We start from the raw sequence: 72,089 nt of genomic DNA on the forward strand, positions 1-72,089 counted from the left end.
TGGGAGAACCTACCATGAGATACTTCCGGGCGGACGAAGAAGCAAACAATGAAGCATTGCTGGTCAGATTGAACCTACTCGACAAATGCAGGGACTTGGCACGTATAAAGATGGTGGCCCAGAAGCAAAGAATTGAAAGATACTACAATCGAAGGGCCAATCTCTGTTATTTCAAAGTAGGAGACTTGGTTTTAAGGAAAATAACTCAAAACACCCGGGAGCTCAATGCAAGAAAGCTGGGTCCAGCATGGGAAGGCCCTTACCAGGTTTCAGCTGTCGCCGGAAAAGGATCATACAAACTGAAAAATCAAGACGGGGTAAAATTGCCAAGAAACTATAACATGGCACACTTCAAAAGGTATTATTGCTGATGGGGATCGCTTATATCTTTTTCCCTTCGTCCAGTATTTGTCCTAATTAGGTTTTGTTGTCAAGATTTTTAACGAGGCAGCAACGATAAGCATACTACGAAGGAAGCATCATCGGCAGAAATAAGACCTTTAAACGACAAGGCATGGAAACAGTGAACCGTTACAGAATGGTTAGATAATTTTTTGCTCGGTAGCAAAGTTCCTACCGGGAAATAAAGTTTGCTATTGGGCCAAAGGTTACCCGACCGTTCACGAGTGTAAGCCACTGGGGAGTGGTTAGATTGTCTTTGGCTCTATAGCAAAGTTCCTAATGGAAAGTGAAGCTTGCTATCGAACCAAAGATTATCCAACCATTCACTAATGGAGTCATCAAAAGAACAAGACTTCCAGTGTTCAAATTCACATTTCTCGTATTCGAACATAGGGGGAATGATATGAGAATATGGAAACATGGCTGCCACATAAATCGGGACTACAAAATCCAGGAACAAAGATGTATCATCAGGACCGGGGACTGCGTAGTCAACCCCGTAGAAACAAGTTGTACAAATTAGCCACAAGTAATGGCAATTTCTTTTCAGCACAACGAATGCTTATGTACTTTTGAAAATGGAAGGAATAAAGTAAAGTCCTTTTATTTTTATCTTGTTTCTTGTCCAAACGATGAATTAATTTTATCATTTGAAAGTTAATCAAATACTTCAAATGCTAGTGTCGGAATGAACAGGAGACGTCCTCTTCAAGAGCACCGTAAACATAAGAGGGCCCTCTCTTATGAAACCCTCAGAGAAAAGGGTTGATTCCGGAAGAATTTATGCCCGGAATCCAAATTCCATCGGGAAAAGTACACTCGAAGCCTTGCATAACTCTACGCAAAAAAAATTGTACAATGCTTAAATGAAAAAGCACTTTTATATATAACAAACGTGCCAAGCAGCACAAGTACAAAAGTATGAAAAAGAAAAGAAAAGTGAAAAGAAAAGCAAAAAACTAAGCTACTGCATCCTCGGAACTTGGGGGAAGAGAAGCATCTGCGCCCCCAGGAGAAGTAGGAAGATCTACCGCCGGCTCTGGACCTTGGCCTTCATCTTCATCCCCTTCAAGTTCCTCCTCAGTTCTCGAGAATACAGAACCGGAACTAGAAGAGTCAGATGCATCAGGCTAAATCGGGAGGCCCCTTCGGGCAGCTTTCTCCAGCTCATGAGCCTTGGCGATCTCGGCATCGAAATCAATGATGCCCACTTTGGCCTCTTCCAAGGTTTTTCTCCTCATGCTATACATCGAATATGTTTTTTCAACAATGAGGGAAGCTGCTTGGCGCTGAAGCTCTTCCTTAAGCTGGTCAACCTCGGTCGAAAGGTTATTCCGCTCAGATCTAGCGGCCTGAAGGATGACATCAAGGTCACGGATAGTGGAGTTATAAATTTTATTGTGATCCATGACCTTCTTATACTTTTCATCCATCCGGGCATGCTTCTCTTCAGCAGTAGCAGCCTCTTCATCTTTGGAGTTCAAGGCTGCCTCCAAATTATTTAGTCTTTCAGTAGAGGCAACCTCGCGTAGCAAGAATAGCATTTTGGACCTCAGACCACTTAGCCTTGGCCTATTGAAATTGTACCCTTAATAAGGCGGACTCTTGGCTGAGGGTCATCACATCTTGTTCGCTCTGCTGCAATCGAGCCTCCAACTCAATAGCTTCGACAGCCTGTGCTTCCAGTGCCGGGAGGCAAACAGCAATTTGCTCCTGCTCGGCCAATAGTTGATCCCAATCAGATGTGAGTTTTTCTTTATCAAGGATCAACCTTTGAAGGACCTCGGAAGCAAAGAAGTTAGCCTACAAAGCAAAATTTCATATCATAAATCTTGTCATAGCGAAGCTAGAAAAAATAGTAAAGGGAACAAAGATCGTACCATTGCTGCGTTGTGCATGGCATTGTTTACCATACACTCTCCCGAGAGAGAATGTATTTTATTCTTATCTTTCTCGTAAGCCAAAGGCTTCAGGTAATTGGCAAGTTCCACCGGTCGGGACAGCAGATGGCACTCGGTAGAGACCGAGAGGGAGAAGCTCCTCCTCCTCTGAGGATCTGCGGAAAGGGGGCAAATAGTTATGCCCCAAATTCCTATGAACCTTGGACTGAGGAGGAGGAACATCCTCCTCTCGGATATTTGCGGCCAGTGGGGATGATGTAGAAGTTGTTGGTGGCGAAGGCATGGTTGGAAAAGAAGGATATGAAGCTGATAGCGTTGTCGGTTGAGAAGCAGCTACGACAAAAATAGTGCTAGTTATTGGTTGCTCATCAATCAAAGACGGAAGAGGTCCGGTACCCAGCCTCACAGTACCGGGAGCAATGACTGGGATTCAAAAGCGAGAGTTGGCATCTTCCACTATATCACACTCTCCCCAGAGCACATGGACGTTGTCCTCGGTTGGTGTAACTAGCTCAACAGATTGAGCATTCTGTTGAGCTGATGAAGTTCGCCGTATTCTATGTAAAGAAACCCCTTCATCACTGGCTCCCCCATCATCATCGATCTCCACAGTGTTTGTGGTTGGCTCGGGCGTGGCGCTCTTCACCTTTTTATTTTTACCCTCTGTCGTAGAGGAACGTCGCCTTTTTTGTTGCTTTTTCTCTGGATAGGGACTCCGAGAGGAAGCACCTGCACCGGAAGCAGGACCGATGACACCCGTTCGGGTGAAGGCCTCCTGCAGCAACCTGTCACATCTGCAGGATCAGCCAAAACGTCTTCCCCGGGGACAGTAACAGAGCTTTGTGGAAGACCTGGATTCAACAAAAAGAGAAGTTAACCAGTTTTCTTATACGCAAGGTAAAAACAAGATTAGTTCGAAAATCAACTTACCATGATTTTTGGCCTTTCATCCGTATTTAGGGTCCAGTTCTTTCCACTGGCGGGTCCCAGGCAAAGTAACATCCAAAATCTTCTGGACGCACTGGTCCAAGCCTTCAACCGTTGGTGGTATCATCCGAGTTGCTGAAATAATTAAAAGAGAAGGATCAGTAACAGCATGAAACAATTTTTGATCAGAGAAAAAAAGCAAACATTGAACTAACGTGTACGATTCCATGATTCAGGAAAGGATGGAGTTGTTGCCGGGATGATATCCCTGGTGGAAACTACAACAAACCGCTCCATCTATCCACGGTCGTTATCGCCATCCATCCTGGTGAGCAAAGCATGGTGACCACATTTGCTAAAGTTTATCATTCCCCACGGAAAATCTTGGGGGAATAAAGGTTCATCATTCGAGCCAGGGAGAGCTCATCCCCCGTCTCCTAGCATAATCGCCGAAGACAAGCTACCGTCTGCCATACAAAAGGGCTCACTTGTGCAAAGCGGACTTGATAGCGGAAGCAAAACTCCAAGATTACGGAGTCAAGACCCCCGCTCAATGAGAACAGACCCAAAGTGAAGGGGTACGTGTAAACGTACGTAAAACCCTTCTTGGGGAAGGCTACCCGCTCCGCTAGATCGGGAGCAATGATGTTCAAATTATGGCAACCACAGTCTTCCTTCATAACAGGAATGCTAGAAGGACAGATGGAAGAAGGGTATACACCAATATCCCATGTGCGGGAGTTAGCAGAAGGGAACTTCTCTTCAAAGTCCTTGGTTGTATTAAGCCTTTTGGGGACAATGGTGCTCACCGTAGGAGGTGCATCATCATCACTGCTTTCCTCATTTTTTGAAGAGCTAGAGTTCTTGGAAGAGGAGGCCATAGTTATCAGAAGGAAGTAAGAATTTCTTTAAAGAAGAAGGTTTAAGAAAGTTGAAAGCAAGAGAGAGATGAGTAAGAAAAGTTGAGACAGTTCAAAAAATCGTGAAGTGTAAAAGGAGAAGAATGAAGCACATAAGTAAAGGAATAGGCGGCTAAAATCGTGGCCATGATTACCTCGAGAATCGGCGAAAGTAAAGCAACCCGATAGCATTCAATGAAGAATATTCTATAGTATTAAATACATAGTCTGTTATAGAGAGTATGGCATTCATAGCCTGCCGTTACACATTCTTCAATAGCCCCCACAATTGTCATTTAAGAGGGGCTTGATCCTAGGACCTTGTTCCCTAGGTGCAACTATAAATAGTGAGTTCAACAGCCATTAGAGGGACACGAATTTTCTGACAAACTTATGCTATATACTATTCAAAAGCTCAATAACATTTCATTTCTTGCTTATTAGTATTGCTATTACTGCCTTCGGAAGCTCCGCTCCCAGAATCAGGCGATTCACTATCTTATCTCGACTTCAACGCTAAGTCTTGCATTTTATTTAATTTATGTATCATTTTAGGATCAAATCGACGTTTGTCTATAAACTACGCTACAAATTCAACGGTACGGTTTTATAGGTAAAGAACATTCCTTTCAGGAAAGTGAATTCAGCCCAATGGCCATAAGATGGAAAATTCACAGTATTAGGTGCTGGTTATGTTCTTATTAAAATGACTAGCTGCATCCCTTTTAGAGAGTGAATTCAGCTCAATGGCTACTATAACTATTTAGCACGCAAGATGCATTGGTTCAACTCCCAGTTTCTCCAGACACAAAAAAACATATGGAGGAAGTTAAGTTTAAATAAAAATAAAAACCAGGTGAAATATGCATATAGAGAAATTATACTTCTCAAAGTAAAAGAAAATTGTTAAACATAGCTGACCCTTCTATCTTTCAAATTTGAAGGTTTAAGTGGTAAAGTTTTTAATTGTTACGCCTCTATATATGACTTCTAAGAAGTTGTTCGGTCGATATCTCTTTATATTTATAAAGACGATAATCTTCTTCAAAGTGTTGTCAGAGGCACCCACATAAGTCATAACTTCTCGTGGCACGTGGCACGTGGTCACTGCTGCTAAGTATATTCTGCCTCTCGATGGTATGATAAATGAAGACTTCGAAGGAAAAATATATAGAATTGTTTGTCAAAAAAGATGCAAGATGTATTCTCTAAAATACAAAGTGAAATATAGTACACAAGAATCTTTTTTTTCTCTCTTTCAAATGGGATAACATATCATATCATAATAATTCTTAAACAATAAAACGAAAAGCAGCTGATTTCAACTCCCTCGTAGAATGTTTTACTGACTTAAACTTATATGTCCTTGAGACGAGCTTAGTTTCAGGAGCGTAAGAAAATTGCAAGATGGAGACCATATTGTTTGGCAAGTCAGATTAGCTCCTTTGCATCATATCATTTGGCCTCACCTTTTTTCTATTTGACTTTTAGATTACGAGGTAAGGATGGCAATGGGACGGTGCAGGGCGGGTTTAGACATATGCGGGGCAGTGCAAATTTATACATATGGGGGGGGGAGGGGGGGGTTAAACTTAAAAAAAATAATAATAATAATCGCTGATGCGGTGCGGGTTTAAATACTCATTTTTCACACAACTGAAAAGGAGTAGAAAATGTTTAATTTTAACAAATCTAATCTCATACACTATAAATTAATGTTCTTCCATTATGACAAAAACAATGAGGTCACTTGACGAATAAGTATAATACAAATCTCTACGGTAACTATATGAAAACAGAGATTAAAAACTTAAACAATAATAGAAAATGAGAAAATTACTCGCTACTTCTGATTGAAATAAATTAAGATGGTAAAATATTTATTCTGACTATGCGTGTGTACATGCTCTCGCGTTCATTGATCGCAAAAATAAAATAAGACAAATTGAAAAGGAAAAAAAAGTTGCGGGCCGGGTGGACGCGGGTGTGCTGCGGGACAGGTGGATGCGGGTTAAAGAACATGTACATTTTCACATGACATGCATAGCATTTGTATAGTCCACACCAAACGAGAAATAGCAATGTATAATTACAATAATACAAAGTAAAGCATTTGTTAAACTGACTAATTTGGTTAATCCACAACAAGGTTGTCGAACCAAATGTAGTTAGTTAGAAATAATGAAGAAGATTTCTTGTCTGTTCTCTCCAATTCACCTTCAAGTCTATTCAATCAAGGAAAGCTAGGAACCAATGAGAAATCACTAAAATACGGTTCAACATCTAAAACAGCTATTTGCGGATTATCTTAGTTCCTAGTCCTAAAATGAAATTGAGGCATTACACACCATCCAGCTTAAGGATTGGTGTCTTCTCTGTATGAAGTTCACAGAAAAAAAAAATCTTTTGCTTTGGTCCGAAGATGGAGTAAACTAGTCCTCGTTATTCATTGTGCTTGCCATACCACTGTCATGCCACTTCGAAAATCTTTCCTCGAGAGCCTGTCGCATCCATGGGTGCCGGCAACATTGAATTGCTTCTGGAATTGTCAGCCAACTTCTTCTGCGAAGCCTCTGTTCGGGCCAGCATTCAAGCTCTTCTTTTACCAACAGCGCAAACATGGCAGCTCTACACAATCCTTCTGGACTATACTTGTCTTGAAGTGTTTTGCTTTTAAACAAGTAATACCCCAGAAAGTGCTGCAAAAATACAAATGTATAGAATCTTAACCCCAGAAAGTGCTGCAAAAATAAAAATGTATAGAATCTTATGAACACAGGAAAAAAAATGAAATAAGTAAATAAAAAACATGCACATAAAAAGACGCTTACTGAAGGTGGGTAACAAACAAGGCTCCTTATATATGATAGAAGTTTTGAACCACATCAAAAAGGGGAGTTTCTTAATTCTTGTTACCCCTCACCAGGACGGGTACTGAAGGATTCTTTCCACCAATAAGAAGAAATCACCTACCAATTTTTGCGACTATTAATATTTAAACATTGGTCTCCCGCTGTCTATCAACTTCCTTGACCATTAGGCCACACCCTTCAACACTTAAATCTTAATGAATCTCTTCTATTAAAAATCGGAATGAATTTTCTCTCGACTTTCAAGAGTGCAAAAACCACAGAACTAATATCTATGTCCACAGCCTATGAACGCCATATTATTACCCCGCACATAAAGGCGAGTTTTAGATGGGTCGAAGTAGATCAATAACATTACCCATGATCATGACTAGAGTACAATAAAGTAAGGGAAATAACAGTTATTACCCTTACCATCCATAGAAAACAAACAGTATCAAAATTAAGACTATCAATATGAACACTTCAGACCAAATGAGCTCCTTGCTAATTGACAGATTTTGTTATTAATAAGCAAAAATCTTATCAGGAACTGCAGCACCAAGAGGGTACTGGTTATACTGAAATGTTTTAAAAGTAGAATATGCTATAGCATTACTGAAAAGATTCGTCGTGTACCAAAGATCTAAATCCTGAGGACATCTAGAATTTACAAGAGATATATTAAGTTTTCCTCCCCGACCCAACTAGTTTAGCATTGAGGTTTAGTTAATTGAATACTGAATCTGCTTTATCTTTAAATCTACGACTTCCTTTTTTTCTTTTTTTTTTCTTTTTTTTTTGAAGTAAGATGTTATATTTCTGGCATCAAAACGATGCATTGAGTACACAAAATGAGATGGTAGCTCCAATATTTCATGTTTTATACTAGGCACAGGGAGCTAACCAAAAAGCAAAAAGTGGCAGTCAGACCAGGCTCAGTGAGCCAATAAAATCTAGAAAGGGCTAACATCATTTAAAGGGAAGAGATTACTCCAACTAAAAGAAGCCGCTGACATCTAGCTTTCAACAATTAGTTAGAAGTTAAAATGTCATCAAAACATCTACGATTCCTCTCCGTCCAAATACACCAAAAAATGCAAATTGGGATCATTTTCCAAATACTCTTGATGGCCTAGTTGATTTTCCAAAAGCTCCAACTTTCAACTGCTTCCCTAATGTTCCGAGGTAGTGTCCAGCTGATACCAAAAATTGACAAGAACATATGCCACAAATCAATAGCCACTAGCTACTGTGCAATGCAAAAATAAGTGGTTGATTGATTCTGAACTAGATTGACACATGTGACATCTATTCACAAGTTGAAAACTCCTTCTACAAAGGTTGTCTTGGGTCAGAATAACACCTTTGAGAGTTGTCCATGCAAAACAACTGACCTTTGTAGATTAGCTTCCAGGGCCAAAGATCAATAACTTCATTTTGAACTTTACTTGGCATAGGAAAAAGGGACATAATGTAAGTTGGGATGCTGTCCAGGACGCGTCGCCCTACCACCCATTGAGAGGTATTGCATTTGCCATGTTGCTAACCTTTTCTCCACTTTCTCGATCACTCCATTACATACCTCCACTGACTTATGTTTGGCACCCAAGATTAGACCTAGATAGGTTGTAGGGAATGAGCCAATGCCACAATCAAGTACCATACGGACAGGGTATATCATGTTTTTCAGCATGTTTATGTGCAGATCTGAAACAGATTCAAAAATAAGGAGGGTTAGATTAAGGTACTGCAGCTCCAGCTTGTTTGCCCCACAAAAGATTAGTGTATCATCTGCATATAGGAGATGAGACACTGTGATTGAGTTCCCTGAGCTGTTGTTTATCCTGAACCTTTCAATCCATTGTAGTCGCCTTGCCTTATCTAGCATTTTATGTAGACATTTGTTGGGTTTTTTAAAAGGATGGGGCAGCAAGAATATTAAAAATATTGATTGAAAATGTCTCTACTTTATTATAAAACATAGAGGGCTTTACATAACCAACTTGAGAACATAATCTGCAGAAAAATCTGCATAAGAATTCAAAAAGCCTAAAATATCTCGACAAACATAAAAAATCTAACAGAAATTTAAATTCAAAAAAGTAGATTTATCCTAAAACTAAGTAACTTATTAGGCTAAAAAATGCAACGTAACTGAAGCAAATCATCAACACTCCTCCTTTGCTTCAGTTGCTCTAAAATAATTGCTCCTCCTCAATTACTGATTATGCTGTTTGTGCTTGAGGATTGTGTTGAGCGTCTTTGAACTTACACACTTTTGTAACACGGCCTATTTGTTTGCAAATACCACATATTGCACCATGTCTCCACCAACAAAAATTTTCTAGGTGTGTTTTCTTTTTGCAGTATTTGCAAAGAGGATAATTGACCTTTTCTTTTTTGTTTTGTGCATAAAAAGCACCTTCAGTAATCATTTCTTGTCTAAATGCTCTTCTTTGTTCTTGTGCTTGAAGAGCACTTATTAATTCTGTAACAGAGATGGTAGAGAGATCTTTAGACTATTCTAGAGAGGAAATTTTGGACTCGAATCTCTCTAGAACCATCACAAGAATTTTTTCAACTATTCTGCCATCTTTGAAATCCTCGCCAAGCAACCTGATTCTATTAACAATAGAAGAAATACCATCAGAATACCTAGTGATAGTCTCGTCTTCTTGTATCCTAAGAAATTCAAAATCCCTTTTCAAATTTAAAATCTGCATTTGTCCGACTTGATCACTTCCTTGGTACTCCTTTTTAAGCTTTTCCCAAGCTTCTTTTGTTGTCTCACATTCAATAATTTTAGAAAAAATTGAATCTGCAACTGAATTTTGAACCACAAATTTGGCTTTGTATTTTTGGGTTTTCTCTTATAAATGGTTTTTAGTTTGGGCAAGGGTAGGATTTGCAGGGAGTGGTTGTAATGGTCTATCTTCCATTACAAATTCCTACAGATTATAGGCTTCAAGATATGATTTCATTTTCACTGACCAAATCTGATAGTTTTCACCAGTGAAAGTTTATGGGGCATTCAAAGAGAGACTGTTGCTTGCCATGTTTGAAAATAAATTTAAAAATTGATATTGATTAAAAATAATTTGAAAATGATTCTTTAGAAGAACTCACAAATCCCGTAATACTAATGAAGCTCTTGATACTACTGTTGGATTTTATAAAAGGATGGGGCAGTAAGAATATTAAAAATATTGATTGAAATATCTCTACTTTATTATTAAACATAGAGGGCTTTAAATAGCCAACTTGAGAACATAATCTGCAGAAAAATCTGCATAAGAAGAATTCAAAACACCTACAATATCTCAACAAACCTAAAAAATCTAACAGAAATTTAAATTCAAAAAAGTAAACTTATCCTAAAACTAAGTAACTTATTATGCTTAAAAAATGCAACAGTAACTGAAGCAAATCATCAACAACCTTCCATGACTATTAAGAAAAGAAAGGGTAAGAGGGGGCAGAGGCGGTCCTACATTAGGCCTTGAGGGGTCACGTGAACCCGTTAACCTCGGCAAAAATCCTGTATATATATTTTATGTATAGCTGTATATACTTTGGGGACCCCTTAAATATTTTTCTTGGCCCCCTTATTAACGAAAGTCTGTCTGGAACAATGGTCCACCTCTGTGCATAAGTTCTCTTCCTTTTGCTACGACTGGGGTTCGAAACCCGCCTTCTACAAATTTTTTTTTTGAGTTTCTTTTACTTCTTATAACTGGAATTATATACTAGTACAATAGTACTATTTATTAGTCACTAGTCAACAATTGACTAATTTATAATTTTTTATTTTACCTTTTCTCAATTTAATTATATTTTAATAGTTATACATAATAGTCAATTTTATTATTTAATTCTTCTCCAAAATTCTACCCCAATCAAAAGCCCCAAAACATTAAGTCCCTAAACCCTTCTTCAGTTCTTCCTCAATCAAAACTCAAAAGCTCACGTCACTCCGTCAAACTCGGCCCTCAGGCCGTCACTCCTCCCTCCAAAATAGAGAACCTTTCTTCCTCAATCTCAATTCCTCTCATTACTTTGAAAAGGTAGCGGGCATCGAATCTCTGTTTAGTGCTTCTCTTACTTTGAAACTTATTTTTTATTTATAAATTATAAGAGCATGGAGAATTGGAGATGGATGTTATATGATTTTATTTAGGTTTAAAATTTTTGGTTCAAGAATCCCCAGTAAAGGCATTCTTGGTAAACCCCAAATCTATTACCCAAATGATTTTGTTTAGGTTGAGCTTCTATTTTCTCTGAAATTTAGTGGTCTCTTAATTTTGCTGTTAAACTTTAAGACTGGCTTCTCTTTCTGTTAAAAATTTGTCAGATTCTTGTAGAGTTGTAGTATTAGTATTTAGTAAGTTTCCAATTTTCTTTTACCCACAATTTCCATATTCTGTCAATTCTGTCTTTGCTCAACGGAAATGAGAGTAAGAGTGTATGTGAAACCAATAATCTTAAGGAAACACAACTCAATCAATTAAGATGGAAAATGGAGATTTGAAATGTGATTTTCATAAGGAGAAAGCCAAAAAATTTCCAGACACTCCATGTTAGTCGATTTGTTTTTTCAATTTATGTTTAAGTTTGCCGTTCTTGCTATACAAAAAGAAGTAAATTAAGGGGTGTGATTCCTCTATTGATATTGTGTTTGTTTGTATTCTTGAGACTCTAAATTTATTGAACTCATTTTTTGTAGGAAGTTCTTGCTCTTTTGTGAATTGAGATAGACGTATTTTTGACAAAGTTTAATTCTTCTCAACCAAGTTCTAGTCTTAGAAACAATTCCTCTCATCTTATAGATGAGTTTGATGAGAAATTACTCAATCCCGACCCTGGAGAGAGAGTACCCATTGATAAATATAGTTCTAGAATACGGGATGAAGTAAGAAGACACAACATTCAAAATGGACCTTGCCAACCGTTTGATCATAAATTTTCTAAAACTTTATTCGGGAATAAAATGCGTCAATTTAGTCCGGGTTGGTTTAAAGGTTTGTATTCTAGATGGTTGGAGTATAGTGTGAAGAAAGATGCCGCATTTTGTTTATGTTGTTATTTATTCAAAAATGATTATGTTCAAGGAAGCACGGGTGACTCTTTCACAAAAACGAGCTTTAAGGCTTGGAATAAAGGTTCGGAAAAACTTGCTTTACATGTTGGTCAAGTAAATAGCCTCCACCACAAGTGTTTCAACAAGATGCTAGACTTATCAAATCAATCTCAATCAATTCAAGTTGCTTTTGATAAGCAATCTGAGAAACAAAGAAATGAGCACCGAATTCGTTTAAATGCATCAGTCGATGTTGCAAGGTTTCTCTTGTACTTTGGATTGTCTTTTCGAGGTCACGATGAAAGTGATTCTTCAAAAAACAAAGGCCTTTTTCTAGGGCTTTTGGAATGGCTTGCAAAGAGGCTCCCTGAAGTGGATAGAGTCATATTGAAACATGCTCCAAAAAATGATATGATGACTTCGCCAAAAATTCAAAAGGACATTGTGAGTGCTTGTGCACAAGAAACCTTGAAAGCTATAATCAATGATTTGGATGGGGATCATTACGGGATATTAGTTGCGGTATGTTGACAAAAAAGGCCAAGTGAACGAGCCATTTATTGGTCTTGTTCGTATTCGTGATACCTATGCAAAGTCGTTGAAGGAAGCAATACTTCCTTTGCTTATGAAACACTCATTAAGTCTATCCAAAATACGTGGACAAGGCTATGATGGAGATAGTAATATGCAAGGAAAAATGAATGGTCTTAAAGCTTTAGTTTTACAAGAAACTCCTTCGGCACATTGCATTTATTGTTTTGCTCATCAATTACCGTTGAAGCTTGTAGCGGTTGCTAAAAAACATAAGGAGGTGGGAACTTTCTTTGCTATAGACCTATAGTTGTTAATGTGTTGAATGTGATTGGAGCATCCTTTAAACGTAGAGATCAACTTCGGGATCATCATGCAGAATTATTGGAGCAATTGCTAGAGAGTGATGAAGTTCAAAATGGGAAAGGATTAAATCAATAGCGAGGGCTTCAAAGGCCAGGTGACACTCGTTGGGGATCACATTGTAAAACATTAGATAACTTTGTTGTTTTATTTGCATCTATGGTTCATGTGATTGGGGTGATTGAATATGAAGGTCAAGAGGCTAATGATAGACTGCAAGCAAAAGCTTTTTTGAGTAAAATCAATTCATTTGAATTTGTGTTCATGCTTCACTTGATGTTGAAGGTATTGTTGATGTCGAACGAGCTAAGTAAAGCTTTACAGAAGAAAGAACAAGATATTGTCAATGCCATGATATTTCTTGACCTTACAAAGGAAAGGTTGCAATATGAAGGATGGAAATCATTAATGGATGAAGTCTATTTGTTTTGTGCTAAACATGACATTTTGGTGCCCAATATGGAAAAATTCTATATTCCTGGAAAGTCGAAGTGTAGGCCTTCTAGTATTACTTATTCACATCACTTACGTGTTGAGCTTTTTTATACAGTGATTGATTTGCAACTTCAGGAGCTTAACAGTCGTTTTGATGTTGTTAGTGGCAACTTGCTTCTTGGTATGGCTAGCTTGAATCCGGCTAATTCGTTTGCTAATTTTGATAAGGAAACAATAATGACATTGGCCAAGTATTATCCAGATGAGTTTGGTAAATTAAAGCTTCGAGATCTTAGTCACCAACTTGACACTTTCATATTGCACATGCAACGTGGTGACCCTAGATTCTCGGATTTGAAAGGAATTGGTGATTTGGCAAAAGCGTTGGTTGAGGCAAATCTTATGGAGACATATTCACTTGTTTATTTACTTGTGAAGTTGACTCTAATTTTACTTGTCGCGACTGCAACGGTAGAAAGAGCATTCTCATCCATGAATTACATCAAAGATGAATTGTGTAGTAGTATTGGTGATGCATTTTTAAATGATTGTTTAGTTTGTTACTTTGAAAAAGAAGTATTTGCAAATGTAATCAATGATGCTATTATTGACCGTTTTCAGAGTATGAAAATGCGTCGAGTTCAAATATAAGTGGATGATGTACTTTTGTTATATTAGTATCAATTAAAGATATTCTATAACATTGAAGTTTGTATTTTGATGTAAGTTGTGCCTTTTTTAGTTCTCTTTTTGCGACAATAGTAGATATTACTATTAGTATGTCATGAATTGCTATTAAGGCCACTAAGCTTGTTTTATATTTTAAAGTTTATTCCAGTTTAGTCCATGTGTGCGCAAGGATATTTTAAAGTTTATTCCAGTTTAGTCCATGTGTGCGCAAGGATGTGCAGGAATTTTTTTTTCTTGGAATGCTTATTTTAAAATTTGTGTTCGCAGGTCAATTGGGGAGTCTGATGAAATCGAAGTTTGTGTTCGCGGGTCAATTGGGGAGTCTGATGAAATCAAAGCGTAAGCTCTTCTTACTTTATTTTAGTTTTTTGCTTAGCAAGCTTATATTATATAGTGGATTGTGCTACTTATTTACTGGTCTATCCTAGAGTCTATATGTATTCTTTTATGGGAAAAGGTCCAAATTTACCCCTCTACTTTCGAATATTGTCTACATCTAACCTCTGCTATACTATTCGGCCAAATTTATCACTATCGTTATACTATCCGGCCAAAGTTACCCCTACCATCAGCAAACTTTTAAAAATTATCCCTCAGTCCGTCAGATGACCTAGAATCTCACAAATCATTTTAATTATGTCACTTATTCTTCTTCTTGATCCACAATTTTTGAAATAGTTGACATTTACCTGCTTTCTTAATTGAAAAAACAAATAAGAGAAATATTAAAATAATATAACGGTTAGTAAACAAAGTATAGTTTTGAAGAATCTAAATTAGGTAGCTTGCCCAAATTCCAAAAGAATTTACAACACCCCAACTTTAATGAATTCGTTGCACCAAAGGTATGGAGACTTTGCAAGTATTAGTGATAGAAGTTGAAGTTCCTTGGAGACTTTACATTGTCGAATTCAACTTTGCTTTAATCAAATGCCTACGCAGTGTGCACTCTTAAGTTAGTCGATCGAACTCTATACTAACCATGCAATAACAAAATATATTCGGATATACATGTACGTACATGATGAGCAGCTACATATAATACACAATAAATAGACCCCCTGAATTATACGGTGTGTATATGGTTGAAAAATAAACAAAATTTTAAACCAATTCTAAACCCATTATCACAAAAAGAGAAGTGGATGCAATGACAATTAAAAATATCCATGAATAATTTGTATAATCTAGTACCTTTAGCATTCATATCAATAGTAATTTCTGAAAATAGTGGAGCAAGAAGAACAACAAGTGATTTAAATAAAAGAAAATTGGAAAATTTTGGATTACTTAACAGATCAAGGGGTAATTTTTAAAAGTTTGTTGATGGTAGGGGTAAATTTGGCCGAATAGTATAACGGTATTGGTAAATTTGGCCGGATAGTATGAGGTTAAATATAAACAATATACGAAAGTAGAGGGGTATATTTAGCCATTTTCCCTTCTTTTATTGGCTAATAAAGTTTTGGGTAATTCACTCTAATGATAATGGTGCCCCCGTCATACTCAAATCCTGGGTCCGCGTCTCCCTCTGCCTGATCCCCTTTTGAGGGGAGAAAAGCCGACTGAGGTTCTATTAATAAGGACGGAATACTTGACTGTGGTGAGACTAAATGTGATCCAGTTGATCCATACCTCATTCCCCTCAATACTGATAGAAGGTAGGACCAATTGACTTGATCAAATGCTTTCTCTATGTCAAGCTTGCATAAAATACCAGGAAATCCACTTTTTAGCCTCCCATCCAGCAGCTCATTTGCTATAACTGTTACATCAGCTATTTGCCTATTTTTGAGAAATGCATTTTGTTCCCATGGTATGAGCTTCCCCATAATTGTCTTTAACTTTTCTGCTAAGAGTTTAGCCACTATCTTATATACACTTCCAACGAGGCGTATTGGTCTGTAGTCCTTTTTGTGAACAACTGCAATAAATGAGGCATTGTTGGACCTGACCATTTTGCAGTTATGGTAGAAGTGATTGACTGGTAGAAATTATGTGGGAAAAGTTTTTTCTTAATTTTAAGAGAAATGAGATGTAATTGGGGCTCTCTCTCTTGAGAGCTAACGGTAACTACATCCTAAATCGTTGCTGGCTTGACCCCTAGTCGTCGACGACGCAACCTTACAGGTAAGGTCTCCTCTCGCTCACTCCCTCCGTCTCTCTCCTTCTATCTTTCCCCATCTATCTATCTCCCGTTCTCTTTCTCCATCTTCTGTCTCTCCCCATCCCCCCCCCCTTCTTCTTTTCTTTTTTCGTCGCTAGTCTGGCCCTAGGCCATCGCCGGCGACATCCTCGTCAGTCTTCCCCCTTCTTCCTCCTTTCTCTCTCCCATTTTCTTCCCCCTCTCCCCCTCTCTATGCACCATCTCTCAACCGCTGGTCCACTATATCCCCTGTTTCTCTCTATCTATTTCTCCATGCCTCTTTATCTCTTTCAGCGGGTGTTAGGCGTTTGGCGTACAGAAACAGGCCACTATTCGGTCAAAGACCAGCCACGCGCGAAGGGGGATTTCAAGCGCGTGAGCTGCCCGCGGGTGAACGTGGTAGTTGCTGCAGATCTACGAGAACCAGATCCTTAGGCCAGACTTCAGGTGTGTTGCTCCCCAAGGAGTGGTAGGTGCATTTCGGCATTCTCGACTTCAACTCAGGTTCTATTATTCTTGTTCTTGTTTAGGGATTTGTTGTTTTCTTGATTAGTAGTTACTTGCTTGCACTTTATTTACTTAGATTAGTAGTTACTTACCTGATTAGTAGTTATCCTGCTTGATCGTACGGCCTTTCCCTATTGTTATTTATATCCAAATTGTGGGTTGTTTCACTTTGTTGTATTTACGTGCATGTCCTTTATTATCATCGATTCTTGCATTTAATACGACTTGCATGTCCATATCCTTCCTTTAGTTGAATTTATTTGCTCTAATTATAACTTAACTCTTGTTTGCCTATTTGCTTTGGTGTTTAGTGTGTGTGAGCCTTATAGCGTTAGTCTGCATCCTTTATTACATTCTTTTGCCCGATTAGTGGTAGTGCATGCGTAATATTCTTTAGATTGTAGTGGCTACGATATGCGATGGTAGAGTGAAGTCATGTCCTCGGGTGGGGGGGGCAGGGGTGGAGGCCAAGTAGTGCAAGGGGTAAGGGAACTTCTAGGCTGAGAATTGGGTCCCGAAACATAAGGACATTGACAGGAAAGTCCATAGAGCTAGCGAAGATTCTTCAGAAGAGGAAGATCGGTATAGCAGTCCAGGAGACAAGATGGGTGATGGGTGGGATTTAAGGCTCGGGATGTAGACGGGTATAAGCTGTGGTACTCAGGAGCAGCGGAGGGCAAGAACGGGATAGGTATTTTGGTCGATAGGGAGCTTGGTAGATGTGAAGAGGGTGAACGACAGGCTGATGTCTATCAAGCTAGTCGTTGGAGGGTTGACTGTCAATGTTATTAGTGCATACGCACCCCAAGCAGGCATGGACTAGTAGGTCAAAAGACACTTCTGGGAGGATTTGGATGAGGTTGTGCGAGTTATTCCCCACACCGAGAAGCTATTCATCAGAGGTGATTTTAATGGCCACATCGAGGCGGCCGCTAGGGGTTATGACGATGTGCATGGGGGCTTCGGATTTGGAGATAGAAACATTGGTGGAACTTCGCTTGTTGGATTTTGCTAAAGCTTTTGAGTTGGAGATAGCAAACTCAAGCTTCCAGAAGAAGGGGGAGCACTTGGTCACCTTTCAGAGTTCGGTGACCAAGACCCAAATTGATTACCTACTCCTCAGGAAGTGTGATGGTGGTCTATGCACGAATTGCAAGGTTATCCCGAATGAGAACCTTACGACCCAGCATAGACTCTTGGTCATGGACCTGGAGATTAAGAGAAGGAAGTGGAAGAGGGCTAGGTGTGGTCAACCTAAGACCAAGTGGGGAACCGTGACTAAGGACAACGCCAAGGAGCTGAGGGAGAAGTTGTCGACTATGGGGGCCTTGAGGAGTAGTGGGATGCGAGTAATATGTGGACTACGACAGCATGTTGCATTAGGGAAGCTGCTAGAGAAGTGTTAGGGGTTACGAAGGGGACTGGTGGTGGAATGAAGAGGTCCAAGGAAAAGTAGAGGCCAAGAAGGCGGCATATTTGAAGCTACTAAAGAGCACAGACGAGGTGGAGGAGTGGTAAGAGGGCTAGGAAAGAGGCGAAGCTTGCGGTTACGGCGGCCAAGACCGCAGCTTTGGACGTTTATATGAACTTGGGATGAAAGGAAGGGATAAGAAGTTGTACAAGTTAGCCAAAGTGAGAGAGAGGAAGGCACGTGATTTGGACAAAGTGAAGTGCATAAAAGACGAAGAAGGTAAGGGTATTGGCGGACGAGGCATATATTAGACAAAGATGATAGACCTACTTCCACAAACTCTTGAAGAGGGAGACAGGGACATTATGCTAGGTGAATTGGAGCAGTCCGAGAGATGTCGCAATTTTGGGTATTGTAGGTGCATTAAGGTGGAGGAGGTTGAGGGGGCTATGCGTAAGATGAGCAAGGGAAGGGCGACCGGGCCAGATGACATCCCGGTGGAATTTTTGAAGAATGCAGGTAGGGAAGGCTTGGAGTGGCTCACCAGGTTGTTTAATGTCATTTTTAGGACGAAGAAAATGCCCGACGATTGGAGGTGGAGTATGATGATTCCATTATACAAAAACAAGGATGATATCCAGAATTATAACAGTTATAGGGGTATCAAGCTGTTAAGTCACACTATGAAAGTACGGGAAAAAGTGGTAGAAGTGAGAGTGAGGAAGAGTGTATCTATTTTCGAAAACCAGTTTGAATTTATGCCGGGGCGATCGACTACAGAAGCTATTCACCTCATTAGAAGATTGGGGAACACTATAGGGAGAGGAAGAAAAACTTGCATATGGTGTTTATTGACCTAGAGAAAGCGTATGACAATGTCCCGAGGGAAGTCCTTTGGAGATGTTTGGAGGCTAGTGGTGTTCCTGTTGCTTATACTAGGGTAATTAAGGACATGTACGAGGGAACTAAGACTCCGGTGAGGACTGCGGGAGGGGACTCGAAATATTTTCCAGTTCTAATGGGGTTGCACCAGGGATCGGCTCTCAGCCCGTTTTTATTTACTTTGACGATGGACGTACTTACGCGTCACATTCAAGGGGATGTGCCTTGGTACATGTTATTTGCAGACAATATTGTCCTGATTGACAAGACGGGAGGCGGTGTAAATGCGGGGTTAGAGGTTTGGAGGCAGACCCTGGAGTCAAAAGATTTCAAGTTGAGCAGGACCAAAACAGAATGCTTGGAGAGTAAGTTTGGTGACGGGAGTCGTGAGGACCAAAACAGAATGCTTGGAGAGTAAGTTTGGTGACGGGAGTCGTGATACAGACGTGGTAGTGTCGCTTGACAACCAAGTTTTCCCCGAGAAAGAAAGTTTCAAATACCTTGGATCAGTAGGGGATGGGGAGATTGACGAGGATGTCACTCATTATATTGGAGAGGGGTGGATGAAATGGAGGACATGACGAAACTTCAGCTTACTGAGAACATAACCCTAGATAGGAGGGTATGGAGGTCGAGGATTAAGGTAGAAGGTTAGGGGGTAGCTGGGTGTATTCCTTTGTCATCCTAGTTGCAGTAGTATTAGTCTTGTAGTCTTTTTTCTTTTTCTTTTTTCTGTAGAGTTATTTTACTATATCGATATTTATATATCGTTGTTGTTACTGCTTATTGCTACTGCTCCTTTTCATTTTATCCTTGAGCCGAGGGTCTTTGGAAACAGCCTTTGTACCTCCACGAGGTAGGGGATTATACTGTGTATGTTGTTTTGTTTTGTTTTGTTTTGGTCGAAGTGATTGACAACTGTCATAATGACTGGTTTGATAAAATCCCAAGCTTTTTGGAAAAAAGCCATTGTGTAACCATCAGGTCCCGGGTCCGGGGCTTTGTCTGGTGCACAAGAATTAATGGTTGTTATCACCTCTTCCTCTTCAAATGCTCTTTGGATCCACACTTTTTCTTCCATGGAGATTTTGGCAAGGTTTTCAAAGATAACACTAGGTCTCCATCGCTCATTTTCTGAATCGAGCCCCTGATAGAAGCTTAAGATTTCAGCTTTGATAGCATCTTTGTCTTATGTTATCTCTTCCCCAATCTTTAGCTTATCAATGCAATTGTATCTTTTGTTGGAATTTGTCATTTTCATGGAAAAAAAATTGGGTACCCATCTCCTTCTTTGAGTCATAGGCACCTAGATTTTTGTCTCCGTGATATCTCATCAACCTTTGCCATATGTTGCAACTCTACTCTTAGTTGCATTAGTTTCACCTTGTCATCTCGCGTCTGAACCCTTCCTTCAGTTGCTTGCTCTAGTATTGCTAGTTCCTCCAACATTTTATTCGTTTTTACTTCTAGTTTACCAAACTCCTATCTGTTCCAATTGGTGATGTCTTTTTTTAGCCTCCTCAGATTTCTGCACAGGGATAAAATCTAGACTGCCTCCTATCAAGTAGCTTTGCCACCAGTTTCTAACCTTGTCAATGAAATCCTCCACTTGAAGCCACATATTCTCATACTTGAAATAAGAAGTGTTGGCTTCCTAGTCACCACACTCATCGAGAATTGGTCTGTGATCAGAGATCACTCTTGGAAGGCCTAGCTGCTTAATTGCTTTGAAGCTATCACACCATACAGAGGAGATTAGGAACCTGTCGATTCTGGATGCTTGCATTGAGTATTCCCACCTGAACCATGTATGGTAAGCACCCTATAGAGGAAGGTCTATGATACCAAATTCCAGTATAGTGGCTGAAAAGGATTTCATTGCTCTGGACCTTCTAATATAATTGTGTCTTTCACTCTCATACCTACTGACATTGAAGTCACCCACAATTACGGAATTACCCGTTGTTCATTCCAAATACCCCTGATTGCTACAAGTTCAAGCCAAAGTTCCGTTCTTTCAAGATTTGTGTGTGGCCCATAAACCCTGTAAAACACCATCTGAATTCTTCATGAGTAACTTCATACATGACAAGGTGTAGGAACCTTGATGAGTACCATTGTTTGCCCACTGTCTTTTGTCCCATAGGATTATAATTCCTCCACTATTTCCTATTGATTTCAATTTTGCCCACTGGACCGAACGATTGCCCCACACTTGTCGGACCAGTCTTCTATCTTTGTTTCATGTAAACATACAATGTCTGCCTTCCATTTTTGAATCGGTGATTTAACTGTACTCCTTTTATTAGTGTCATTCAAAACCTGTACATTCCAGCTTAAATTTTTTATTTTCATCAACGAATGCTTTGTAATACCTATCCCTATCCTCTTGCCATTGTAGGTCAGACCCGATAGCATCCTAGGAACCTCAACTCTCTTTAACGACAAGGATGAAGCTTTGGAATCTCAAAGAGGGCCTTTAACAAGATCTCATGCTAAAGAGGTGCAAAACAAAATCATTGAACTTCAAGAGCAAATAAAGAAGTAGTTAATTGGGAGAAAGAGCTCAAGGATAAAGGATATGAATCGGCTAGTTGTTACAATAATATTTGGCCCAAATTCATGTCCAAGAAGAGGTGGATTGGAACCCAAGAGACTTCCTTTGATGAAGGTCCAAATCAGCCCACTTTTGGACCAATTGGCACCTAAAAGTCTGACCAAACTTGTAGCCCAAGAAGTCGCCATATTTTTATAACTTAAAAAGAACTTACTTGCTGACCAAGAAGGGTACATTACTAGAAGTTGAGTGCAAGTTGGTGACAAATTGCCTCCAAGATTTTCAAGATCCTATCCAAGATTGGTTTGGGACTTTCAAGATCCTATCCTAGATTGGTTTTAACTTATTTCCATATATTTTGGTACTAGATTTATTGCTTTCCTAGGTAGTTAAGGTTATGTTTTCCTTTTCCTAAGATTGTTGGAGTTACTTTACAAGATTGACTTAGTTTTTGTTTCCTAGTGTTTTTCCTTTTCCTAAGATAGTTAGACTTGTTGTTCAAAGTAGTTTAGGACTTTATTTCCTAATTTTTTTAAGCCTTATTTTCGTGACCCCCTCCAACCAATATAAAGGGTGTCTTCTTTGTTTTTGGAGTAAGGTTATTACAGACTATTATCAATAAAAACTGAGAGATTCTTCTTTCACTCTTGTGTGTGGTTACTCTTGGATTTATTGTTCAACCTTCAAGGCTCAACTTAAGGTGGTAAGATGAATTGTTCGAAATCTTAGATCACTTCTAGGTATTCAAGAAGGGTGATAAGCTTAGGCTTATTATTGTTCAAGCTATTCTAAAGGGTCGGGTTTCACAATCTCTCTCTTATTTTTAATTCTCTGCCAAAGACGATTAATTCTTCATTAGCTAATTGTTGTTAGAATTTAATCTCAAGAATAAACTTCTAGAGTTTCTTGAATTCAATCTATCTTTAATTTTTGTCTTCTTTTTTGTATCTTTATTTTGTGTTAGCTTCCGCACGTTTCTTAATTTCCTTGTTTTTATTTAGTAATACTTGGACCCCTATCATGTTGTTATCAAATTGTATCAGAGCATAGTCTAATCAAGATTTCAATGTTGATGATCTGGGAGGTTCTTGAGCCAAAAAAAACCCCAAAAAGAAAAACAAAAATCAGCTAAAAAACAAAAAAATCAAAGTGTTATTGCTCATTATTAATTTTCAGAATTCAAGTGTTATTTGGTTTCTAAGTCAAGAAAGGAAATAGGAAGACGCGATCCTAGTTCTTGAATATTAAGGTAACTTCTTTCCTTATTCTTGTGGGTTTTGGGTTTCTTAAATTCTTTCCTTTTTTTCCCCTACTAACAAATTTCTATTTTTCCTACGATCCTAGTTCTTGAATATTAAGGTAACTTCTTTCCTTATTCTTGTGGGTTTTGGGTTTCTTAAATTCTTTCCTTTTTTCCCCTACTAACAAATTTCTATTTTTTTGGCTCAAGAAAAACAAATTTCTATTTTTCTTGAGCCAAAAAAACCCCAAAAAGAAAAACGAAAATCAGCTAAAAAAACAAAAAAATCAAAGTGTTATTGCTCATTATTAATTTTCAGAATTCAAGTGTTATTTGGTTTCTAAGTCAAGAAAGGAAATAGGAAGACGCAATCCTAGTTCTTGAATATTAAGGTAACTTCTTTCCTTATTCTTGTGGGTTTTGGGTTTCTTAAATTCTTTCCTTTTTTTCCCCACTAACAAATTTCTATTTTTCCTAGGTTTGGACCTTCACTTCCCTTTCTTTTCCTAACTCCGTATTTTCATCAATAAGGGTTGTGATTAGTAAGGTTTATTAATAAATCTAAATATTAACGACCAAGGGTTGCTTTGAGTGGAAAAAGGCAAGAGAAGTGAGAGCATTAGAGGGAAAAAGCCAAATTTGAGAGATACATATTGCTTTAAATATTTTTTTCAAGATGTCTCAAACAGGTAGTTATGAAGGAGGCAAGATATGACTCAACAGCTTGAAAAGTCGAACTTACAGTATGTTGTATGGAAGGAAGACGATGGTAAAGTTATTTTTCAAACTAGAGCTAAATTGTTATCTAAGATTTCTGCCCTTAGAATTAACAAAGAGTTTGGCTATAACTCAATTAGCACTTATATTGTAGAGAAATTGAACTTATCTTATGTTGAGCATATTGAACCCTACATGTTGAAAGGAGTAAAGGTAGATAAAAGGGGTGCTATTGGAAGGTATGAGGATAAGATCTGGTGTGATGTCATTCCCATGAATAGTTATCATATCTTGGTAGGAAACCCATGGTATGTCTATAGAAGAACTTCGTATAGATTAAAAAAATAAATACTCTTGAGGTTAACAGGAAGAAACTCATTCTTGGGCCTTTGATTCCCTCACAAATTTATGAAGATGAAAAGACTATTAAAGAAAATATGAAAAAATATGAGAGAGAAAAGAATGAGAGGAGTAAGGCAATGCATGTTGACATCCCAATAGAGGAAAAATGAGAGGTTGTATTGAGTGAAAAGAATGAAATGTCAAGTGAGGAAAAGAGTGAGCTTGAGAGAAGGAAAGAGAGAAGGCCATGAGATAGAAAAAGGCCATGAGGTAGAGAGAAAAAAATAAGAGGGTTTGAGTAAAGAAAAAGAAGAGATCTTTGGTAAGGGAAAAGAGGCTAGGGGTGAGAAAAAAATTAGTCTTGTGATAAAAGCCAAAGAGAGTGTAAGTGAGGAAAATTTTTATTTACTACCTAACCCACTGACTCTTTCTTCGTTTAGTTCTTGTGATTTTGTACAGCCAAGTCTTGGAGAGCCTTTTGAAAGGGGTAGTGAGGCGTATGAGATGGTGGAAAAAGGATACAATTGGATTAGAAGATGAATTTGGCTAAATCAATTCTTGTTTGAGGGTGGAAGATAAAGGCTTGGTCAATTTCTTTGTTATTGAACCTTTTAACTATTTTGATTCTTATATATAGGTTTATGTCATGGAGTTCCCTAAAGCCATTGCTAAATTAGGACCATTGCATAAAAGAATACAAGGTGATGATGTTCCATTGGTAAATAAGTCCAAGTATGGTATGTCTTTTGATTTATTCGAATTCTTGGGCTTTCTAGAACACCTAAAGTATTTTTGGAGGTAATGAACTACACTATTATTTCTTATGTTGGTGACTTTATTGTTTTTTTGGATGGTGATATTTTGATGCATATCAAGCCATTAACTTCTCTACCCCACAGGCTAGGGGTAAGGTCTGCGTACACACTATCCTCCCCAGACCCCATTTTTGGGATTATACTTGGTTGTTGTATCAAGTCATTAAGTGTAATATCTAAGTTCAAAAGCAAGAGTAATTTGCTTCCTTTTGAATTGAGTATGACATAGATGATTATGTATTCCAACTTGGTGGAAAGAGGCATGAAATTTATGAGAAGAGACTTGTGAATGGGTTAAATGTTTCTTCTTCTTTTATTCAACTGTCTAATGAGTTTTCATGTGATAAATTGCTATAATGTGATTTTCGTTGTGTAATGGGAAGCCAATGACTCAAGGGAGCATGTCAATGACTCATCATGCACTTCTTCGTCATCTAATTGCATACAAGGTATGGTGCACAGTACGGAATATCTTTGGAATTGAATCAACAATGCTGCGGCCTAAGCCATTTGGTGCACATGTGGACAGTATGGATGGAAAGGAATAGAAGATCAATGGAAGGAACTGGAAACTCTTCTATAGATATTAGTAGAACATTCTTAGTACACTTTTGGGACACTTTAAACCCAACTACTATAGATGAATGGATGTCACAGAGAATCACATTTTGTATAGGATTCTCTCCTTTCTTCTATACACCTGGCATGCAGTGCAGTTCCCCCATCATACATGAAAAAAAGCATTTACCTAAAAAGAAGACAGGAAGACCATTTTGATAAATGAATTTAAAAGCACTTAATTCCGAAAAAAGGACCACTACTTGTGCAGTGTAAGTAGTCACTATCTTCAACATATGTTCCATGTACGAATGGTAGAAAATGAAATTAGCACTAAGATATCACGTCCAACTTGCAAACCAAATATCAAGGAAAAACAAAAGCAGATACATCAAGAGACCTTACCACTAGATCCCCTCGAACTCCAGCTTCCTCTATAGCTTCACGAATAGCTGCATCCTCGACAGATTCATCATTTTCCCAACCACCCTATTTATACAAGATGTGCCAGAGATGTCAATAGCAGCACCAGTAAGGTACTCATCCTTGTGATCTTTACAACAAGATCAAACGAACCAAAGGAGTCACTCAAATTTATTCAGCAATATCACATGACTTCAGAAAGCCCAAAAGTAGACACCAGGAAGAACACTTGAATTAAAAGAAAAGAACAAAAAGTATGGCAACCAACAAGTTATGTGGCACTCATGCTTTTAAAAAAAAAAAAAACAGAAGTATGAGCACAAGTGTTAATCTTTGACAAATGCATAACCAGTGTGTTATAAAATTTCATATGCAGCACAATCTAACCAGGTTAAATGGTTGAAGATGAAGGACGTTAAATATCGGTACGGCATTTTACCAGAACATACCTAAGTAGAGAACCGTCACCAAACTTCAACAAAAATAAAATTGTAACTTTGGTGTTTTAAACTTAATAAGAATCAACTTCACACCATGATAAGGATAAAATAACTAGATCCATCAGGAAATTAAACCAGATAACATCAGTTAATTCTGGCCAGAAAAAGAAAAGGCATTATAATCATTACAATTTCAATAGGATAATGCTGAAAACCCAAATGCACTAACAATTCCCACCTTTGGGAACAGAAGACCAGGCCCACTTGTCGAGTTTATCATCAGTACTTCAACTATCTTCTCAGCCGTCTCACCACCATTTTCTTCCATATTTCTGAACCTAAATGGAATACACCTGCAAGAATTCTATTAGTCAAAATTCGGATTAAGGAGATTATGAGAAGATACTTTTAAATGCAAACCCAGGATATAGTAAAGAAGTAGTTGCTCATAACTTCCTAATGCTTTAGAAGAAAAGATTATTTGATAACCAGAATCTATAGATGATGTACCAATACCAAAAGAAAGATATAAAATGATGTATATCTATAGAAGATGTACCAAGAACAAATAAATGATTCAAATGATGTATTCTTACATGTGAAAAAAAGAGTCTTTCCAAAAAAGTTTGAGAAAGAGAACTCCAGAAACTAAAACCAACAAATTTGACTTAACCATTGGACCCAAAGAAACCTACAAGGTTCCTTAATTATTGTGATCGCTCTTTGCCTTCCACCTGATTCTTACTCTTTTCAATTTTTTGACTTTTCAACATTGCCGCAGTTCAACCATTCCTCTATTAGATTATTTTCTCCTGCTCTATTCACTCCTTCACTCATTGTCCATAATGAATATTCGACCCGAGTCCTCTGCTAGAGCTCCAGCCGCTTCCCATAGAGAGGATAGATCCAATATAATTCTTCTTTTCAATATTTTGTTCATCCAAAATGAAGTCTTTCTTTGCTATTCATCAATGTCAAATGAATTATTCACAAGGAACGTTCAATGCATCTCTAACAAAATATATTTTCCCATTTTAAACAAGGACGAGGTAGACATAAAATCACATTTTGAAAAATTCTTGAAAGACCTAATATCTCATGAATCCATGTAGACCTAACGAAAAATATCGTATAATGGAAGAAACGTTATATGTAGGCAATTAGTTGGGATTAAGTTTTAGTCATATTAGCATGTTTACTTAGTCCCTTGCTTTCTAGGAGTCCAGTAGACTTGGCAGAGATTTATATGCCAGTCGAAAAAATATAGAAAGCTTCTCGTGTTCTTTACTTTTATCTCTAATTTTCTCATATAAAATAGTGGACTAGGATGATCTTAAATGGAACGACAAGGGCAGTTAGGATTCATATAGGAGACCTCAACTTTCTTGGGATTGAGGCATAGCTTTTGTTGTTCAAAAAAGTATTTTGATAGAGATGCATTTAACATTCCTTGCAAATAATATATTAACATTAATAAACAGAAAAGAAAGACTTCATTTTAGATAAACTAAGAGAGGATTGAGGCAGAATAATTTACCACATCCTGCTAATAAGTATTTTATTTCTAATCAAGAGAAGAACACCAAACTGTACAAGCAGAAGCTGACCACCAAACTACACTAACTTCAATTACCATTCTTGCAGCTATATTCCTTTGAGAAGCAATATGAGAACTATAACAGTTCCACTATCAACCTTACCTATCCTATACCATGAAGGTTCATGCTTGATTCCTATATCTACAGGATAAAGAGTACCCTCTGAACCACTACCTCCATTGATGTAACGAGAATTAATGGCCTTGAACCATAGAGCAATTTGAAGTTGTAAACCGGATCAATTTGAAGCTGTAAACCCTTTCTACTCCTACAAAACTTTTTGGCACATATGGAACTTAACCATGATACCTTTTAGAGCATCAACAGGGTTTACTATCTAGTGAAACAACTACAAGTTCAGCTTTGAACTTATTAAATCCAAATTTCATGGGTTTTAGCTAGTATTTCTTGTGTTGGGTAGAAGGGGAGTCTTGGCACAAAGGTAAAAGTTGTGGTCGTGTGACCACGAGGTCACGGGTAGCCGTAGAAACAGCCTCTTGCAGAAATGTAGCATAAGGCTGCATCATAAGACCCAACGTAGTCCGGCCTTTCCAAGGATCTCGCGCATAGCGGGAGCTTAGTGCACCAAGCTGCCCTTTTTTTTCCTTGTGTCAAGTTTCGCCTTAAAGGTCAAAGTCAGAATTCGATTCAACTAACTTAGCACATACTTGTTGGAGAATTTTGCTCCATAAAGCCAATCTGCTACAATTATTTTAGTAGAGCAGGTTCTTATGGCACTGGTGCCTTCCAAAGAGTCCGACAGCACCCTTTTTCCCACCCTTTTGCCCAGAAGACCAACTATCCCTTTTAAGGAAGAACACCAAAAAGCCTATTGTTACCAACACGGCATGAAGAGCTCCATAACTACTCTCAGATTCTGATCCTTTAGGCCTACACGTAGTTTACCTAGGCAACTTAAAAGGCTCAGCTGCAGTTAAAATGCAAAATTCTATGGTTATGTCTGATTCTGCTCCATTGCAAAATTCTATGGTTATGTCTGATTCTGCTCCATTCAGCATTACGAATAGAAAAAATAGAAATAGAGCAGTCAAGAAGGTCAATCGTTGAGTCTATGCAAAGCAGGAAATGCCTATATGTCAATATCACATATAAGTATTAATGACCCAGTTAATCTTATCATACCCCTCCCTTCTGTCACATGTTACTTTCTGTAGGATTAAATCAAAATTACCTTTTGATAAATTTAAATTAATATCTCTTATCAATGACAGACCAATCTTTTGTTGTCACACCTAGTGCTCTCTTGTTTTTATACAGTGAATGGTTAAAATAAAACACTCTACATAGCTATTCAAGGTGCATACATCGACAAAGAAATGAGCGAGGAGGCAATCTCTCAACTAGACCAATCAATTAGTCCTTTTTCTGCCACATTCATCAGCTGTAACCGCCACTGCTGATGTTTTCTGTGGAATCACAACACCGAGCTGATGGTGATTGGACGGGTGGGAGTTATCTAATATTAGCAAGTACGCTTTGACATGGTGATGAAACCAAATGAAATGATCAGTTAACATGTCTTGTACCGAATCTATAAACATGAAGCGGGTTGTGACTGATCTCATAAGCCACTCTTTCTTTCTTTTTCATCTTTTTTCCTTTTTTGACGAGTGATCTCAGGAGAGATGTTAAAAGGGACAAGTTTGGAGACCTCAGGATCTAGAGTAACGTTAATGGGAAGGATAAGGAGTAGCTCTCTTCTAGTTGACATAGTAAAAAGGAGACTCATGAGAAGACACTATGAGATTAAAAGATTATTTGATCCCTCTGAAGGTTCTCCAATGACTGACTGACCCAGGTCTTATCATATTCCCACCTAAATGATGTTTTGATGGACTTTTGGCAAAATAAAAACATAAATTAAACTGAGACCAAGTTCAAGTTGGCTCCGCTAATCCTATTCCAAATTTCCAACTTCCCATTAGTCTTTCTTCTTCTTTTCATCTCCTCAATATTTGCTTCTTTCCACAGTTCCTCATACCCTTCAAAACACCATATATGATTTTGTTTAATTAATCTAGTCTGAAATGGACTACTAAGGGATCTAATCATCTGTTGGCATAGCCCATAGGAAGAGCTTAAGAAGGCCAAAAGAGAGTCCGGAAAACCATTCCTCCCCGCATATGGTAGACAATATGGGAAAGGAACTAGAGGTTTTTGAACGAAAAGTTAACACCATTTTGGAGATCAAAGTCAATTGTATACTTTTGTGTAGGATGAAGTACGTGAATGAGGCGAGTTTTTAGTCAATATTATCCCTTATCTTTGGGAGTAGGTCTAATTTTGTCCTTCATCTATCACCTTGAGCACTTATTGTCCTCTAACTTTACCAAACTTGAGCAGTTTTAGTTTACTAACAGAAAAAACAAACAAAGAGCACCAAAACTAACGGTAAATCCAGTGGCTTTTGCTAACAGGATAGTTAAGACAAAAAAAAAGACTTAACAAAATGTTCTTCCCCCACTCCCTCCCCCCACTCCCCGAAATAAAAGTTCTCGTTAATAGTATAGCTTTGTAGTCTTCGTCTTCAACTTCAGCTCAAATATTCTTCAACTACATTCTTCAAAAGTTTCTCCATAAAATGATTTAGTTTCACGGCATCAAGACAATGTTGTGTTTCAATAGTCTTAACCAAAAACTTCAGCAACATAATATTCATTAAAAATAAGAGTAGCTTTTCTCACCAAAAATTCTACAAATTGAACAAAATTGACACCATAAACACTTATAGATTCAGGCAGAGGACAAAACCAGTTAAATTGACACCAGAAGCACTTCACATATTGGATAAATTGACACTACAAATATTCGCCACCAAAACCATTGCAGTCACATCAGTAGGTAATAATCGTTGTCGCCAACCAAGTTTGCCATTATGTTGCAATTCCAAGGTTATAGTTTGCTTTTAAAAAAAAATTGATGTTGCTTGGTTACTGTGAGAAAGAACTGCATTGGGGGAAGAAAAGATTGGGAAAGAAAACTCAAGATGGGTGGATCTGTTATGTGAAACCCGTTAATTATGGTGCTCTCCGTTTGGTTTTTATGTTAGTAGACTAAAGCTGCTCAAGTTTGGTAAAGTTAGAGGACAATAAGTGCTCAAGGTGATAAATGAAGGACCAAATTAGACCTACTCCTAAAGATAAGGGACAATTTTGACTAAAAACTCTGAATGAGGCTGAAACCTTGATAGATTTCATGAGTTCCTTACAGGATTAAGAAGAATTGACTTTTGCTTTTGATGTCACATCACAGCACCACCTTAGAGCTGTCTCTGTAATAAAACTTACTTGATTAAAGAATACTACTCTTCAAGAAGCAACCTAGAATGAACAATGCCCATCACATTTTCACAAGGTCTTTATAGTTCTTGGAAACAAGCATAAGAAAGAACTTCCACTGTTACAACGACTTTCACCTCTATCACACAAATCCAAACCCAAACATCATCTTTATAAATTCACAACCAATTACACAAAGGAGAAGAAAGAAAGAAAGAAAGAATAGCAACATTCTTTTGCACATTTCTCTCTATCAATCCTCATAATATGGATAAACAAGGAAGACAGCTAGGTCACAGAGGAGCTCCACATTCAACCAGATTTCACTCATTATGAGGAAATCAAAAGCACCGTAATCAGAAGAAAAGAGGAAACTTGAACCCAAACTCCCACATTCAACAAAATTTACCAAAAACAGACAAAACCCAATTCAGCAAACACCAAAACAAATCAAAGCAAGCAAAAACAACTACATAACTAAAAGAGGAAATTTGGAAACCAAACTTCAACATTCAGCAAACTTTCCCTAAACCAAATAAAACCTAATTTAGCAAAAACCAAAATAAACGAGAAAATACCCGGCGATAAGGCGATAACCAGCCTCATATCGCTGCTGATGCCGACCAGTCCGAGCCACCAATTCAGACATTTATGTTCCCAAAGTAAACAAAAAAATTACTAAAATAAATCTGCTAGTCTTATCACAATCCTCGGCTAAATCCAATGTAACAAAAAGCCTTTAACCATTCTTGAACTTTCCCTTTTCTTGTAAAATTCCCTCTGCGTTGTACTCAACCCGTTTCTCCTTCATAAACAGCCATAATATTGCTCCATTTCCTTTGTTTGTTTGTGAAAAATTTTGAAAGGAAGAATAAAAACAAAGGTAATGGAGGTACAGAGAGAGAGAGAGAGAGAGAGAGAGAGAGAGGCAAAGAAAGACGGTGCTAAAAGCAGCTCATGAAACGGAGCAACAGGGGGGTTATGTTGGTACGCTCAGAGTCGGTCAATTTTCGTTCCAGGTCGGTTACAACCTTCCAATGGTTTGTTGAACTTACTTTAATTAAATGACATAAATACATGTCATTTCATATAAGAACAACAGGATTGTACCTCACAGTTGTTTGCCAAGTTTCAAAAATCTAACTTATTTTGAGAATTACTTTTTTTCAAAAATATTTTTATCAAAAGTATTTTTAGTGATAAGCAATTTGTAATTAGCTAATTAATTTAAAAAATATTTTTGAGCAATTAGTGTTTGGTCAAGTTTTTAAAATATGTTTTTAAATGTATTTTTCTCAAAAGTGCTTTTCAAAAAAAAATATTTTTGGGGAGAAGCTATAATTTTTTGCTTCTCTAAAACTGCTTCTGTCTCTACTCAAAAGCACATTTTTCTTCTAAAAGCTTGACCTAATACTTCAACTTTGAAAAAAAAAATATTTTTTTGAAGAAAAAAAAGCTTTTGGATTTAGAGAAACTCGGCCAAATAGGTTATAGGCTTCATCGCCCACACCTTAAAGGTTAAGTGGGCTTTTGGACATAGAATTGTGAAATTCCGGAAGTAATAAAAAATTCAAGTAAAAATGATATTTGAAAATTAGAGTTGTGTTTGGACATGAATACAATTTGGAGCTGTTTTTGAATTTTTGCGAGTAATTTGAAGTGAAAATGTTAAAAAACTGCTTTTTGGAGTTTTTTAAATATCCAAAAATAAAATTTTCATGGCCAAACGGGCTCTCCCTTTTCTTTTTGGGAGAGAAGTTTTATCCTTTTGAACAATATGGTCTTTTGTTTTACAAATTTTCCTTTTAAGATTTCTTTGGAGTTTTTTCTTACTATAGTTTTTTTTTATGTGAGATTCCGGAAAAATGAGAATAAAAAGTAAATTTGAATCACTACCGTATCCCAAAACTAATTTTTTTAGCTATGCATTACACACCTTATGTGGATCTAGCTTTCAACAGCGTAAAACACATTATGAGAGATGTTGAAGGGGGCTGGTTGCTCCGTTATATGCTGCAAATGGGACATGTATGGAGGATGGCCTCTGTCACGCCCCGACCTCGAGGAACGCGATCGGCGCTCAACCGAGATAATCCGGTCGAGCAAGCCTCCTAGATTTCCTTCTACCCAACTCACCCATAAATAATGAGAATACAAACTTCATTTATTAACATCAAGAGGGTTCATGAACAACACGAATTCCATCACCATTAGTCACTTTAAACCAAAACATCTATTCAAGCACTTGGAAATACTACATGAATATGATGAATCATGGTAACAATCATAGGGCTTAGATAGCCATAAAAGTCAAAATAGATTTATTAAGAACTTCCAATAACACTTATAAATTTCAAATCGGGAATCCTCTACAACTACCTTTACACAGAGCGGGCTTGACACCTCACCCCAATGTATGCGGGTGGAGGTGCATCACAATACAAGAAACTCTACAAAAAGCGGCCCTGCCGCATCACCTGTTACATCTCGCGTTTTCGTACGTTGAAGTTTCGTCTTTAGTTACTCGACGTAGACTCGGGGATGAGATTATTTTTGAGGTTATAAGCATTTATGCTACTTATAACAGGCGACAAGAAAAGTGCCGTAAAGGTTAAAGGGTAAACGAATCAAAGAAGATGGGTTTCGTTGAAGATTGTCGATTTGGGATAAAATACGGTCTGAGCTGTAATACCCGGTATTTATGGACTAGTGCCATACAATGTACTACATGACCATGATAGTAAGGTGTATAAGGTATGTAAAAGTGAGTAGTATTTTAAGTAAGTTGAGGTAATTCTTAATTATGTGGGTAATGGATTAACCCCCCAAACGTGGCAAGCATCTCTTTCCCATTTAATGACTATTAATAAAGGTTGAAAGGTGTCACACTTTAAGAAAGAAATGTGACACCAAGCTTGAAATGTGGGGCCTACCTAAAAGTTAAGGATAATATTCCTAATTCAAATCATTTTCTAATCTCTTAAGAGAGTTTCAGCCAAGCTTTCCTTACATAGTAACGTTATTTCTAAGAGTTTCAACCAAGCTTTCCTTACATAGTAATGTTATTTCTAATAGCTTCACCCAAGCTTTTCTTACATAGTAACGTTATTTCTCATCTCTTAAGAAAGAGTTTCAGCAAAGATGATTTTGCAATAACAACGTTATTGCTTCGAGCATTTCATACGAATTGTTCCTTATTTCGATCTCGCTATTACGTGTTTCGTCGCGATTGGCGTGTGTTAGAAGGATTTTCAAGAGGATCGGCTTAGGTATGTTAAGGCTATCCCTTCTTTCCTTTTGGCATGATCTATACGATACAAACGAAACGAGCAAATGCACAACTTCCATAAATTACTCTATTCATAGAAATGCTAGAGATGCTTATGTTCTTGATTCCCCATATGTCTTATTATTCTATCTCCTGTTCATGGGTCTCAGAAAATACGTAAGTTCATAAAATTTATTTCATAATATTAATCAGAGGCATAATGGTCTTATGACAATTCAGAGTGATTTTATTGATGTATTTCTTATGCATTGCATTCATGTACATTGACCCATGACCAGATGGCGTTATATACGCGTATATATGTATATGGAATATGGGAAAAAGTTACGGCGTTATATACGCACCACCACCTAATCAGCTGGTGTATGTAAATGTTGATGATTTTGCCCACAGTGGCCGAGATGATATGATGGGATGCCCTCAAAGGCTTGATAATGTTATGTACACCTATACCTATGCATGACATGACATTTATATGCACGTGCATGACATTATAAATGCTTCAGGATTCATAAAGTGATTTACACTTATAAGTGGAATTCCTTATTCTATGTTTCATCTATGTCTTTTATGTACTGATTTTCATGCCTTACATACTCAGTACACTATTTGTACTGACGCCCTATTTCCCGGGGCCTGCGTTTCATGCCCGCAGGTGCAGGTAGGCAAGTCGATGGTCCCCCTTCTTAGGATCCTTGATCAGCGAGAGTTGGTGTGCTCCACTTGATACGGAGCTGGTTTTGTATACATATATGGGTATGACGGGGCCCAGTCCCATCCTTGTATAGTTGTATATTCTAATAGAGGTTTATAGACAGTTATGTGTAGTTAGATAGTATGTGGCCTTGTCGGCTTCCAGTTTTGGGGTATATAGTTGTCTATAGCAGCCTTGCCAGCTCGCCCCACTGTATTCCGCATGTATATGTATATATGTATTTTGGACAGGTTTCCCTCACGTATGTTATTCATGTTTATATCTTAGACGCATGCTTAAGGGTATTCGACAAGTAGGACTCGTGCACCCGTCGCAGACCATCGGTTTGGGTCGTGATATCACCCCAATGTATACGGGTGGAGGTGTATTCACAATACCACAACTATACATAAAGCGGTCACGCCGCCTGACCCCAACATATGCGGGTGGAGGTGTAATCACAATATCACAACTCTACACAAAACGGCTCTGCCGCCCCCCAACGTATATGGGTGGAGGTGTAACCACCATGCCACAGCTCGAGTTCCCAAAATGATAATAATATGTACAAAAGAATTCCCTTCTAATCAACTGTTTGGCACCTTTGGCCTTAGCAAGTGTAAATTCATAAAGTTTCATCATATGAGAAATAAGTGTTTAATCACATTGATTTCATACAAGATCTTATTCCCAAAGGGTATAACATGTTTAAGTCAAAAATAGAGAATCATTAACACACAAGGGTTCTAACACGTTATGCCAATCGGGCATTAATTCTACTAGTTTGAATACTCCACATCAATAGCGTTCCATGTCCGAAATTTAAACGATGGAGTTTTGTAAGAACAGAGGAATTCCAATACCAGAAAAAAGAGTTTAGCCTTCATACCTCGCTTTGAGACTTCCTTAATTCACTACACAGTTTCGAAAATCCTAGCAACTTTGATCTATTTAGAGAGATAGAAAAATTGAACACAAATTAGGAAGATATTCATGGTTTCAGCTCATTGGAGCATTTTATCAAACACTAGGTGCGCAAATTTGATTACAAGGTTCTTCCACAAGATTTCCTTCACTCCACAATTAATTCAACACCAATAGTTTACTCATACTAGTTCAATTACCTCCCCACCATCCTCATAGCTACATGCATGCATAAATAACAACTCTCATACCCAAAAATCATACTCCCAATTACCCATCTTCTACCCAAACTCAAAATTGAAGACTAGGGTTAGAACATTACCTCTTAGATGAAGACCTTGTGAGTTTTTCTTGTGAATTCTCCAAGTTTTGAACAAGGATTGATGTAAAATTAGCCTAGGGTTTCCCCTCTCTTTAGAACACTCTCAATTCTCTCTAAAATATCAGTTTTTTGCTTCAAAAGAGTCCCTTTACTTCAATATATTAAAATAGGGTCGGGTCAAAAATTAGAAAAAAAAGAAGCCCCGATGCAGATCTGCGGTCGCATATGCGACCGCATAATGCTTCTGCTGTCCGCAAAATGGACCGCACAATGGCCCTCTGGAACTGGGCAATTCTGCCCCACTCTGCAACCAGTCTGCGGTCCGCAGACCTATTTTGCAGTTGCATAATGCACCACAGAACCTTCCTCCGAAAAAAATTCATGCTGGATCTGTGATGGGTTATGCGGCCCGCAAAATGATTATGCGGCCGCATAATGGACCTCTAAATGGTGCGAAAATTTGCCCAGATTTCTGCCTGAGTCTGCGGTCCGCAGACCAGTTCTGCGACCACAAAGTGGACCGCAGAAATGCCCTACACTTCCAAAAAGTTTCTTCAACTCCCCAACGCATTATTCAACCCAAAAAGTCCGAACCGCGGACTCGTCAACATATAAGTCTACTTCGGCACCACGAAACCTTGGGTTTTAAGTAACCGTTTACGGGGCCTTACATCCTCTCCCACTTAGGATCATTCGTCCTTGAATGAGGGTTAAAATTCACCATTAGCACCCAATGTGACTCAGCTGATATAACACGCACCAACAATTTCAATTTTTGACTAACTCCCCAAATTTCCAAAATTTTTGCCAGAGTTTTCCCTGTAACTGGGCCTATTCATCTGTCAGAGAATGCCAGAAACCAATCCTAACAACATATACATGAACCAATGACGTAACATAACATAAAAACAACGGCAACCGTGGCCTCACGAGCAATATATCACAAAAAGGGAACACCCTTAAAATCAACTATACAAATGATACATAATTCATAGAAGGTAAACTCTTAACACTTTCATAGAACACAACTTTATAAATACATGATTATTCAAACAAATAAGGGTATTTCTTGTTCATTTCTTCCTCGGCCTCCCAGGTGGCTTCTTCAGCCTGTCAGTTCTGCCACAACACTTTCACAGATGCAATTTCTTTGTTTCTCAGATTACAAACTTGCTTATCAAGAATGACAACTGGAATTTCTTCATAAGTCAATTCTTCATTAACCTCAATAGTCTCAACGGGAACAATAAGCAACGGATCTCCAACCACTTTCTTTAACATGGATACATAAAACACCGGGTGCACTAAAGACATCTCTAGAGGTAGTTCAAGCTTGTAAGCCACTCGACCAATCCTCTGAATGATTCTGTACGGTCTGACGTACCTCGCGCTCAATTTTCCTTTCTTACAAAATAACATTATACCCTTCATAGGGGAAACCTTTAAGAATACCCAATCATCTTCTTTGAACTCCAAATCCCTACGACGAACATCTGAATAGGACTTCTGACGACTCTGAGCAGTTTTCAACCGTTCTATAATGATCTTAACCTTCTCCATAGCCTGATGCATGAGGTCCGGTCCTATCAATCCTTCTTCCCCAATCTCAAATGACCCAATGGGAGATCTACATCTCCTACCATATAAAGCCTCGAACGGTGCCATTTGGATACTAGCATGATAATTGTTCTTGTAGGCGAATTTTATGAGCGGCAAATGATCATCCCAGCTACCCTTGAAGTCAAGAACGCAAGCGCACAACATATCCTTGAGCGTCTGAATAGTCCGCTTTTCCTGCCCATCAGTCTGCGGGTGAAAGGCTATACTAAGATTCACCTGAGTACCTAAACTTTGCTGAAACTTCTTCCAAAAATTAGCCGTGAACTGTGCCCCTCGATTTGAGATAATAGAAACTGGAGTTCCATGCAACCTAACTATTTCCTTGATATACAACTGAGCATACTGTTCTGCTGTGTCGGTAGCCTTAACAAGTAAGAAGTATGCTGATTTCATGAGTCGTTCCACAATTATCCAAATCAAGTCGAACTTGCGAGAATTGTGAGCTAGTCCTACCACAAGGTCCATATTGATCATCTCCCATTTCCACATCGGAATTTTTATGTTCCGTGCCAACCCACCCAGCCTTCACTTGCTGACAATTTGGACATCTTGCCACAAAGTCTGATACATTCCTCTCCATATCATTCCACAAGTAGACTTCCTTAAGATCATGGTACATCTTTTTAGAACTCGGGTGCACGGAATACCTAGAAGTGTGAGCCTCGGTCATGATTATTTCTCGTAGACCATCCACCTTTGGAACACATAGCCGCCCTTGGTACCTTAGTATACCATAATCCACGCCAAGAGAAAAGGCCACAGTCTTATGTTTATGAATCCCTTCCTTCAATTGTACCAACAATGGATCGTTGTATTATTTTTCCTTGACTTCCACAACAAACGATGATTCAGTCCTATTTTGCACAATCACTCCTCCTTCACTAGAATCCGTAAGATGAACTCCCAAACTAGCAAACCGATGAACTTCCTTGGCCAATGGCCTTTGATATGCCTCCAAGTGAGCCAAACTACCCATAGATTTCTGGCTAAGAGCATGCGCCACATCATTAGCCTTCCCTGGATGATATAGGATACCGATGTCATAATCCTTGTGTAGCTCAAGTCATCTTCTCTTCCTCAGATTCAATTCCTTCTGTTTGAAAATATATTGAAGACTCTTATGGTCCGTGAATATATCCGCATGGACCCCGTACAAATAATGACGCCAAATCTTCAACGCAAAGACCACCACTGCAAGCTCTAAGTCATGTGTTGGATAGTTCTTTTCAGATTCTTGAGTTGCCTAGAAGCATAGACTATCACCTTGCCATATTGCATTAATACACATGCAAGTCCGATTCTTGAAGCATCACAATATACCACAAACCCATCTGTACCCTCTAGTAGGGTCAATACCGGTGCCGTAGTCAATCTTGATTTTAACTCTTGGAAGCTCCTTTCACAGGCATCTGACCATTAGAACTTAATCGCTTTCTGCGTAAATTTAGTCAATGGAGAGGCAAGAGTAGAGAACCCCTCCACAAAATTCCTGTAATATCCAGCTAAGCCCAAGAAACCGCGAATCTCTATTGGAGTTTTAGGTCTAGGCCAATTATTTGTCATGACCCAAACCGATGGGCCGCGATGGGTGCCCGAGTCCTACCTGTTGAACAACCTTAAGCATGCATTTAAGATATAAACATGAATAACATATGCGAGGGAAACCTATCCAAAAGACATATGTACATATACATGCGGAAATACAGTGGGGCAAGCCGGCAAGGCTACTTACTATCCAACTATACATAACTATCTACAGACCTCTAATAGAAATACAACTATACATAGATGGGACTGAGCCACGTCATACCCATATATCTATATACAAGCATATCGTACCAAAATCAAAAGCAGCTCTGGATCAAGTGGAGCACGCCAACTCTCGCTGATCAAGGATCCTAAGAAGGGGGACCGTCGACTTGCCTACCTGCACCTGCGGGCATGAAATGCAGGCCCCGAGAAATAGGGCGTTAGTACGAATAATGTACTGAGTATGTAAGGCATGAAAATCAGTACATAAAAGACATAGACGAAACATGAAATAAAGAAATCCACCTGTAAGTTTGAATAACTTTGTAAATCCTGAAATATTTATAATATCATGCACGTGCGTATAAATATCGTGTCATACATAGGTATAGGTGTACATAACATCATCAAGCCTCTGAGGGCATCCCATCATATCATCTCGGCCACTGTGGGCAAAATCATCAACATATACCAGTTGATCAGGTGGTGGTGCGTATATAACGCCGTAACCTTTTCTCATATCCTATATACATATATATATATATATATATATATATATAACGCCATCTGGTCATGGGTCAATGTACATGTATAAATGCATGAAATTCATAAGAAATACGTTAATAAGATTTCTCGGAATGTCATAAAAATAATATGCCTGTCGAATAAACTTTATCAAATATGAATTTTTCTAAGACCCGTGAACAGAAGATATAATAATAATTCACATAGGGAATCAAGTATATAGACACCACTAGTATTTCTATGAATAGAGTCATTTATAGAAGTTGTGCATTTGCTCGTTTTGTTCGTGTCGTGTGGATCATGCCAAAAAGGGATAGCCTTAACATACATGGAGTAGGAAAAAATCCGAATGATATTCTTGCTCGAATTCTCGTTGAAGCAGTAATGTTACGTTATAATTAAGGAGGATGACTCCTCTGTACAGTTAGTATCACCAAAACTTTTACAGAAAATTAAGTAGAAGAGTACTACTCCTTTTTACAGTATGGCTTACAAAAAGATAAAATGCAATGATTTGATTATCTAGGTTTGGACAATCCTGTGGTGTGGATTCTGATTGTAGTGTTCTTTTGTAGGATTTTGTAAGGATTCACATTGCTAAATATTTTTGTGGGAATTGTAGGAAATTGGAACGAATTTTGTAAGAAGTCACATACTAATTTTGCAAGAGCTTCACGTCAAATTTGTTTTGAAAATGTTAGAATGGGAAATGTGGGTTTTTTGTTCAAAATTCTAGATTAAGTTGTCTTGATATCATTATACTATGTTGCCACCTAATCTAATGTGACCATGAGTCATTTATTTGTTAGTGGCTTGCTGCCACATGGGGTGGGGTAGTTTTTTTTTAAATCTTTATCCACTTATTAGGTAATTAGGTAATGTCCCGTTACCCGGTAATTAACCAATTACCCACATAATTAGAGATTGTGGTATTGTAAATATTGTAAAATAAATTAATTGATAACATTTATGGGTTGGGAGTAAAGTGTTGGGCATGCATGTGATAATGGAAGTTGTGAGGTGAATCATTGATGTGGAAGGTGGTTATAAGGTGAAGAAATTCCATTGAAGGAGGTTTTAGAAAGATATGCACATTAGATGTTTGATAAAAGTCTAAATGACTTAAAGTATAGAAATCTTACTAATATTGGTGCAACTGTATTGCATTGTTATAGATTGAAGTTGTTTAGTGTGGTGGACCATCGTAGTATTATTAAGGGGCGAATTTCATATATGAAGGCTAAACTTTTTTTTTTGGTATTGGAATTCCCGTGTTATTACAAAACTCCATCGTGTAAAGATCGGATATGGAATGCTATTGATGTGGAGTATTCAAACTAGTAGAATTGATGCCCGATTGGCATAACGTGTTAGAACTCTCGTGTGTTAATGATTCTCTATTTTTGAATCAATGTGATTAAACACTTATTTCTCATATGATGAAACTTTATGAATTTACACTTGCTAAGGCCAAAGGTGGCAAATAGTTGATTAAAAGGGAACTCTTTTGTATATATTATTATCATTTTGGGAACACAATTTGTGGCATTGTGGTTACACCTCCACCCGCATATGTTGGGGTAAGGCGGCGGGGCCGCTTTGTGTAGAGCTACGGTATTGTGATTACACCTCCACCCGCATACATTGGGGTGAGGCGGTGGGGCCGCTTTGTGTAGAGCTATGGTATTGTGATTACACCTCAACCCGCATACATTGGGGTGAGGCAACAGGGCCGCTTTGTGTATAGTTGTGGTATTGTGAATAAACCTCCACCCACATGTATTGGGGTGAGGCGACGGGGCCTCTTTTTATAGAGTTCTGGTATTGTGATTGCACCTCCACCCGCATACATTGGGGTGAGACGGCAAGGCCGCTCTGTGTAAAGGTAGCTATAGAGGATTCGTAGCTTGAAATTTATAAGTGTTATTGGAAGTTCTTAATAAATCTGTTTTGACTTTTATGGCTACATAAGCCCTATGACTATTACCATGATTCATCATATTCATGTTGTATTTCAAAGTTCTTGGATAGGTGTTTTGGTTTTCATACTAGTACTATTCGACATGTACTAACGTCCTTTTTGCCAGGGGCACTGCATCTTTAATGGATGCAGGTGGTTCCACAACGGGAGGCATTGACCAGTAATAGCAGTACACCTTTTCCCAGCAGACTTGGTGAGCCCCACTTCATTCCGGAGTTGTGCATCTTTTATTCTGTGTGTATTATGTTTTGAGGTATAGCCGGAGCCTTGTTGACGACACCATCATTGTACTCTTTTATATCTATTAGATTCTCCGTAGACATAGTGTGGGTTGTGTATTAGTGTGGGAAAGTTAAACTAAAGATATCGTAGTTGTATCTCATGTTTCCACTGTAAAACTATGTTTGTGAAATGTATTGTTTTGGAGACTTATAAATGAAGTCACTAATGGTGATGGAACTGGTGTTGTTCATGAACCATCATGGTATTAATTAATGAAGTTTATATTCTCTTTATTTATGGGTGAGTTGGGTAGAAGGAAATCCAGCAGGCTTGCTCGGCCGGGTTACCTCGGTTGAGTGCCGGTCGCGCTCTTCGAAGTCGGGGCATGACAAACTTAGTATCAGAGCCTAAGGTTTTAAAGTATCCTAGGATGTCTCGGAGCCGTATCTAGTAGAGTTCTTCTTATCAGTGTGGTATCGACCACATCTATAATGAGGAGGCTACTTGGGTACTTAGGAGTAATACCCTTCTTTGATGTTCTCGATCGTGCGATAAAGTTGATTGTAAGATTATTCCTCCCTTAACTCATGCTTTACTCTAACTTACAGTACATGGCGCCTAGGAGGAAGGCAAGAACTGGCCAAGGAGCCAATGTTGCCCCAGGAGTGGCAGTTGATTCGATATTTGATGATGCGGGTGAGCACCAGAGGGGTGAGGATATTCCCCCAATTACTACTACGCCTGAATCTACTATTCCTGCTTAGACTGCACCAGTTCCTACACCTACTGAGGGTGCAACGGTCCCTCCAACTGATATTCCAGTTCCACCTCCAGTTCCAGCTTCTGGTCCCACTATTTCTGATGGGGATCTTAGGGGACCCATACAGATGTTGGCTCAGATAGTGGCCTCCCAGGCCCAGAGATCAAATGTTGCACCTACTTCTTCTAGTCAGCCAGGGGATTCCGCGAGTTCCAGGGTGAACAGGTTTCTCCAGTTGGATCCTCCAGTGTTCACAGGTACTGATCCTGAGGAGGACCCCCCCAGACTTTATTGATGAGATGCACAAGACTCTCAGAGTTATGCGTGCTACTGAGACGGAGGGAGTGGAGTTGGCCTCCTACCGCCTGAAAGGGGTGGCCTATTCTTGGTTTGAGATGTGGGAGGAGTCCCGTGAGGAGGGGAGCCCTCCGGCGAGGTGGAGTGAGTTCACCAATGCTTTTATGGACCATTTATTACCTACCGAGACTAAGGCGGCCCGAGCCGCTGAGTTTGAGAGCCTAAAACAGGGTAGCATGAATGTGTGGAAGTACGATATGGAATTTGCGTGCCTGACCAAGTATGCTATTCACATGTTGCCTACTGTGGAAGCTATAGTGCACCGGTTTGTGCAGGGCCTTAGCCCCATGGTTATTAATGAGGCTACTATGGCTGCCTTGAATTCTGATATGAACTATGGGAAGATGGTGGCATTTTCTCAAGCTACAGAGGATCGTAAACTGAAAAATAGAAGTGAGTGTGAGGGTAGCAGCAAGTCCCGGACTGCGGGCAACTTGGGTGGTTCTTCTGGTGGTGGTAGGTCAGTATTTAGGGGAGGGTTATCAGGGCCATCTCAGTCATTCACTTAGTCTTCAATGAGTGCACCACCATCCGAGCCCAGTTAAGGCAACAGGGGACCCCACCAGCAGGGTCGGCCCGTAGGGAGATTCCAGCAGCAGTGGAGGTCCCCATGTCCTAAGTGTGGGAGGATGAACATTGACGTCTGCTTCATGGACCTACCTATATGCTATGGGTGCGGTGTGAGGGGTCACATTCAAAGGGATTGAGAGGGGCGGTGCAACCAGCTAGCTCTGTAGCTACTACATCCACAACACCTCCTCCAGCTCGAGGCACCCCATCACTCATAGGGCATGGTGCAACCAGGGGTGGTGCACAGTGTTCGGGAGGACCCAACAGATTTTATGCTATGTGGAGGCGTCGGGATTCAAAGGCTTCTCCAGATGTTGTCACAGGTATATTGACTGTCCAGTCCCATGATGTATATGCTCTTATTGATCCCGGTTCCACTTTGTCATATGTCACTCTTTATGTTGCTATAGAATTTGGGATAGAACCGGAATAACTTCATGAGCCGTTCTCTGTATCTATTCTGGTTGGTGAGTCTATTGTGGCCGCACGGGTTTATAGGGATTGTGTTGTCACGGTGCATGGTCGGGTTACCTTGGCCGATCTCCTAGAATTTTGGACAGTTGATTTTGATGTAATAATGGGGATGGACAGGCTTTATTTATGTTTTGCTAAGCTTGATTGTCGAACCAGGACTGTTAGTTTTGAATTTCCAAATGAGTCAGTGATTGAATGGAAGGGGGAGGATGTGGTGCCGAAGGGTAGGTTTATTTCCTACCTTAAGGCCATGAAGATGATTAACAAGGGGTGTATCTACCATTTGGTCCGGGTTACGGACACCGATTCTGAGGCACTTACACTTGGGTCCGTACCTGTTGTGAATGAATTTTCGGAGGTCTTTTCGGATGAGCTCCCTGGGATCCCACCAGATAGGGAGATTGACTTCGGGATTGATGTGATTCTAGGGACGTAGCCAATATCTATTCCACCCTATAGAATGACACCGACAGAATTGAAGGAACTAAAGGAACAATTGAAGGACTTGCTCGAGAAGGGTTTCATCCGGCCGAGTGTGTCACCTTGGGGCACACCGGTTCTCTTTGTTTGATCAATTGCAGGGGGCTAAGTATTTCTCCATGATTGGTTTAAGATCTGGGTATCGCCAATTGAAGATCAAGGAGCAGGACATTCCGAGAACAGTTTTTAGGACCAGGCATAGGCACTTTGAATTTCTGGTAATGTCTTTTGGGCTAACAAATGCCCCGACAGCTTTCATGGATCTTATGAATCGAGTCTTCAAGCCTTTCCTTGACTCATTCGTGATAGTGTTTATTGATGATATTATGATATATTCATGAAGTTGGGAGGACCATGCCGATCACCTCACAGTAGTTCTACGGACTCTACATCAACACAAGTTGTATGCGAAGTTTTCGAAATGTGAATTTTTGCTTGAATCTGTTATATTCTTGGGGCATGTCGTCTCCAGAGAAGGAATTAAGGTTGATCCTCAGAAGATTTCAACGGTGAAGAATTGTCCTAATCCTACTACCCCGACTGCGATTCACAATTTCTTGGGCTTAGCTGGATATTACAGGAAGTTTGTCTAGGGTTTCTCTACTCTTGCCTCTCCGTTGACTAAATTAACGTAGAAGGCGGTTAAGTTACAATGGTCAGATGCTTGTGAAAGAAGCTTCTAGGAGTTGAAATCAAGATTGACTACGGCACCGATGTTGAACCTACCAGAGGGTACAGATGGGTTTGTGGTATACTGTGATGCTTCAAGAATCAGACTTGGATGTGTATTAATGCAACATGGAAAGGTTATAACTTATGCTTCTAGGCAACTAAATAATCATGAAAAGAACTATCCAACACACGACTTAGAGCTTGCAGCGGTGGTCTTTGCGTTGAAAATTTGGTGTCATTATTTGTATGGGGTCCATATGGATGTATTCATAGACCATAAGAGCCTTCAATATATTTTCAAACAGAAGGAATTCACTCTGAGGAAGATAAGATGGCTGGAGTTACTCAAGGATTACGACATCGATATTCTATATCATCCGGGGGAGGCTAATGTTGTAGCGAATGCTCTTAGTCGGAAATCTATGGGTAGTTTGGCCCACTTGGAGGCATATCAAAGGCCGTTGGCCAAGGAGGTTCATCGGTTGGCTAGTTTGGGAGTTCGTCTTGCAGATTCCAGTGAAGGAGGAGTGATTGTGTAAAATAGAGCTGAATCGTCGCTTGTGGTGGAAGTCAAGGAGAAGAAATACAATGATCCATTGTTGGTACAATTGAAGAAGGGGATTAATAAACATAGAATACCATTAACGCCAATTGTTCAAATGATACAAAATTCATAAAAAGTAAGTCTTATAATTTTTTTCTAGATCACAACTTTATAAATGCATGATCATTCAAACAAATAAGGATACTTTTTCATCATTTCTTCCTCAGCCTCCCAAGTAGCCTCTTCAACCTGTTGGTTTTGCCACAACACTTTCACGGAGGCAATTTCTTTATTTCTCAATTTTCGGACTTGTCGATCAATAATAGAAACTGGAATCTCTTCGTAAGTCAATTTCTCATTTACCTCAATAGTCTCAACCGGAACAATGAGTATCAGATCTCCAACTACTTTCTTCAACATAGACACATGAAACACCAGTGTACTAATGACATCTCAGGTGATAGTTCAAGCTTGTATGCCACCTCACCGATCCTCTAAATGATTTTGTACGGTCCGACATACCTCGGACTCAATTTCCCTTTTTTACCAAATCTCATTACACCCTTCATGGGGGAAACTTTCAAGAATACCCAATCATCTTCTTGGAACTCCAAATCTCTATGACGAACATCCGAATAGGATTTCTAACGATTCTGAGCAGTCTTCAACCGCTCCTTAATGATTTTAACTTTTTCCATAGCCTGATGCACAAGGTCTGGCCCTATCAAATCTGCTTCCCCAATTTCGAACCACCCAATGGGAGATCTACATCTCCTACCATATAAAGCCTCGAACAGTGCCATTTGAGTGCTAGCATGATAGCTATTGTTATATGCAAATTCTATGAGTGGTAAATGATCATCCCAGCTACATTTGAAGTCTATAACACAAGTGCGCAACATATCCTCAAGCGTCTGAATAGTCCGCTCTGCCTGCCCGTCAGTCTGCGGGTGAAAGGCTGTACTAAGATTCACCTGAGTACCCAAACATTGCTGAAATTTATTCCAAAAATTAGCAGTGAATTGTGCTCCCCGATCAGAAATGATGGAAACTGGGATGCTATGCAACCTGCCTATTTCTTTGATATACAACTGAGCATACTGCTCCACTGTGTCGGTAGACTTAACCGGCAAAAAGTGTGCTGATTTCGTGAGTTGATCCACAATCACCCTAATTGAGTCAAACTTGCGCGGAGTGCGCGGTAATCCTGCTACAAAGTCCATATTAATCATTTTCCACTTCCACATTAGAATTTCTATGTTCTGTGCCAACCCACCGGGCCTTTGGTGTTCGACCTTCACTTGTTGACAATTTGGACATCTTGCCACAAAATCCGCCACATTCCTCTTCATATCATTCCACCAATAGACTTCCTTAAGATCATGATGCATTTTCGTAGAACCTGGGTGCACGGAATACCTAGAAGTGTGAGCTTCAGTCATAATTCTTTCCCGGAGACCATCCACATTAGGAACACAGAGTCGCCCTTGGTACCTTAGTGTACCATCATCCATGCCAAGAGAAAAGGCCATGGTCTTATGTTTATGAATCCCCTCTTTCAACTGCACCAACAATGGATCGTTGTATTGCTTCTCTTTGACTTCCACAACAAGCGATGATTCAGCCCTATTTTGCACAATTACCCCTCCTTCACTAGAGTCCGCAAGATGAACTCCCAAACTAGCCAATCGGTGAACTTCCTTGGCTAATGGCCTCTGATATGCCTCCAAGTGAGACAAACTACCCATATATTTCCGGCTAAGAGCATCAGCCATAACATTGGCCTTTCCCGGATGATATAGAATATCAATGTCGTAGTCCTTGAGTAACTCAAGCCATCTTCTCTGCCTCAGATTCAATTCCTTCTGCTTGAAAATATATTGAAGGCTCTTATGGTCCGTGAATATATCAACATGGACCCAATATAAATAACGACGCCAAATTTTCAATGCAAATACCACTGCCACAAGTTCTAAATCATGTGTTGGATAGTTCTTCTCATGATTCTTTAGTTGCCTAGAAGCATAAGCTATCACCTTCTCATGTTGCATTAATATACACCCAAGCCCGATTCTTGAAGCATCACAATATACCACAAATCCATCTATACCCTCTGGTAGAGTCAACACCGGCGTCGTAGTCAATCTTGCTTTCAATTCCTAGAAACTCTTTTCACAAGCATCTGACCATTGGAACTTAATTGTCTTCTGCGTCAATTTAGTCAATGGAGAGGCCTAGAGTAGAAAACCCCTCCACAAACTTTCTGTAATATCCAGCTAAGCCTAAGAAACTGCGAATATCTATTAGAGTTGTAGGCCTCGGCCAATTCTTCACAGCCGCAATTTTCTGAGGATCAACCTTAATCCCCTCACTAGAGACAACATGACCCAAGAATGTGATAGACTCGAGCCAAAATTCACATTTCGAAAATTTCGCATACAACTGGTGTTGATACAGAGTCTGCAACACTGCCCTGAGGTGGCTGACATGGTCCTCTTGATTGTGTGAATATACAAGAATATCGTCAATAAACACTATCACAAAAGAATCGAGGAATGGCTTGAAAACGCGATTCATAAGATCCATGAAGGCTGCTGGGGCATTTGTTAGCCCAAAAGACATTACCAGAAATTCAAAATGCCCATACCGGGTTCTAAAAGCTGTTTTCGGAATATCCCGCTTCCTGATCTTCAATTGGTGATACCCGGATCTTAAATCAATCTTGGAGAAGTACCTGGCACCTTGCAATTGATCAAACAAATCATCTATCCTTGGCAGTGGGTACTTATTCTTGATTGTGACCTTATTAAGTTGCCGATAGTCAATACACATTCTCAATGACCTATCTTTCTTTCTTACAAAAAGGACCAGTGCGCCCCAAGGCGACACACTTGACCGGATAAAACCCTTTTCTAACAAATCTTTCAATTGTTCCTTTAGATTCTTCAATTTTGCCAGTGCCATTCTATAGGGTGGAATAGATATAGGATGCGTGTCTGGCATCATATCAATCCCAAAATCAATCTCCTTGTCTGGTGGGATCCCAGGGAGTTCATCCGAAAATAATCCCAGAAATTTATTCACAACAGGCACGGACTCAAGTTAGGTGCCTCAGCATCGGTGTCCGTAACCCGGACCAAATGGTAAATACATCCCTTGTTGATCATCTTTATGGCATTAAGGTAGGAAATAAACCTACCATTTGGCACCACATCATCACCCTTCCACTCAATAACTGGCTCATTTGGAAATTCGAACCTAACAGTTCTGGTTCGGCAATCAAGCTTGGCAAAACATGAATAAAGCCAATACATCCCCATTATCACATCAAAATCTACCATTCTCAATTCAATAAGATCGGCCACGGTGTCTCGACCACGCAATATGACAACACAATCCCTATAAACCCGCGCGGCCAAAATAGACTCACCAACCGGAGTAGATACAGAGAACGGCTCATAAATTTGTTCTGGTTCTATCCCAAATTCCATAGCAACATAAGGTGTGACATATGATAAAGTGGAACCGGGATCAATAAGAGTATATACATCATGAGATTGGACAGTCAATATACTTGTGATAACATCTGGAGAAGCCTCTAATTCCCGACGTCTCCGCATAGCATAAAATCTGTTGGGTCCTCCCGAAATCTATGCACGACCCCTAGCTGCACCACGCCCTACGGGTGCTGGGGTGCCTCGGGCTGGAGGTACTCTGGATGTAGTAGCTACAATATTAGCTAGTTGTGCTACTCCTCTGCCCATATTTCGGCGGGATGAGCGGCAATCTCTCTGAATGTGACCCCTCAAACCACACCCATAGCATATTGGTAGGTCCATGAAACAAGACCCAAAGTGCATCCTCCCACACTTAGGGCATGGAAACCTCCGCTGCTGAAACTTTATGTCGGGCCGACCCTGCTGGTGGGGTCCCATGTTGCCCTGATTAGGTCCAGATAATTGTGCACCCATTGAAGACTGGGCGAATGATTGGGATGGTCCTGATGATGCTCCCCTGAATGCCGACCTACCCCCACTACCACCGGAAGAACCACCAAAGTTGCCCGCGGATCGGGTCTTGCTGCTACTCTGATGCTCCATTCTATTCTTCAACTTGTGGGTCTCTATGGCTTGAGCAAATGCCACCATCTTACCATAGTTCATATCGGAATTCAAGGCAGCTGTAGAGGCCTCATTGATAACCAAGGGGCTAAGGCCCTGTACAAACCGGCGTACTCTAGCCTCCATAGTGGGCAACATATGAATAACATACTTCGACAGGCACGCAAACTTCATATGGTACTCTCACACATTCATACTACCCTGCTTCAGGCTTTCAAACTCAGCGGCACGAGCTGCCTTAGTTTTGGCAGGCAAGAAATGATCCATAAAGGCATCTGTGAACTCACCACACCTTGCCGGAGGGCTTCCCTCCTTGCGGGATTCCTCCCACAACTCAAACTAAGAATAGGCCACCCCTTTCAGGCAGTAGGAGGCCAACTCTACTCCCTCCGTCTCTGTAGCATGCATAACCCGGAGAGTTTTGTGCATCTCATTAATGAAGTCCTGGGGGTCCTTCTCGGGATCAGTACCGTAAACACTGGAGGATCTACCTGGAGAAACTTGTTCACCCTGGAACTAGAAGATTCCCCTAGATAACTGGAAGAAGTAGGCCCAACACTCGCTCTCTAGGCCTGAGAAGCCACTATCTGTGTCAACATTTGTATGGCTCCCCTAATATCAATATCAGACACACCAGAATCGGAAGCTGGAGCTGGAGGTGGAACTGGAATATCAGTTGGAGGAACCGTTGCACCTTCTGTAGGTGTAGGGACAGGTGCGGTCTGATCAGTTGTAGTAGAGTCAGGCAGTGTAGTAACTGGAGGAATATTCTCACTCCTCGGGTGCTCACCCGCATCATCAATTATAGGGTCAACTGTCACTCCTGGGGTGACATTAGCTCTTTGGCCAGTTCTTGCCTTCTTCTTAGGTGCCATGTACTGAAAATTAGAGCAACGCAAGAGTTAAAGGAGGAACAATCTTACAACCAGCTTTATCGCATGATCAAGAACATGAAAGAAGGGTATTATTCCTAAATGCCCATGTAGCATCCTAATTATAGATGTGGTCGACAACACACCGATAATAAGGACTCTACTAGACACGGCTCCGAGACATCATAGGATACTTTAAAACCTTAGGCTCTGATACCAAGTTTGTCACGCCCCAAAATCGAGGAGCGCGACCGGCGCTCAACCGTGTGAACCCGGCCGAGCAAGCCTATTAGATTTTCTTCTACCCAAACTCATTCATGAATAGAGAGAATATATATGTTTTTGTTAATCATCAAATAAAGTGATCATGTCTGCAATACCAATTTCTTACCATCAGTTACTTTATTTTAAAGTCTCAATTCCAAACATATTTTTCATAATCTGAAGTGGAAATAGTATTTCAACCACAACACACGAGTTTGACTTCCCCAGCACCATTATACAACACACACTATGTCTACAGAGCCTCTATAGATAAAGATGAGTACAATGATAATGCCGGCAATAAGGCCCCGGCTATACCTCAAACAAAATACACAAAGAATAAAAGATACATGACCCCGAGATGAAGTGGGGCTCACCAAGTCAGCTGGGAAGAAGATGTGCTGCTATCACTAATCAATATCTCCTGCTGTGGAACCACCTGCATCCATTTAAAAGATGCAGCGCCCCCGTTAAAAGGGACGTTAGTACCGTCGAAAAGTACTAGTATGAAAACTAAACACTAATTTAAGAATTCAGAAATACAAGATGAATATGATGAACCAATGCAGCAATAGAATAATATAGATAACCATTTAAACCATAGCAAGCTTATTAAAAGCTATCAATAACCTTTATATGACATAAGATGAGATCCTCTGTAACCATCTTCATACAAAGCGGCCCCGCCGCCTCACCCGATGTATGCAGGTGGAAGTGTACGTACAATACCACAACTCTAATCAAGTAGCCCTGCCGCCTCACCCCAATGTATGCGGGTGGATGTATAACCACAGTACCAAGAACCTACACAAAGCGGCTATGCCGCCTCACCCTAATGTATGCGGGTAAAAATGCATCAACGATACCAATACCATGGTTCTATCCCAAATTCCATAGCAACAAAAGGTGTGACATACGACAAAGTGGAACCGGGATCAATAAGAGCATATACATCATGAGATTGGACAGTCAATATACCTGTGACAACATCTGGAGAAGCCTCTGATTCCCGATGTCTCCGCATAGCATAAAATCTGTTGGGTCCTCCCGAATATTTTGCACCACCCCTAGTTGCACCAAGCCCTACGGGTGCTGGGTTGCCTCGAGCTGGAGGTGCTATGGATGTAGTAGCTATAGAATTAGCTGGCTATACTGCACCTCTACCCATATTTCGGCGGGATGAGCGGCAATCTCTCTGAATGTAACCCCTCAAACCACACCCATAGCATACTAGTAGGTCCATGAAACAGGACCCAAAGTGCATCCTCCCACACTTAAGGCATGGAAGCCTCCGCTACTGAAACCTTCTGTCGGGCAGACCCTACTGGTGGGGTCCCATGTTGTCCTGACTGGGTCCAGATGATTGTGCACCCATCGAAGAGTGGGCGAATGATTGGGATGGTCCTGATGATGCTCCCCTGAATGCCGACCTACCACCATTACCACCGGAAGAACCACCAAAGTTGCTCGCGGATCGGGCCTTGCTGCTACTCTGACGCTCCATTCTATTTTTCAATTTGCGGGTCTCTGTGGCTTGAGCAAATGCCACCATCTTACCATAGTTCATATCGGAATTCAAGGCAGATGTAGAGGCCTCATTGAGAACCAAGGGGCTAAGGCCCTATACAAACCGGCGTACTCTAGCCTCCATAGCGGGCAGCATGTGAATAGCATACTTGGACAGGCGTGCAAACTCTATATGGTACTCCCACACATTCATACTACCCTGCTTCAGGCTTCCAAACTCAGCGGCACGAGCTGCCTTAGTTTTAGCAGGCAAGAAATGATCCATAAAGGCATCTATGAACTCACCCCACCTTGCCGGAGGGCTTCCCTCCTCACGGGATTCCTCTCATAACTCAAACCAAGAATAGGCCACCCCTTTCAGGTGGTAGGAGGCCAACTCTACTCCCTCTGTCTCTGTAGCATGCATAACTCGTAGAGTTTTGTGCATCTCATCAATGAAGTCTTGGGGGTCCTCCTCGGGATCAGTACCCGGTAAATACTGGAGGATCTAACTGAAGAAACTTGTTCACCCTGGTACTAGCAGATTCCCCTGGATGACTGGAAGAAGTAGGCCCAACACTCGATCTCTAGGCCTGAGAAGCCACTATCTGTGTCAACATTTGTATGGCTCCCCTAATATCAATATCAGACATACCAGAATCGGAAGCTAGAGCTGGAGGTGGAACTGGAATATCAGTTGGAGAAATCATTACACCTTCTGTAGGTGTAGGGACAGGTGTGGTCTGATCAGTTGTAGTAGAGTCAGGCAGTGTAGTAACTGGAGGAATATTCTCACTCCTCGGGTGCTCACCCGCATCATCAATTATAGGGTCAACTGTCAGTCCTGGAGTGACATTGGCTCTTTGGCCAGTTCTTGCCTTCTTCTTAGGTGCCATGTACTAAAAATTAGAGCAACGTAGGAGTTAAAAGAGGAACAATCTTACAACCAGCTTTATCGCACGATCAAGAACATGAAAGAGGGTTATTATTCCTAAATGCCCATGTAGCATCCTAATTATAGATGTGGTCGACAACACACCGATAATAAGGACTCTACTAGACACGGCTCCGAGATATCCTAGGATACTTTAAAACCTTAGGCTATGATACCAAGTTTGTCACGCTCCAAAAACCGAGGAGCGCGACCGGTGCTCAATCTAGTGAACCCAGCCGAGCAAGCCTACTAGATTTTTTTTTACCCAAACTCATTCATGAATAAATATAGTATATATGTTTTCGTTAATCAACCAATAAAGTGATCATGTTTCAATACCAATTTCTTACCATTAGTTACTTTATTTGAAAGTCTCAATTCCAAACACATTTTTCATAATCTGAAGTGAAAATAGTAATTCAAGCACAACACACGAGTTTGACTTCCCCAGCACCATTATACAGCCCACACTATGTCTACGGAGCCTTTATAGATAAAGATGAGTGCAATGATAATGCCGGCAACAAGGCCCCGTCTATACCTCAAACAGAATACACAAAGAACAAAAGATACATGACTCCAGGATGAAGTGAGGCTCACCAAGTGAGCTGGGAAGAAGGTGTGCTGCTATCACTGATCAATATCTCATGCTGTGGAACCACCTGCATCTATTTAAAAGATGCAGCGCCCCCGGCAAAAGGGACGTTAGTACCGTCGAATAGTACTAGTATGAAAACAAAACACTAATTTAAGAATTCAGAAATACAAGATGAATATAATGAACCAGTGCCGCAATAGAATAATATAGATAACCGTTTAAACCATAGCAAGCTTATTAAAAGCTATAAATAACATTTATAGGGTTTAAGATGAGATCCTCTGTAACTATCTTCACACAAAGCGGCCCCGCCGCCTCACCCGATGTATGCATGTGGAAGTGTACGTACAATACCACAACTCTAATCAAGCGGCCTTGCCGCCTCACCCAAATGTATGCGGGTGGATGTATAACCACAGTACCAAGAACCTACACAAAGCGGCTATGCCGCCTTACCCCAATGTATGCGGGTGGAAATGCATCAACGATACCAATACCAGCACAAAGCAGCTATGCCGCCTCACCCCAATGTATGCGGGTGGTAGTGCCACAACAATACCAAAACTATACACAAAGCGGTCATACCGCCTCACCCCAATGTAAGCGGGTGGAGGTGCAGTCCCACAATACCATAATCCCTACACAAAGCGGTCATGCCGCCTAACCCCGATATATATGCGGGTGGAGGTGTATCACAATCACAATCTTTATAAAATAATCCCCACACAAAGATGTCATGTCGCCTCACCCCAATGTATGCGGGTGGAGGTGTATCACAATTACAATCTCTACACAATTTGGCATAATAACATTCACATAAATCACGACTAGAAATTATAACATGTGGATATAATCCATAGTTTGGGACACATCCTCAATTTATAATGCAATATGATAAGAGCATTTGAAACACGAATTGAACATATATCTTCATCGCAAAACTTATCGGAATACTCCATTTATAATCAACATCTCGAAACTTACAAGGATATTGGGAATTTCAATTCTTAAAGAAGAGTTTAGCCAACATACCTCACTTGAGCTTCCTTACACTCTAAATGTTCCGGAATGTTTAGCAACTTCAATCTATTTTAGAAAATATACAAATTGAACCAAAATTAGGAAGATGATCATGGTTCTAGCTTATTTGAGCATTTTATCAAACACAAGGTATGCATAAGGTTTCAAGGCCCTTTTATGGAGGATTCCATCATCCCACAACCCAATCTTTACCATTTTTAGCTCAACAATCTTCATACCCTCTTTGATAACACATGCATACAAAATAAACAACCCTCATATCCAGAAATTATCTTGCTAATTATCTATTTCTATACAAAATTCGAAACTGAGGGTTAGGGTGTAAAATCTTACCTCGAGGATGAAGACCTAGTGAGTTTCCCTTCTTAATCTTCCAAAACATGAGCAAGAATTGAAGAACAATTATTGAAGAACTCTTTCTCACTCTAGGGAACTCTCTTTCACTCTAAAATATCAGATTATCGCTCAAAATGGCCCAAAGAGTGTATTTAACGAAATAGGGTCAGGTTTTAAAAATCCAAAAATAGATCTCCGAAATGGTTATGCGACCGCATAATGGATATGCGGACCGTATATTGGTCGCATAATTACTGACAAAAATGATCAAAAATTTGTTTGTGTATGCGGTCACTATGCGATCTGCATAACTGTTATGCGGTCGCATAATGCACCGCATAATAGTTATGCGGTCGCATAGTCGACCGCATAGCTGCTTCCAGAAATTTCGCTAGAATTTCCTTTGTAATTAGGCCTATCCACCTGTCAGAGAGCCCCATAAACACATCCTAACAACATATACATATTCTAACGACATAACATAATACAAAACAATAACAACTGTGGCCTCATAAGCAATATATTTCCAGAAAGGAATACCCTTAATATATATATATATATATACACACATTTAATATACATCTTATATAAAAGTTATATTCGATAAGCTATATATATATCTTATTGTAAAGAGATATGCCTTGTAATTTTATTATAGCATTAAAAAATATGGCAATATCTTTCTTAGTCTTCATCCCCCTATGGAATGAGCACAACAAGGTGCTAATACCACCATTGAGAAGAAAAAGAAACTAATCAAGATGTGCCAAAATATAAGTTACATAATACATACTAATTTTTGTTCATACAAGTTACATGGTATCTCTTACAAACTTCATAAATCTATCAAGGTCCAGAGGAATTTCCGTTGGTGGTGGAGGAAAAGTTGCTTGGTCATCGCCACTTCCGGGCGAAGCAACATCCTCTGCAAGTTCAGCTAGCATTTCTTCATAAGTTTCGTCTTCATCTGGTTGTGATTAAGCAAGTCCAAAATTTCTTCTTTCCGACCGGATCCAATCTCTGAAAAGTACTGATTTTTCCAAATTCTCCCTCATAGACGCTCTATAATCACCGAGTTGAAGTCTTGCTTGACTGAAAGTGCTCTCTGATGCCACTGTTGAAGCTTGAATAGTTAAAATGTCTCAGGACATCCTTGAAAGAACCGGAAAGTATTTTTCTTTGTCCTTCCACCATTCCAAAAGATTAAAGGAACCGCCGGGATTCACTTCCTCAATTCCCTGCGACAAATAAACTTCAAGCTCATTTAGTTGTGAAAAATCACTACTACTAGAACCTTGAGAACCCCTAAACCCCGCTCAAGCACTAAGTGCTCTTACTCCCGCAGTTCTTTTAGATGATTGAGAATCAAAAGAAGAATGAGTTGGAACATTTGGTCTAGCATGATTTAATGCAACTTGATAAGTATTAAAAATAGTTTGAGCATTTATTCTAATTGAGGCTATTGTTTCCGAAAATTGAGATAATTCCTCATCTTTAAGTGCTAAACCATTATAAACGGTTTCATACCAAAAATGAGGACCTCCTAATTTCATACAAGGATTTAACAAAGCAGAAATACCATAAATAGGGGGAATAGGGAAAAAATATTTTTTAAACTTTTTTCTCATAGAATCAATAGCAAGTTTATAAATTTTCCCACCCTCTGAAAAATGAGCAAACAAATTTGCAAGTTCTGCAATATAAACTAAACAGTTAGAAATAGTAGGATAATATTGCCCAGAAAATTCATTTGTAGCCCAATCCCCATTTGTAAGGTGCTCATCACCATCACTTACATGTGCATTAAATGTTGAGTTTATGGGGTTTCTATATTCATATGCAACAACCAAACTTTCATATATGTAATTCCATCTAGTTGGACAAGGTTTAGGAACCTTTCTTTCTCTTAGGACAAATTCATCGCATTTTTTAAAATATTTTCTAAGTCTACTTCTACGGTTTGAATAAAAAAGCTAGTTAAGAGCCATTTTAACCTTTTCAATTTCAATATTTAAAATTCTCATACCATCACACACAATTAAATGGTAAATATGACAAATACATCTAACATGAAAAATATCACTAAATGTAGGATTTAGCGTAGTGGTAAGTAAGGCTATAGCATTTGTGTTACTAGTAGCATTATCCATTGAAAATGACATTATTTTATCACTAATGTAAAAATATCTACAAATATCTGTAACTGTGCTAGCAATAAACTGCCCTGTGTGACGTGAATTAATTATTCTATAAGAAATAATGCGCTTTTGCATTATCCAATCCTCATCAATCCAATGACTGGTAATAGTAAGGTAATCACAGTCGTTACCACTTCTACCAATATCAAGTTGTAATAGCAACACGACAATTTATATGAGTAAATAAATAGCGCAAATATTATTCATATTCATGTTTATATTTATAAATATCGCTCTTTACGGTTGTGCGAGGAAAACCTTTATAAGTAAGATTAAAATTGTTTCTAATATAATGCACAAAGTTAGGATCAGAAGGAAAACTATAGGGTAAACACATAACAGTTACCATTTTTGCCAATTCTTCTCGATCTTTTTTTGGATCATAATATAAAATACCACCGGTAACAGTGTTAATTCCCGGTTGAAATTGATTTGAACCGGTACTAGGGTCAACCTGACTAGGAGTAGGTAGACTTTTTCCCTCGGCCAAAGATTTCAAACGAAGATATCTCACTTTATCTTGAGGGTGTTTCATTATGTGTCTAGCCAAAGTTCCCGTCCCCTCCCTCCCCCCCCCCCCGATCCAAAATATTTATAAACTAACTCCATGCCACAAGTTTTACACTTAGCCTTATTTTCTGGAATTAGTTGAGTAAAAAATGGCCAAACGAGAAATATTTTCGTCCGTTTGCTAGGTTGTCTAGAAAAAGTAGGGGTAGTAACAGGAGTATCAAATGGGGCATTATTTGGATTAGCAGGGTTACCACTAGTTGGGTTAACATTAGGAGCAGGACTAGTTGGTGTATCATCATCCGGTTGAGTTTCATCAAAATCTATTTCCTCATCATCATTTTCATCAATAGTTGGATTAGAATAAAGAGCATTCATTAATTCATGGTCTAATTGTTCACCAGATCTAATATTATGGCAAAATTGACTTTCAGTAAATTGTAATAAATTATTATCGCTATCAAGAATAGCAGGTGTATGATGAATATGGAGTTTGATTCGGGGAGCACGGGGCAGTGGGGGAGAAACAGATTGAGCACTACATTCGTCACTCTTGGATTTTTCCTTATTTGTACTAAAAAATATTTTTAAGGAAGCCATCTTAATTAATAAAATAATAGAAAATAAATAAACACAAACAAAATTATAATATTAAAACTTAAGAGTTGGAACGAGTTTACCGAATTGACGAACAACTTGTTGGAAATTGATTATCGTTGAAGATTACAATTCACCAACTTCACAATTGTTTCACAAATTGTAACAATAAAGTAAGCAATAGTAGCAATTATAGAAGAAAATTAGAGAGAGATTGTGATAGATTGATGATTTTATAAGAAAAAAATGAAAGAATGATGGGGTATTTATAGTTAAAAATAGGGAAAAAGTATAATTATAAAAAGTTTGGGATTAAAATAAAGTTGGGAGAGGGGGTTAAATGGCTATTTTATAAATAGCCAACGGCTATTTTTGACAGCCCAACGGCTATTTTTGACAGCCCAACGGCTATATTTTTTTTTAAAAAAAGTCGTTGGGACCGTTTGGCCCACTAAGAGACCGGGCCGGTCCCGGGCCCTGACGGGCTAAACGGTCCCGGGCCTGACGGGCCCAAATCATAGGACCGGCCTAGGCCCGCTAAAACCGGGGCAAACGGTCCTGGCCCGTTTAGCACGTTTGGCCCGAGGTCCCGGGCCGGTCCCGGGTCTGGACCGGCCCACTTGCCACCCTTAATCTCAAAGATGAGAGAAATTTTAGGAGAGTGGCGGCTGCTAGCTAGAAGAAAGAGAGAGATGGGAAGTTATTAGATTAGGGTTTTTGTGTGGAAAAATTTGATCTTGCCCCCCATTGTGTTGTGTAGTGTGTATTTGTATTATATGATGGGTTATAAAAACAAAGATGCGGTCTTTGTTTTATTGAAAATAAATAAAAATGTAAAGTTAAAGAAATGTGTGGTCAAAATGATAGGGAGTCATATCACATCAGGTCACATCATGTGACATATCAAGATGTCTTCTCACATCGAGTCATATCATATTGTCAAATCGCATCATATGTCATGTCGCGTCAATGTTTAGCCACGTCAAATGTCATATCAAATGTGTCGTCACATCAAACGTTGATGGAACATTGAATTTGACCGAACTTGATCCGTATTTTTGAAATAAACTCTACTGGCTTCCATATAATACTAGACTCTGCTATGAATTAAAATATAATTATTTAATTAAAAAATCTTGTAGTACTTATTTTAAAATATAACTACTACAATTGTGTTGTAGTAATTATTATTTTATTTTTTGAAAAAATAATAAATGGATAGAATATCCTAATATTTGGAAAATAGGACAATTATCAATAAATTGTTTAAAATTTAGAAAAATGCACAAAAATGGTACTATCTCTGTCCCAGTTTATGTGAACCTATTTTCTTTTTGGTCCATTCCAAAAAGAATGACCTCTTTCTAAATTTGGAAATAATTTAGCTTAAACTTCCAATTCTACCCTTAATGAGAAGCTTTTATAACCACACAAATACTCTGGACCCCTTTTTGAATTGTTTAGGATCACAAGTTTCAAAAGTTTTTATTTTTTCTTAAACTCCGTGCCCGATCAAACAGGTTCACATAAATTGAAACGGAGGGAGTATTATTTAACCAATTGCATAAAAATGATAAAAATTCACATGTTTTGTAAAAATAGGAATAATTATCAATAAATTACATTAATGCTAAATAATGTGCAAAAACTATATTTTTATCATTTTTGACTAGGAAGCCTGCATAAATTAATTTTTAAATACGGAGGGCCAAAATTAAGTGTCAACAATCATATACGGACAACATCTGATAGGACAAGTAAGAACAAAACAACAAAAAATGTTCCCATCAAAACTCTTTACAACATGAGGTAAACAACCAGAATCACAATGAGGTATCGCCTCGTGTATAATAAGAATCACAACCGAGGTACCGCCTCGTGTATAAATCAAGAATCACAACAGAGGCTCCGCCTCGTATTCACAGTTCACAATCTCAATCACAATCTTTCCTTATACCGCTGCGTGAACCTTACATTTAAATAGGTTTTGAAACATTTTTCCCGAAATATCTACACGCACTTTAGCCCACCATATGACGTCGCATGGCTTCACGTAGTTCCCCGCATAAGCAACATGCACATAAGTCCACACTTATACCGCCATATGCACATTGACCCCAAACCTTATGGCTCCGCATACGCCAATATCACATCACAATAACAACTCACACCACAAGTGCTCATATATCACAACTTGCCAACAATCAACAATATCAATATTTCCACAACAATAGCCCATGGCTCCACCACAATGTGTACAAGAATATCAACAATAACAATGAATGTAAATTCCTCAACAAGAAAGATATCTCAACAATTATTCACTTTGCCTTAAAGTGATACGGCTTTCACAACTTCAACACTAATAACTCAACAATGAGAAAGATAATGTGTAACCACAAACTAAATACAAATAACTCGCAATGGAAGAGATAACATGACTTCAAATGAGAATAATAGCAACGAAAGAGATAACTTGTAACATTGACTTCAAATAATGATAATCAACAATGAAAGAGAAAATACATACAATGACTTCAAGTAATAATAATCAACAATGAAAGAGATACTCCCTCCGTTCCAATTTATGTGAACCTATTTGATTGGGCATGAAGTTTAAGAAAACATGAAGACTTTTGGAATTTGTGGTCCTAAACAATTCAAAAAGGGGCCCAGAGTATTTGTGTGGTTATAAAAGCTTCTCATTAAGGGTAAAATTATAAGTTTAAGCAAAATTGTTTCCAAATTAAGAAAGGGGTCATTCTTTTTGGAACGGACCAAAAAGGAAATAGGTTCATATAAACTGGAACGGAGGTAGTAACATGTAACAATAAAAGGGGCAACAAGTTCAAATAAAGCATGAGAGCAATTTATCAAGCAGGATGTAGAACAAGTGTTAAACAAGTCATTTAAGGCATGTAAGGATAGACTAATACAAGTAAGAATAGACTGACTATGAGAATTTAAAACATGATATGACATTTCAACTAAAGCATGGAAAGAGTCTAAGTAGCCTAAACCGGTCAAATACCACGTATAACCCATGTACCCACTTGTTACCTTACATACATGGCTTTCACATAGCACAAATGAATCAATCAATACCAATCCTAAGGGGTAGTTTCCCCACACAAAGTTAGGCAAGATACTTACCTCAACTAGGCCAATTCAACTCTCGAAAATAGCTTTTCCCCTCAAATTCGCCTCCACGCGGCTCAAATCTAACCAAAATCGACTTAATATTATCAAACAATGCAAGGGAAATCGATTACAATAGATAAAGCCATGATCTTTAAACTTTTCTTAAAAAGTCAACAAAAGTCAACTCGGGGCTTGCCCAGTCGAAACCCGGGTCCAATGGTAGATTCCGACTACCCATGACCCACCACGAGTTCATATGTGTGATTAGTTTCAAAATCCGAGTCCAAATCGAATCTCAAAACTCAAATTCTTATTTTTCAAAAACCTGACAAAGTTTCACAAATTTTCACTTTGATTCACATGATTTTGATGTTAAAATCTAAGATATATTGATGGAACATGATTAGAAATATATTAGAATCACTTACCCAAAGTTTGTAGATGAAAATCCCCTCTCCGAATCACCTCCTACCGAGTCTAGAGTTCTAAAATGAGAGAATGAGAGATGAAATCCCGACTTCTAGCCCTTATGTCAGCTGCAGTTATTGCAATTGCGACATGGGTTCGCAATTGTGAAGGAAATCTCGCAATTGCGGCACTGATAGGCCTGGGGAACTTCTTGCATATGCGAACACTAGGTTCGCAATTGTGAACCCCCCCCCCCCCCCCGCAAAAGCGATCAAATTAGTCGCAAATGCAAACTACCCAAAATCCTAAGTCACTGTATCGCAATTGCGATACCTGAGGCCCGCCTTCTATGCTCGCAGTTGCGAACGTGGTGTTCGCAAATGCGATACCTGAAGCACCAACACACCAGAATCTGCAATTTCAGTCCAAAACACCCAATACATGTCTGAAACTCATCCGAGCCCCCGGGGCTCCAAACCAAATATCCACACAAGTCAAAAAATATCATACGAACTTGCTAGCGCAATCAAAATACGAAAATAACATCTAAAACTACGAATCGAACACTAAAACGCATGAATTTCAAAGTAAAGTTCAAGAATCTCTAGAATTACAACTAAACGTCTGAATCCTATCAAATCAACTCCAATTGATACCAAATTTTGCGGACAAGTTCTAAATAGCATAATGGACATATTCCAAGTCCCAAAATAAAATTCCGAACTCGATAGCTAAGAGTCAACCTATGGTCAAACGTTTCAACTTCAGATTGCCAAATTTCGGTAAAACCACATAAATCAACCTACGGACTTCCAAAATCAATTTCAAGCATACGCCCAAGTGCGAAATCACGATACGAAGCTATCAGAGCCATAAAAAAAAAAAAATACTATTTCGGGGTCATTTTCACAAAAGTCAAAGTTTGGTTAATATTTTTACTTTAAGCTTCTAAGTCAAGAATCAAAGGGTCCAAATCAACCCGAAAGCTTCCTTGAATGAAACTAACCAACCTCGCAAGTTATTAAACTATAAACACACATGTGTGAAGCATCAAAAGGGGAAACATGCGCAATTACACAAAATGACTGGTCGGGTCGTTACATTCTCCCCCTCTTAAAACAAACGTTCGTTACCGAATATGCATAAGGACATACCTGAAGTGATGAATAGATAAGGATAAGGACTCTGCATATCATGCTCGGTCTCCCAGGTCGCCTCCTCGACCGGATGACCCTCCATTGAACCTTCACTGACGCAATGTTCTTTGATCTCAACTTCTAGACCTGTCTGTCCAAGCTAGCCACCAGCTCCTCAATATAAGTCAAATCCTCGTCCAATTGGACTGTGCTGAAGTCTAAAACATGAGACGGATTACCACAATACTTACGGAGCATATAAACATAGAACACCAGATGAATCACAGATAAACTAGGTGGGAATGCAAGCTTGTAGGCCACCTCATCAATCCTCTCAATGATCTCAAAAGGTCCGATATACCTAGGGCTCAACTTGCCCTTCTTCCCGAACCTCATCACACCCTTCATGGGTGAAACCTGGAGCAAAAATCTCTCTCCAACCATGAATGCAACATCATGAATCTTCCGATCCGCATAACTCTTTTTTCTAGATTAGGCTGTACGAAGCCGATCTTGGATCAACTTGATCTTCTCCGAGGAATATCAAACCAAATCTGTGCCTAATAACTTAGCCTCTCCTGGCTCAAACCAACCAACTGGGTAACGACACCGTCTCCCAAATAGGGCCTCATAAGGAGCCATCTGAATACTCGATTGGTAGTTGTTGTTGTAGGCAAACTTCGCAAGTGGCAAGAACTGATCCCAAGAACCCCAAAATCCATAAAACATGCACAAAGCATAAATTCCAATATCTGAATGGTGCGCTCGAATTGTCCGTCCTTCTGGGGGTGAAATGCAGTACTCAACTCAACTCGTGTAACTAGCTCATGCTGTATAGCTCTCTAAAAACATGATATGAACTACGTACCCCAGTTAGAGATGATGGATATCGGCACGCCATGAAGTCGGATAATCTCGCGAATATAGATCTGAGCCAACTACTCTGAAGAATAGGTAGTCACTACCGGAATGAAATGAGCCGACTTGGTCAACTTATCCATAATCACCCATACCGCGTCAAATTTCTTCTGAGTTCGTGGGAGCCCAACAATGAAGTCCATGGTAACATGCTCCCATTTTCACTCGGAAATCACAAATCGCTGAAGCAAACCGCCCGGTCTCTGATGCTCATACTTCACCCGCTGATAATTCAGGCACCAAGCTACATACTCCACTATGTCTTTCTTCATTCTCCTTCACCAATAGTGATGCTTCAAATCCTGATACATCTTAGCGGCACCTAGATAAATGGAGTACCACGAACTGTGGGCCTCCTGAAGGATCATCTCATGCAACCCATCCAAATTGGACACACATAATAGGCCTTGCATCCACAACACACCGTCATCTCCGATAGAAACCTCCTTGGCATCGCCGTGCTGAACCGTGTCCTTGAGGACAAGCAAATGGGGGTCGTCATACTGATGCTCTCTGATACGATCATATAGAGAGGACCGAGAAACCACGCAAGCAAGAACTTGACTGGGTTCCGAAACATCCAATCTAACAAACTGGTTCTCTAAGGCCTGAACATCCAATGCTAATGGCCTCTCCGCCGCCGGTAGATATGCTAAACTGCCCAAACTCTCTGCCTTTCGACTCAAGGCATCAGCCACCACATTGGCCTTTTCGGGATGATATAGAATAGTGATATCATAGTCCTTAAGCAACTCTAACCATCTCCGCTACCGCAAGTTAAGATCTTTCTATTTGAACAGATATTGTTGACTCCGGTGATCAGTAAAGACCTCACAAGGGACACCATACAAATAATGCTGCCAAATCTTTAATGCATGAATAATTGCTGCCAGTTCCAAGTCGTGGATCGGATAATTCTTCTCATGGGTCTTCAGCTGTCGAGATGCACAGGCAATCACCCTACCGTCTTGCATCAACACCGTGCCAAGGCCAACACGTGACGTATCACAATACACAACATAAGACCCCAAACCCGTAGGTAACACCAACACTGGGGTTGTAGTCAAAGTAGTCTTGAGCTTTTTAAAGCTCACCTCACACTCCTCAGACCATCTGAAAGGAGCACCCTTCTAGGTTAATCTGGTCATAGGTGCAGCAACCCTCTACGAACCGACAAAAAATACCCGGCCAAACTAAGGAAACTCTGAATTTCAGTAGCTGAGGACGGTCTAGGCCAACTCCGAACTGCTTCAATCTTCTTCGGATCTACCTTGATCCCCTCACTCGACAGCACATGACACAAAAACGCCACCGAATCAAGCCAGAATTCATAGTTTGAGAATTTTGCATACAACTTCTTCTCTCTCAAGGTCCGAAGCACGATCCTCAAGTTCTGCTCATGATCTTCCCGGATGCGGGAGTACACCAGCAATCTAGCTGTGGTAGAACTAGCATAGCCAATGTCACAGTCTTGGCATGACAATCCATAATAGCATTATAGGGAGACAATCAGTCCATGCCCAAGATAACATTAAAGTCTACCATACTAAGTAACAATACATCAACTCTGGTCTCAAAACCACCACTAACAACTAAACACGACCAATACACACGGTCTACAACAATAGAATCTCCCACAGGCATGGTCACATAAACAAAAGAACTCAAAGAATCACGAGATATATCCAAATACGGAGCAAAGTAAGATGACATATATGAATAAATGGATCCAGATCAAATAAGACTGATGCATCTCTTTGGCCAATCGGAACCATACCTGTAATGACTGCATTTGAAGCAACTACCTCCGTCCTACCCGGAAAAGCATAGAATATGGCCTGGCCTCTCCCTTTGGGGTGACCTCTACCCGCCCGTCCCCCGCCCCTAGCTGGCTGTGCGGGTAGAGTGGCAACTGGGGCAGCAATCATGGCCTGAAGAGTCTGTGGACCTGACTGAATCCGTAGAGCCTGAGTAGTCTGTGGAGGTACACCTATCACGACATAAAATCCAACTAGTCGTGATGGCACCTAGCCCAACCCGCTAGGTAAGCCACTAGCCCAACCCGCTAGGTAAGCCAATTAGTAACAATCCAATTCAAATTTTTGCTGAGAGAAATAATGATAATATACTGAACTTTTATACAAAGAATTCCCAAGGACTGGTAGTACAAATCACGAGCTTCTAAGATTTAGAGTTTACAAAGCTAGTATGAAATAAATACATCATTTGTCCAAAATGTATATTAACAAAATTTCATAAGCCTAAAGCTATCGTGAACAAGAGGCAGCTATAACCGGAACGCAAGTATGTCTTCAATGTTAGCTCCCGCCATACACAACAACATCAGTATCAAAAATCTGCACGTAAGGTGCAAAAATGTAGTATGAGTACAACCGACCCCATGTACTCAATAAGTAACAAACCTAACCTTAGGTTGAAAGTAGTGACGAGCTTGGACAAACGGTCAAAATCCAACACCAATAGCCACCATCAACTCATAACAATATAATGAAAGTAGTACAAGAATTAAGTCAAAGATATGATGTTCAGCTCGTTCATAGTTATGGAAAAATAGGCATGCTTTCCAAGTATAACAGTAAAATCCAAATCTTTCACCGAAATCACCTAAATATGAGTAATGTCACAAATCTTTGATTTTTCCCAAAAACGTTCAACAACAGATAAGATGTTCAAATCTCAGATAGCATGAGGAAAGTACATCTCTATGCCTACATGTCAATGTGCGTGTGAAATCATGAATGTCAAAAAATCGTGTAGCATGAGGAAATGCATCTCTATGCCTGTATGTCAAGTATGCATGTCAAATGCAATATGTCATAGTGATGAACTCATGTAGTCACACTCTTGGAGTACTCAATATCACTGTCTCACAATCCACTCATCATGCTCTATCACTCAGCACACTCAGTCACTCAGCACTGTATGGTGCCTACTGCGGCGTGCAGCCCGATCCCATCATGAATCAATAGAACCTGCGCTTACTACTGGTATGTCAGACTCTGGAGGGGCGAATCCTTCCCAAGCACTAATATAAGCCATCATGGCCTGCTACGGCGTGTAGCCCGATCCCTTCAATAATATATATAAAGCCCATAGGGTCTGCTGTTGCTTGCAGCCCGATCTATATAATAATAATAGATATAAAGCCAATGTGGCCTGCTGCAGCGTGCAGCCTGATCCCATCATGAGTCAATAGAACCTGCACCGACGCGCAGCTCGATCCATCAATATTACTCACAATCCGACCCTCAGGCCCTAACTCAGTCATAAATCTCTCCAGTCTCTCGGGCTCACAAATCTCATGCCAATCAGCCCAAACAATGATAACATGATGTGATAACAAATGATAACAGAGACTGAGATATGATATGCAAATGAATGAATATGACTGGGTATATAAATGCAATTTGAGCAAATAACTAAAACGCAGAAATGACCTCAGTAGGTCCCAACAGAAGAGGCATATAGCCTAAATATGGTTTCTAATATGGATCACATCTCAATTACTCTAGCACGTAGAAATTTCATGGATAAAAACAAGATTAGATAATTATACAGTACCATAGAATCAACCGAGTCATAATTCACACGGTGCACACCCACACACCCATCACCTAGCATGTGCGTCACCTCAACACCAAACACATAACATGTATATTCAGGGATTCATACCCTTAGCACCAAGTTTAGAAGTGTTACTTACCTCTAACAAACCTAATCCAATACCGAGCAAGCCAAACGATGCTCCAAAAATGCCATCCCCCACGTACTGACCTCCTAACGGCTCGAAGCTAGCCAAAAGCAACTTAAGAACATCAAATAATGCCAAAGGAAATAAACCCAAACGATAAAGGTCGAATCTTTAATCAAAAGCCCAAAGTCTACAAAAAATTCAAACCCAGGACTGCGCCTCGGAATTTGACAAAACTCAAAAAATCCGATAACCCATTCAATTACGAGTCCAACCATACTAGTTTTACTCAAATCCGACTCCGAATCGATGCTCAAAACTCAAAATTTCACTTTATGAAATCTTAGACAAAACCCCCCGATTTCTCAGTAAAATTCATAATCCAATTACTAAAAATGAAGATAGATTCACGAAATATAATCAAAATTGAGTATAGAACACTTACCCCAATTTCGCATTTGCAAAACAATAGCCGCTTCTGCGGCGTCGCTTTTGCGACCAGAAACCTCGCTTATGCGGAATCCACTAACTAGTCGATCACTCGCACATGCGGACAGTGTTCCGCTTCTGCACAATCGCATGTGCAAAGCCAAATGCGCTTCTGCGCTCCATCTCACTTCTGCGTCCAAGTCCATCGCTTCTGCAAAGCCGCAGATGCGCCCCAAATTACGTATCTGTGAAGACTCCAAGCCAGCCCCTTTTCGCAGGTGCGACCGCATTACCGCTTCTGCGACTACCGCACCTGCACAAAACCCATCGCAGGTGCGCAACACCAGAACCGGCTCCTCTTCAGTAATGCAATATGAGAGAAAATTGATCCAAACCACGTCTGTAACTCACCCGAGCCCATCCAAATATACCAACAAGCCCCATAACATAACACAGACCTACTCGAGGCCTCAAATCACACATAACAACATTGAAACGATGAATCGCACCTCAAATCAAATATAATGAACTTTGAATCTTTCAACTTCCAAAATGACATACTTATGAACATTCCAAACCTTCAATTTTCAACTTTCGCCAATTAGTGCCGAAACCTTCTAGAAATATCCAAATGCAAATTCTAGAATACGCCCAAGTCCAAAATCACCATCCGACCCAATAGAACCATCAAAACTCCGAACCGAGGTCAAATACTAAAAGTCAAACTTGGTCAACTCTTTCAATTTAAAGCTTCAAACATGAAATTCATTCTTCCCAAACTAATTACGAAACACATGAAAACCAAAACCGACGATACACAAAAATCATAATACATCATACGAAGCTAATCAAGACTTCAAATAGCCGAACGAAATGCAAATTCTCAAAACCACCGATGGGTCGTTAAAGCACCCCTCCTGAGTCTGGTGCAGTCTCCAACCATGTGGCATGTATCACCACACTCAAAGCAAGCTCTCGATGGGTGTGGCTGCTGGGATTGGCTCGGGCCTGGTCGGCTGGTCTGACCCCTGAAGGCACCCTGTGCAGGAGGTGCACTAGTAAGTGGTTGAGCAAAATGTGCAACCTGAGACCTTGGAACAACCGGAGCACCACTAGAAGCTGGAAGCGCTGAGTGAAATGGACATCTCTCATAGCCTCTGCCATGACGAGCTGTAGCTGCGGCGTGACCACCACTAAATCTTCTAGTACCTCGAGGCCTCTTGGCCACCCTGTCCTCTCTCTCACAGCCCGCATACCATCCAACCTCCGTGCAATCTCTTCCACCTACTGATATGGGGTATCTGTCTCCAACTCTAGAGCCATGTCGAATCTAATTCAATAGTTGAGCCCCTTGATGAATCAACAAATTCTCTCTCTGACTATAGAAACTAAGGTAGGTGCATATTTGGGAAAATTACTGAATTTGACTACATATTCTGACACTATCATAGTACCCTGGCTTAGCTGCTCAAACTCCACGGGCCATGTATCCCTAAGGGTCCGAGGAATAAATTCTCTCAAGAATAACTCTGAAAATCAAGTCCATGTAAGTGAAGCTGCATCGGCTGGGCTACCCTGCTCGTACACTCGCCACCACTGATATGCTGCTCCTGATAGCTGGAAAGTAGTGAAAGCAACCCCATTCGTCTCCATAATACCCATGGTGCAGAGAATACGGTGGCACTCCTATAGAAAACCATGTGCATCCTCTGAAGCCAAACCACTGAAAGTAAGAGGGTGATACTTCTTGAACCTCTCAAGTCTAAGCTGCTCCTCCTCAGATGCTGCTGCCCTAACTGCGGGCTGAACCTAATCAACATGGACCCGCTGCTCTAGGGTACGGGCTGTGGGAGTCTGAGCTCCTCCTCCAGCCTGAGATGTGGCTGGTGCAAGTGGAATCAACCCCGCCTGAGCTAGAGTACCAAATATGTTCAAGAACTGTGCGAGGGTCTCCTAGAGTGCAGGGGTGGCAACAGGTGCCTGGGGTGCTTGCCCCTACTGGAGCTACTAGTGGCTCCTCTATCACAGGTCGGGCAGGTGCTCTGGCTGCATCACATTCCCCTCCTCGGCCTCTACCCTGGCCCGTGTCTCTTGCGGTTCTAGCAAGGGGCACGGGTGTCTGATCGTCAGATCCAGCAATGCATGTCCACACCATCTGTGAGAGAATAAAAAGTCAAAGATTCAGCTTTCGAAGTCAACCAATTCGCACGATAAAGAATCAAATAAGTGAAGTTTTCCTAACAGTTCCGTAGCCTCTCGAAGATAAGTATAGACGTCTCCGTACCAATCCTCAATACTCTACTAAACCTGCTTATGACTCGTAACACCTATGAATCTAGAGCTCTAATACCAACTTTTCACGACCCCTATTTCTCTCCGTAGGATGTCGTGATGACACCTAATCACTACGACTAGGTAAGCCTAACATTTGATCATACGTGATAGAAATAATCAACAATATACTAAAACAAGTCTGATAAACTAATATAAATTCCTGAAATAGAATCTCAACAAAAAGTTTTCCAAAACCGGTGGAACTGAGTCATAAGCTCTACAGAGTAATACTAGAGTGTCTACTAAATCACTGTCTGAATGAAAATACAAAAGGATGTAAAGATAGGGGAAGGTGACTCCGAGGCCTGCGGACGTAGAGCAGGTATACCTTGAAGCCTCCAAAAGGAGCTAATCAAATCAACTCTAGCATCCGACACAGGCAAACGTACCTGGATTTGCTCAAAAATATGTGCAGAAGCGTAGCATGAGTACACCACAATGATACCCAGTAAGTATCAAGCCTAACCTCGGTAGAGTAGTGATGAGGTAAGGCAAGACTCCTGCTAGGATATAAATAAACAATATGAAAACATAAGAACGAATAATAATGGGATGAGGAGAAATAACTGATACGAAACAAGTTAATAGCATGAACTAATACCAGAATTTTAAGCATGGAAATAAGATAAGGAAGCAACTAGAGAGAACCACAATGATCATATATAGACAACAACGGATAGGAAAAGGAAGAACAAAACAACAAAAAATATTCCCACAAAACTCTTTGCAACATGAGATAAACAACAAGAATCACAACGAGGTAGCACCTCGTGTATAATAAGAATCACAACCGAGGTACCGCCTCGTTTATAAATCAATAATCACAACCGAGGTACCGC

The 72,089-nt window shown here is 39.7% G+C and overlaps 1 protein-coding gene across 2 annotated transcripts; it reads right to left on the reverse strand.

Moving 5' to 3' along the window:
• Window positions 1–6,140: 6,140 nt before the first annotated feature.
• Window positions 6,141–32,054, reverse strand: LOC107804507 (nudix hydrolase 16, mitochondrial-like). 2 transcript variants are annotated; one of them, XM_016628413.2, is made up of 4 exons: window positions 31,591–32,054; window positions 26,354–26,468; window positions 25,658–25,741; window positions 6,141–6,870 (listed from the first exon to the last, which is right to left on the reverse strand). In XM_016628413.2, exons 1-4 carry the CDS (start codon window positions 31,659–31,661, stop codon window positions 6,562–6,564), a joined length of 579 nt encoding a protein of 192 aa, XP_016483899.1. In that variant the 5' UTR covers window positions 31,662–32,054; the 3' UTR covers window positions 6,141–6,561. The 2 variants fall into 2 exon arrangements, with proteins under 2 accessions (XP_016483899.1, XP_016483900.1); XM_016628414.2 differs by having other exon boundaries at window positions 6,141–6,828; window positions 31,591–32,051.
• Between the last annotated feature and the right edge of the window lie 40,035 nt (window positions 32,055–72,089).

The sequence above is a fragment of the Nicotiana tabacum genome, chromosome 15 (assembly GCF_000715075.1).
Source record: "Nicotiana tabacum cultivar K326 chromosome 15, ASM71507v2, whole genome shotgun sequence".
Classification (NCBI taxonomy): Eukaryota; Viridiplantae; Streptophyta; class Magnoliopsida; order Solanales; family Solanaceae; genus Nicotiana; species Nicotiana tabacum.

Coding starts and splice junctions, on each gene's coding strand:
- LOC107804507 (XM_016628413.2), bottom strand. CDS start 31,661: ATGTCTGAATTGGTGGCTCGGACTGGTCGGCATCAGCAGCGATATGAG. Junction 26,469..31,590: donor GGTTATCGCCTTATCGCCGG/GTATTTTCTCGT, acceptor GAATTCTTGCAG/GTGTATTCCATTTAGGTTCA. Junction 6,871..25,657: donor GAGTTCGAGGGGATCTAGTG/GTAAGGTCTCTT, acceptor TTATTTTTGCAG/CACTTTCTGGGGTTAAGATT.